At 36.0% G+C, this 71,912-nt stretch overlaps 4 protein-coding genes across 15 annotated transcripts in view; 1 reads left to right on the top strand and 3 right to left on the bottom strand.

The window, feature by feature from the left end:
- The first annotated feature begins 1,175 nt into the window (after nt 1–1,175).
- Nucleotides 1,176–5,470, top strand: GR-RBP3 (glycine-rich RNA-binding protein 3). Of its 2 annotated transcripts, none has more exons than XM_006845775.4 (5): nt 1,176–1,233; nt 3,684–3,817; nt 3,902–3,970; nt 4,063–4,169; nt 4,533–5,470. In XM_006845775.4, exons 2-5 carry the CDS (start codon nt 3,694–3,696, stop codon nt 5,199–5,201), a joined length of 969 nt encoding a protein of 322 aa, XP_006845838.1. In that variant the 5' UTR covers nt 1,176–1,233; nt 3,684–3,693; the 3' UTR covers nt 5,202–5,470. The 2 variants fall into 2 exon arrangements, with proteins under 2 accessions (XP_006845838.1, XP_088705539.1); XM_088849413.1 differs by having other exon boundaries at nt 1,176–1,513.
- Nucleotides 5,471–19,050: 13,580 nt separating this feature from the next.
- Nucleotides 19,051–31,724, bottom strand: LOC18435748 (uncharacterized). 2 transcript variants are annotated; one of them, XM_006845774.4, is made up of 3 exons: nt 30,539–31,724; nt 23,069–23,526; nt 19,051–20,229 (listed from the first exon to the last, which is right to left on the bottom strand). In XM_006845774.4, the coding sequence occupies exons 1-3, from the start codon at nt 31,194–31,196 to the stop codon at nt 19,141–19,143; spliced, it is 2,205 nt and encodes a 734-aa protein (XP_006845837.1). In that variant the 5' UTR covers nt 31,197–31,724; the 3' UTR covers nt 19,051–19,140. The 2 variants fall into 2 exon arrangements, with proteins under 2 accessions (XP_006845837.1, XP_088705538.1); XM_088849412.1 differs by having other exon boundaries at nt 19,051–20,219.
- Nucleotides 31,725–36,020: 4,296 nt separating this feature from the next.
- On the bottom strand, nt 36,021–46,226 carry LOC18435747 (protein RIK). 7 transcript variants are annotated; one of them, XR_002281161.2, is made up of 12 exons: nt 46,124–46,226; nt 44,517–44,757; nt 43,892–44,020; nt 43,670–43,704; nt 43,502–43,577; nt 41,457–41,588; nt 41,282–41,368; nt 40,533–40,626; nt 40,298–40,415; nt 38,932–39,472; nt 37,225–38,204; nt 36,021–36,707 (listed from the first exon to the last, which is right to left on the bottom strand). XR_002281161.2 is itself a non-coding variant. In XM_006845773.4 (12 exons), exons 1-12 carry the CDS (start codon nt 46,186–46,188, stop codon nt 36,589–36,591), a joined length of 1,875 nt encoding a protein of 624 aa, XP_006845836.1. In that variant the 5' UTR covers nt 46,189–46,226; the 3' UTR covers nt 36,021–36,588. The 7 variants fall into 7 exon arrangements, 3 of the variants coding, with proteins under 3 accessions (XP_006845836.1, XP_088705536.1, XP_088705537.1); XR_016042485.1 differs by having other exon boundaries at nt 40,533–40,592; XR_016042486.1 differs by having other exon boundaries at nt 37,225–37,462; nt 40,533–40,592.
- Nucleotides 46,227–68,130: 21,904 nt separating this feature from the next.
- The window catches only part of LOC18435733 (kinetochore protein NUF2 homolog), a 20,148-nt gene continuing 16,366 nt past the window's right edge, over nt 68,131–71,912 (bottom strand). For 2 of the 4 annotated variants that reach the window (XM_020668151.2, XM_088849408.1), the window contains exons 7-12: nt 70,766–70,819; nt 69,967–70,081; nt 69,727–69,884; nt 69,535–69,630; nt 68,941–69,048; nt 68,131–68,400 (exon numbers count right to left, since the gene is read on the bottom strand). In XM_020668151.2, coding sequence (XP_020523810.2) covers nt 68,968–69,048; nt 69,535–69,630; nt 69,727–69,884; nt 69,967–70,081; nt 70,766–70,819 — 504 coding nt within the window. In that variant the 3' untranslated portion in view covers nt 68,131–68,400; nt 68,941–68,967. Of the gene's footprint in view, nt 68,401–68,940; nt 69,049–69,534; nt 69,631–69,726; nt 69,902–69,966; nt 70,082–70,765; nt 70,820–71,912 lie in introns of all 4 variants that reach the window. The other 2 variants (XR_016042484.1, XM_088849407.1) reach the window with 2 other exon arrangements.

The raw sequence follows: 71,912 nt of genomic DNA, 5'->3' as shown, positions 1-71,912 counted from the left end.
ATGTTGTTTTAATATTGAAAAGCCCTCTAATTGATCATCTCAATATCGAGATATATGACTATGAAAAGAAATGATTTTGAGTTTAAGAAATAGTGTATCTTACACCACATTATCTAGACCGTCTATTTTAAATATTTTCATATGTTTATAGATCTACTTGATTTTAATCATTTTTTAAGTTTAAAATTTTATAATTAAATATGAAAATAGATTTTGAGATAATCTTAAGAATATTTTATATCAAAATTATATATCATGATAAAATTTGAAGGTGCGCCTTAATTGGATTGTTTAAGGTTGCAACCTTATGAAAACTACACCCATAGATAATAGGGAAATTATCGTTAATATACCTATATTTAAAAAAAAAAACTTCAATTTTTTAAAACCTCACCTATACCCTTTTTCACAATTTTTGATTTTTTTGGACAAAAATAACCTTCACGGTAGTCTTTTTACCGTACAGAACATTACGATAATTTAAATACGGTAATAAGTTGAAGGAGTATTACAGTAATTAAAATACCGTAATACTTTAATAGATGAAATAGATAAAACAGAGAGAAAAAATCATCCCAAAAGAAATTAGAGATTAAATAGATAAATATAGAAATGTTTCTCGTATAAGATGGGATAGTGTTTACGGTACTTAAAACGCGGTATAAAGTTTTGTGCAAGTTTACGGTACTTATACTGTATAAAATACTCTCAGTATTAAGGTATTTAAAATACCATATAAAAATTTATCGTATAAGATGGGTTAGTGTTTACGGTACTTAAAACGCCGTATAAGGGTTCGTGTAAGTTTACTGTACTTGTACAATATAAATTGCTATCAGTATTAAGATATTTAAAATACCTTATAAAATTCTCTAAGTATTATAGTACTTAAAAGTACCGTATAACATGCACTAACTATTATAATAATATGAATACGGTGAATGTCATTTTGGTAAAAAAAAAAAAAAAAAAAATTTGTAATCCAGATAAACGAAAGTTTGGGGCTTAAACTTAAAATAAGGTATGTCAGCTACAATTTCCTTAGATAATACCCAAGGCCCAGCTAGATTCTCCTCTCCGAATCCAACGGCTAATATCGCTCTCACCCAAACCCCAACGGACGAGATTCACCCGATGCTAAGATAAATAACACCCCAAACTTGTCTTAAACCCCTAGTCTCACTCAGGCCTTAGCCAGGGTTTTCCTATTTCCTTCTGCAGTTTCTCGAAACGGTGAGTTTCTCTCTCAAACCCTAATTCTTCAAAACCCTGGTATCTCTGTTTCTCTCTCTCTTCATCCTTCTCACTGCCATATCTGTACCTCTCTTAGCCTATGCATTTGTGGTCTAAAACCTCAACCAGAACCCCAGTTCCACTCACCCTCCCTATGTATTTGATATCTCTGTTGATCGCTGTAACTCTCTGATCGTTGATTTAATAGTAAAACCTGCTTTCGGTAACCCTAGAACTTATAGTTTTGTCCATGGATGCCTGAGAAGCCTCTTACTTTTTGGTATTCTATATTGGAGTGTCTCATTTCTCAGGGTTTAGTTCTCTATTTTGATGGATCATGGCTTCTAATGGATAAATTTTTATGTACTTGGTTTTATTTTGTGTGACCTTTTTTTAATTTTGATGTTACTCTGTTATTATGGCTTTTGGAGTTGGTGATATATTATCGTTTATTTCCATTTTTGTGATGATTAAATCCGCATTTTTCTCTTGATGACCTTATAATAACTGGTATTTCTTTTCTTCTATTTGATGAGTTGTTTGGGCTTGCTGTTGTGGCTTCTATGGCAGCATTTGCTTGATAATTGAAATATCATGTTGTTTTATCTTTTTCCTTTCTGAAGTTTCTGAAGTGATTTGTTGTCATGTGCCTTTGGATTTGGTTAGAAGACTAGGTTTCAACTATTTAGGTTTTGAGTAGTTATTTGTGGGACACTCTCAGTCAATTGATGCATTTGTAGTAATTTTTTATATTTTATTCTGATAATGTCTTTCATACATGAAACATTTTTTGTTAACCAAATTGTGGGTGTTTGTCCTTGAGTTGGTTACTTTCTATTCAGTTCTTGTGAGCATTGTAGCTATTCATCTCATATTTGGGGTTTAGGGTTTGGACTTCCAACATGCAAAACTAACTGAATAAAGAGGTGATTGATTTAAGTACATATTGGAGATTCTTTAGGGAAATTCTCTTTCTCTAGAGTCTAGACCTAATGGACCAAATGACCATTTTGGAGCAGAAATATTTTCATTAGCTCTTCTGTAGTAATTAAATATTTTTACATCTTTTATGCAGTAATTAAATATTTTCTGACTCTTATAATTGGATTCATCTTTTGGATAAATTTGAAGATAGAGAAAATAAGGACTAATAGTGGAGATAATCAGGTATTAAGTAATATTTGAAGTGGAAATCTTTGAACTCATGACTTTGATGGGTTCTCAAATGGAGATTAAGATACAAAGTAGTGGGTGCTGTGGATTTTAATTGACAGTCAGGATGTGCAAGTATGTTAAATATATTATCACTTTTCATCTCAACTATTGTTTTGGTATAGTCATAATTCGAGCTAGTGTTCAGGGACTTGGGTATACAGATTGATCTCATAGATGGTCCAAAGTCCTCTGGTCATGATGCCATTTTTCTTTGTTAAGTCTTTTATGTGTTTTGCAACCTTTTAGAATTTGTTATATTGATCTAGTGCAATGCTTTTGCATGATGCAACTGGTATTTTGCTCTCAGCACATAATTTGGTTGTAATTTTTCGATGATAGTTGATTTCTTGCATTTTAATTTTTTGCTAGTCGTAGTAGAGAGCTTGTTAACAATACAGATTTTGTAAGTTAATTTTAAAGTGATGGATCGCAGTGCTTGTATACATGTGTTTTTCTGTAAAGCGCTTCGATGTTGGGTGCATAATGCAATCCTGTAATTGGAGAATGTACGTTTTAATATATTAATCACATATTGTTAATTTTTATCTGAGGCCCTGACTTTTTATATGCCGTAATTGTTTAAATATTAGCCTTTTTGTGTATTTCTCTATATTGAATCCCTGTGTGTACATGTTGACCTGTTGAGAGTTGTACGTATTTGCATCTTAATTTGGTTTATTTTGTTGAAGGATTGGATTGTACAAGAGCTTGACTATAATTGTGGGTCCTTGGTAATAGTGCAGGGACATCTTTATATTATTTCTTGACTTTTTTGTGAGGGGATATTATTTCTGGGTGATTAAAATGTTTAGATAAGTTTGTCTGGAATTTAATCTTTGTGGAAGGATTGATATACCTTTCTCCCCCCTTTTCAAGCATGCGAGCATTTAGTGCCCAGTTTCTTATATCTCTGCAAGAATTTGGGGTTCGTTTGATAGCAAGGATTTGATAAATGACTATATTGACATTACTGACTCACTGCTTTTTGAGGTTGATTGGAAAAAACACGAAGAAAATGACTCCTTTCAGAGATGTGAAGAAAAAATCCGATAAGCTTGATGTTGTATTCCATTATGATGTTGCATGGTTCTGATTTCTGTTCTTACCAGCTATCTGTACATTTAGTTATGGTAATTCTATGTATTGTAAGGCAGAAATTGAAAAGACCCTTGTAGCTATTAGAGCAAGCAACTGCACTGTGTGTGACATTAGTCTTATTCGATTTCTGTAATCAGGTATCCAATTATGGCTTTCGCAAGTAGAGTTGGGTCTTTAGTGAGACAAACTGTAAACAAGAATATTGGCTCATCCAACCCATCAATCTTCCAAGCCATACGTAGCATGTCATCTTCTAAACTCTTTGTTGGAGGTGCGGCTTTTTCTTTTCCATTAATTTTAAATGGCAGGTTTTTGCTTATCCCTATCTCATACTAATTTCCAAAATTTATTTCAGGACTCTCCTACGGCACTGATGATGGAAGTCTCAGAGAAGCATTTGCTAGCTATGGAGAAGTTATTGAAGGTATGCACATGCACTTCTCCTCCCTCTCTTGCTCTGTGCTTGTTTGGAATGGTTTAGGACTATAACTTCAATCATGTTAAAAATTGTTTCAGCTAGAGTAATCATGGACCGTGAAACTGGTAGATCCAGAGGCTTCGGCTTTGTCAGCTTCACATCTAGTGAGGAAGCTTCCACAGCCATTTCTGGCATGGATGGAAAGGTATTATTTCTTTGAGCTCCAAAGCATTAATTTTGATACTCTACCAAGTTATACCTAAACTCCTGTTCCATTAGCTAGACAAATTAAGGCTTGCACAAGCCCTTGTAATTCTAAAATATTTTGCGGGAGAACCATGTTTCATGTTGTTTTAATACCCTACCAATGTTTTTTTGTTTTACCTAAACTCCTGTTCCATTCGCTAGACAAAATAAGGCTTCTACAAGCCCTTGTAATTCTAAAATATTTTGTGGGAGAACCATGTATCATGTCGTGATTGCTCTCTCTCTAAAATAGGAAGTTTGTCAAACTATTAGAGTCATTTATAATTGAAAGATGTTGCTAAATGGTCTTTTTTCCCTCTAGGATCTTCATGGCCGAATGATTCGTGTGAACTATGCAACCGACCGCACGGGAGGATTCCGAGGCGGCTATGGTGGTGGTGGCGGAGGCTATGGTGGTGGTGGTTATGGGGGTGGTGCTGGCTATGGTGGTAGTGGTGGTGGAGGTTATGGCAACGATAGCTATGGTAGTGGAGGTGGTGGCTATGGTGCTAGTGGAGGTGGTGGTAGCACTGATAGTTATGGTAGTGGAGGTGGTGGTTATGGTGGTACTGGAGGTGGTGGCTATGGTGGAAGTGGGGGTGGCGGCTATGGGGGTAACAGTGACTCTAGTTATAGCGGAGGAGGTAGTGGAGCTACTGGGGGCAGCTATGGAAGCAGCTATGGAAGTGGAGGTGGAGGTGGAGGTGGAGGTGGAAGCTATGGTAGTAGTGGTGGGAACTATGGTGCTGCCCCTAGTGGTGGTGGAAGCTATGGTGTTGCTGCTAGTGGTGGCGATGGTTTTAGCAGTGGAGTTAGCGGAGGTTATGGTGGAAGTGGTGGTGTTGGCAGTGGATTTGGTGGTGGCCAGTCTGTTGACGAGGATGGTTATAATTCGGCTCCAATTGGTGGGAAGCAGTTTGGCAATGACCCTTTGGAGGGTAATATCATGGATGACGATCAGCCTGATGATTTCGCCGACAAAAGAGGGTGAAAGATTGGATATAGCCATGAATCTCTCCCCCCTCTTTCATTCATCAAAGAACCTTTTTTTTATCTTTTTGTTTTAAGAGAAACTGGTAAGAGTGTGATTTGCAGTAGTTAGGGAAATAGACTCGGGACATCTATACTCTATGAGATACATTACGGTGTAACACATTTCCTTGTGGCGGTTTGGATATCTGGAAATATATTTTCTGTGTGGGAAATATATTGTTACTGTTCTTTTTATTTTTAGAAGAAATATGAGAAATGCATTAGTAACATTTTGTTTCACTTTTTTGGCTTTATATTCAAAACATGGTTGACCATACAATCCAGCATAAACTTATGCATCAGGTATAAGAATTAGTCACATTTTTTGTATGCCTTTGCGTTTTGATGTGCTTTCAAGATGTTAACATTTTGGAATAACATCATTTTGTATGGTTTTGTGTCCATTTTGGAATAACATCATTTTGTATGGTTTTGTGTCCATTTTGGAATAACATCTTTCAATAAAGCATTTCGATCATCTCTCTCAAAAAAAAAACTTCTATATGCAAATTCAAAAGAAAAAAAAAATTGGAGAAATTTGGCTAGTAACTTTAAAAAACTTCTATAGTTAAATTTCTTGTTTTATGGCCAAATTTAAAGAAATTTGGCAGGTTGGCAAATTTAAAAGAACAAAAAAAAAAGTTTGATGAAATTTGGCGAAGAAATAAAAAGTTGAGAGAAATTTGGCAAGTAGGATTAAATGAAATGAAATGTACTGGAGGAGAAGTTATGTAAATGTATTGGAGGAGAAGTTATGTAAATGTATTGGAAGAGAAATTATGAAATGTAGGGAATTATGTAAATGTATTGGAGTAGAAATTATATTGGGAGAGGAAAAAATTATGTTGGGGTATTGGAGGAGATTGAAGAATTAAATTAATTTTAAAAAGTTTTGAGAAAAAAACAATGCAAGTACACTGATTGATGAATTAAATTAATTTAAAAAAGTTAGCACTCTGATTCGATTTGACAAATGATTATTTGTGACTGAACTTAAGTATTTTAATTTTTTACGAAATTAATTTTAAAAAGTTAGTACACTGATTTGACGAACGATTATTTGTGAGTGAACTCAAGAATTTTAATTTTCAATTTCACGAAATTAATTTAAAAAAGTTAGCACATTGATTTGACGATTATTTATGGGTGAACTCAAGTATTTCAATTTCTCTGTGAGTGAACTTAAGTATTTCGAAAGATATTTCTCTTTGAGTGAATTTTTTTGTGAGTGAATTCAAGTATTTTAAATTTGACGATTTTCTATGAGTAAGAACTCAAGTATTTTGAATTTGACGATTCTCTACGAATTTGACGATTCTCTGTGAGTAAAATCAAGTAATGTGAGTGGATTCAAGTATTTCGAAAAATATAGTATTTTGAAAAGTATTTCTATGTGAGTGAACTCAAGTATTTTGAATTTGACGATTCTATGTAAGTGAAATCAATTTGACAATTCTCTATAAATGAAATCAATTTGACAATTCTCTATGAATTTGACGATTCTTTGTGAGTGAAATCAAGTATTTCTTTGTGAGTATTCCTACATTTTCTCAATGAGTAAAATCAAGTATTTTTGTGTGAGTATTCCTACATTTTCTCAGTATATCCTGGCAAATAATTCTCTCTGAGTATTCCTACCTTTTCTCAATATATCCCAGCAAGTATTTCTCTATGAGTATTCCTACATTTTCTCAATATATCCCGGCAAGTATTTCTCTTTGAGTATTCCTACATTTTCTCAATATATCCCGATTTTTATATTGAAACAAAATGTCCGAATTTGTGAAATCAATACAATTACAATATGAAATTCCGAATAAAAATCGTAATAAGAAACCTAGAATTCTCAATATATCTCGAGATTTATATTGAAACGAAATGTCCAAATTTTTTGAAATTAATACAATTACAATATGAAATTCTGAATAAAAATCATAATGAGAAACTTAGAATTTGACGATTCTTTGTGAGTAAACTCAAGCATTTCTCTGTGAGGATTCTTACATTTTCTCAATATATCCCGGGATTTATATTGAAACGAAATGTCCAAATTTGTGAAAGCAATACAATTACAATATGAAATTCGAATAAAAATCATAATAAGAAACTTATGAATTGAAAGAGTTAGACATTAGATTTTTTAAACGCATATTGTGAAGTGGATTGATATTCACTCAAGTATTTCGAATTTGATGATTCTAACTCCAGTATTTTTCTATAAGTGAACTCAAGTATTTAGAATTTATCAGTAAACAATAGCACAAAAAAAGAAAAAAGAAAACCAATAAATAGATGAATCTAAATCTGTTTATTTTTTTTTTGGAATTAGAACAATAGTTACAACTGTGGTTGCAGAACTAAAAAAATAAATCTTGGATATCAATTTTAGTAGAGAACCCAAAATATCGATCTTAAGAGAGAACTGAAATTCGTTTATTATCCCTTTATTTTTTTGGAACAATTGCTATAAAAGACCCCAAATTCGTTTATTATCCTTTATTTTTTTGTACTAATAGCTACAACTAAAGTGGCTGCAGAACAAAAAAATAAAATGTTTTGGAACAATAGGTGTAAGAGAATACAAATTCGTTTATTATTTGTTTATTTTTTCGGAACAATAGCTATAATTGTGGTTGCAGATCCAAAAAAATAAATCTTGGATATTTGAAAATAAACCATAGCTATATTGTGAAGATGGACCCAAATCCGTTTATTATTAGTTTATTTTTTTTGGAATAATAGCTATCCGTTTATTTTTATGGAACAATAGCTACAACTGTGACTGCATGTCACACCCCAAGAATTTACAATACTGTTATTCCTGAGATGTGACAGACAAAACATATATACATCTATTGATAGGACAAATTTACAGTGGCGAGGTCTTACAAAGTAAATAAAGAAAGCTAGCACAACAACAGTATCTTTCAAGGTTGATCTTGACTAGCACTCAAAATGAATCCGCAGTTATCCTGAAAAATGTGTTTACCATAGTTTGATGAGTTTGGCTACTCAGTAAGTGGTCATAATAATCCTAAAAATAATCATGATTGAAAGATATCAATATTTTCCAAAATGAGATCTATTAACAGAAATGCATCAACAGTTTCATTTTCAATAAATGCATAATTAAGTATAATCCGAGTAATTGAAATGCTTATAACACTTTTAACGGCAGTACATAATTCAAAGGATTTCACAAAATACCCTACTGGCGTCCCAAGTAGGTCACCTATATACCCCATCAGCGTCTTGATGGGTCCACTTAATCCCTATCGGCGTCCCAGATAGGTCCACTTAATCCCTGCAGGTCCACTTATACCTCACCGGCGTACCGGATGAGTCCACTTAATCCCTACCGGCGTCCCTGATAGGTCCACTTATACCTCACCGGCGAACCGGATGAGTCCACTTGCGTACTTAAATTATTTCTAAATCTCTTTAAACATTCGAAAGCAGCAATATCATGTACTCAATATATCACTGAAATCATTAATATGAATTTCACTGAAACCATTAATAACAGTCACTTTCAATAACATTTCTAAAATAACCAATCAAATATTTTGGGCTCAAATTTAGAAAGGTAGCAGTTCGTAAAGACGTTCTAGCATAATTGCCAATTTAATATATATAGAAAAATTCTTATAGAAATTCAAGAATACGGAATTATCACAATTTATGGGATATCAATTCACAAATAAACATTTCACAACAATACTATAATCAATTGAAAAAATGTCAATTTTTTTAAATAATAAGGCAGTCATTTGCACATGAATTTTACAATGTCTAAATATTCAAAACAGTAGAAAGAAATATCACAATTTTACTAAAAGCAGAAATATCACATTTATTTTTAACAATAGACAAGAAAAATAAATAAATTTATTTTTTTCATAATTTACAGCATTCAAAATTTCTAACATAGATAAAATATCACAATTTTTATTAAAAAGATTATTTTTCAAGATAATGAGGTCACGTGCGCATAAAATTTATCGCGCCTAAAATTCATGATAATAAGCAGAAATAATTATTTCATTTCATTTTTAAAAAGAATGGATTATTTTTCGAGACAATGGGGTCACTTACACACAAAACTTATAAAATAAAGATCCTGGATGGAAATATCACTATATATTAAAAGCAGACTATTTTTCAGAAAGACGATGTCACTTACCCACAAATGTTTGAGAGAGAGCTTCCGATAAAAAATTCGGTTCGAGAGAGGAGTTCACTGTGTTTCGACCAGGGAGAAAAATCTCATAAGTTTTCTAAGGTAGGAGTCCTCATCTCTCTGAATTTAAATTCTACTAATATATTATTTTATTCTTTTATTACGTTACTGGTGTGAGCGTTAGCTTACGCTTTAAACGACTAAAGCCCACGTCCTTTAGTGGACGTGGCAAGAGCAAAGAAGCAACAAAGCTTTTAAACGAAAAGCTTTGAAAAGTAGAGATGGTCCCTAAGGACCATCATGTTCAAACGAATCATCATGTATTAAAAGTTTATTTTCTTCTTTTTTTTTTTTTTTTTTTTTTTGTTTTTTTTTTCAAAAGTTTAGGATTGTTACACTGCATAACAAAAAAAATAAATTTTGGATATCTGGAAATAAACAACAGCGACAACTATGGAGATAGTGCATTAAATAGATGTGCGATTCTGTTTGCAAGGGAGCTATAAAAAATAAATCTGGGATATCTGGAAATAAACAATAGCTAAATAAATCTTGGATATTTGGAAATAAACAATAGCTACAACTCTTGGATACCTGGAGATAAATAATAGCTGGAAGTAAAAAATAGCTAAATAAATCTTGGATTTCTGAAAATAAACAATAACTATAGCTCTTTGATATCTGAAAATAAACAATATCTACAATTGTGGAGATGTGTTGCTTTAAATATATTTGCGATTTCGTTTATAAGAGAGCTATTGGTGGCAAAAGATGGGTAAAGCTACGATTTTTTTTCATGTCGTTTATTAAGAGGTAAATTGTAGAAGACAGGTACAGTTAAGATTTTTTTTTATTTCACCCCGATTATCCGTCAAGCGTGCGATTTGTTTATAAGGGCAGCTATTGGTTACAGAAGATGGATAAAGCTATAGTTTTTTTCATGTGGTTTATTATCCATCAAGCGCGTAATAGATTTTTCATCCTTAATAGTGATTTAATCTTGGTAATGTTTTTGACCGTAATAGATTTCTTAATTTTTGGAAAAATCTTGGATAATCTTTTTCCATTTTCTTTACCATTAAAGTGTACGAAATGTCATATTTACATGTAATCTATTTTCATGTAATAGATTTCCAGATTCCCAAATAACCGTTATTTCAAGGTGTGATTACCTCTTCTTCTCCACCCTTTTACCATGTTCAGCCAAGAGTTTTGGACTAAAAAATTGCATCCGCTGTGTTGTATATTTCTAAACTAAAAAATTGCATCAAAATGCATCTTCTACTGCTAGAGATGTAGACTATGAGACAGTTGTGGTGAAAATCAATCTCTCTCTTCCCTTGTTAAAGATGTAGATCGTGAGAGAGGTGAAAATCAATCTCTCTCTTCCCCTTGGCTGGTCTTATTTGTTCCTATCAGTGTTTTAAAAGCTGATACCCCCTAGGCCCCAAGGGCAGAAATAGGGAAAATTTGAATATTTTTTCAAAATTTAGGGTTTTAAGTTCATTTGAAAGCTAAGCCGTGTTTGTGCCAAGTTTAGAGAGAGAGAATAAAAAAAAAAAAGATTGTCTTGAATTTTTCAAGATCAAAGGGTTACTCAAAGTTAACCAAAATTGATCAAAACATCACCCATTGGTACTATATTTACTTTTTGGTATTTTGCAAAGTTATTAGGAGGTGTTTTAGAATATTTGAGCATTTATAAATCTTTTAGGTGAAAGTTTGAAAATTGAGCAATCAAACTCAGTTACTTAAAGTAAGTGATTTTTTTATTACTTCAGCATTTAGTAATTTGCATTATTTTTTAGATGTCTTCTTCGAGATCTAATAGGAGTGGTGATCCCTATTGGAAATGTGGTTATAACCCAGATCTTAATGACAAAAATTACATAAGATACAATTTTTGTGAAAATAATATAAAATGGGCATAAACCGGTTCAAGAAATATCTTGATCCGTTTATTTTTTTGGAACAATAACTACAACTGTGGTTGTAGAACCAAAAAAAATAAGTATTGGATATCTGAAAATAAACAATAGCTATAAATGTGGAGATGAGGTGTTTTAAATATACGTGCGATTCCTTTTGCAAAGTAGCTATAAAAAATAAATCTTGGATATTTGAAAATAAACAATTGGATATCTGGAAAAAAACAATAGCTACAACTCTTGGATATATGGAAAAAAACAATAGCTACAACTTTTGGATATCTGGAAATCAACAATAGCTGAAAATAAACAATAGCTAAATAAATCACGTGATTTTTGGGGAAATCTTCAATAATCTCTTTCACAGATTTCCCGATTTTTTGGAAAATCTTGAATAATCTTTTTCCATTTCCTTTCCATTAAAGTGTATCCGAAAATTTTGTATTTAGACGTAATCTATTTTCATGTTATAGATTTTCAGGTTCACAAACCGCTTGCAAGGAGAGTATTTACCGTATTCTCTCTCCATCCCCACCTTTTTACCATGTTCATGCAAGAGTTTTGGACTAAGAAATTGCATCAGCTACATTATATGTTTCTGAACTAAGAAATTGCATCAATTGTAATAACATGTTCTACCGCTGTAGCTACATTGTATGTTTCTGAACTAAGAAATTGCATCAATTGTAATAACATGTTCTACCGCTAGAGATGTAGACTGTTGGGACAGTTGTAGTGAAAATCAATCTCTCTCTTTTCCCCCTTGGCTGGTCTTATTTGATCCTATGAGTGATTTAAAAAAGCAGACTGTCCAGCGCCTAGGCAGGCCGTCCAGTGCCTAGGCGTGCCGCCAAGGAGATCCGAAAGGCCCGCACAGGCCAATCTAGGCAGTCCATTCTTTGGTGGCTCGGCCGCCCAGGGCCTTTACCGGGCGGAAATCCATTTCGGTGGTGGTAAATTTGTCATTTTTTCTTGTTTTTAAGTCCCAAAATTTAGGGTTTTAGTTTCATTTGAAACCTAAATCTTGTTTGAGTAAAATTTAGGGAGAGAAAACCACAACAAAATTAGATTGTGGTGAATTTTTCAATATCGAAGGGTTTATTCAAACTTAATCAAAATTGATCAAAACATCACCCAGGTACTATATTTATTTTTTGATGCGTTGCAAAGTTATTAGATGGTGTTTTAGAAGATTTTGAGCATTTAAAAACATCTTTGGGGTGAAAGTTTGAAGATTCAGCAATCAAACTCAGTTAGTTAAAGTAAGTGATGTTTTTTATTACTTTAGCCTTTAGTAATTTGCATCATTTTTGAGATGTCTTCTTCGGGATCTAATAGGAGTGGTGATCCCGGTTGGAAATATGGTTATAACCCAGATCCTAATGATAAAAATCTCATAACATGCAATTTTTGTGAAAAGATATAAAAGGGGCATAACCGGTTGAAGAAACATCTTGATCCGTTTATTTTTTTGGAACAATAACTATGGTTATAAAAAAAATAAAAATAAATCTTAAATATCTGAAAATAAATAAACAATAACTAAATAAATATTGGATATCTGGAAATAAATAATAACTACAACTCTTAGATATTTGGAAATAAACAATACCTACAACTGTGGAGATGGGGTGCTTTAAATATGCAAGGGAGCGTTGCAGATGGGTACAACTAAGATTTTTTTTGATGTGGTTTACATGTGGTTTATTAGGAGGTGAATTGCAGAAGATGAGAACCGCTAAGGTTTTTTTGATTTCACACGATTACTTGTCAAGCATGTAATTGATCTTGAAGGTGGTTTTTGGGGGAATCTTTCTCACGGTAATAGAATTCTTGATTTTTGGAAAAATCTTGTATAATCTTTTTGCATTTCCTTACTATTAAAGCGTACCCAAAAATGTCATATTTATGTGTAATCTATTTTCATGTAATAAAGTTCTAGGTTCCCAAACGGCCATTGTTGCAATGAGAGTGTTTGCTTCGTCCTCTCTCCCCCTCCCCACCCTTTTATCATGTTTATACAAGACTGGGCGATCCATCCTTGGCGGCTGCCTAGTGCCATGTTCATACAAGATTGGGCGGTCCATCCTGGGCGGCCGCCTATTGCCTTGGGTTGTCCAGGGCCTACGTCCCACCTAAGAGCGGAAATCCATTTCGGTGGGGGCAAATTTCCACGAGCAGAAATCCATTTCGATGGGGGCAAATTTGATCATTTTTTATTTGTTTTTAAGGCCCAAAATTTAGGGTTTTAGATTCAAACCTAAACAAGCCAAATTTTAGAGAGAGAAAACAGATTGTGGTGAATTTTTCAATATCAAAGGTTACTCAAAGTTAACAAAAATTGATCAAAACATCACCCATTGATACTATATTTACTTTTTGATGTTTTAAAAGATTTTGAGCATTTAAAAACATCTTTGAGATGAAAGTTTGAAGATTGAGCAATCAAACTCAGTTACTTAAAGTAAGTGATTTTTTTTATTACTTTAGCCTTTAATAATTTACATTTTTTTAGATGTCTTTCTCGGGATCTAATAGGAGAGGTGATCTTGGTTGGAAATACGGTTATAACCCATATCTTAATGTTTGTGAAAAGGATACAAGGGCATAAATCGGTTTAAGAAACATCTTAATCCATTTATTTTTTTGAAACAATAGCTACAAATGTGGTTGCAAAACCAAAAAAAATAAATCTTGGATATCTGGAAATAAACAATAGCTACAACTATGCACATGGGGTGCTTTAAATATATGTGCGATTCTGTTTACTAGGAGCTATAAAAAATAAATCTTGGATATCTGGAAATAAACAATAGTTAAATAAATCTTGGATATTTGAAAATAAACAATAGCTACAACTCTTAGATATCTAGAAATAAACAATAGCTGAAAATAAACAATAGCTAAATAAATCTTGGATATTTGGAAATAAACAATAGCTACAACTCTTGGATATCTGGAAATAAACAATAGCTATAACTGTAGAAATGGGGTGCTTTAAATATATTTCCGATTCTGTTTGCAAAGGAGCTATTGGTGGCAAAAGATGGGTAGAGCTAAGATTTTTTTTGATGTGGTTTATTAGGAGGTGAATTGCAGAAAATTATTCTTTCTCCTAAGGATAGACCAACCGAAGGGCTCACCCCCACCAGGTGGGCTGGGCCATTCAAGCATAAGGAATTGGATACGGCGATAGCCCCCAATCTGAAAAATATGCTTTCAGAAAAGCAAAAAGATTAGAAAGGAATTCATGCACTCTCTCATAAATCGAAGAGACCATATCTATCTATTCCGAATTCAAAAGTTCTTCCATTACTGAGGAAGACTGAATCGGGATCTCTAACTTATTGACTCAGTTCGTCATACAACTATGATTTTTTTTTTATTTCACCCCGTTTATCTATCAAGCGTGTAAAAGAGTTTTCACTCGATTGTTTGGGAAATCTTGGATAATCTTTTTCTATTTTTTTACCATAAAAGTGTACCTGAAAGTGTCATATTTACGTGTAATTTATTTTCATGTAATAGATTTTCAGGTTCCCAAACGGCCCTTGTTGCAATGAGAGTGTTTACCTCGTACTCTCTCCCCCTCCCCACCCTTTTACCATCATGAAAGAGTTTTGGATTAAGAAATTGCATTAGCTACATTGTATGTTTCTGAACTAAGAAATTGCATTAAATGTGATAACATGCACGTTCTATCGCTAGAGATGTAGACTGTCAGACAGTTGTAGTGAAAATCAATCTCTCTCTTTTCCCCACTTGGCTAGTCTTATTTGTTCTCATATCAGTGATTTAAAAAGCGGGCCGCCTAGCTCCTAGGCGGTCCGAAAGGCCTGGCCATTTCCCCTAGGCCTAGGCGGCCAATCTGGACGGCCCATCCTTGGGCGGCCGCCTAGGCGATACGGAAGCCGCCTAGCGCCTAGCCTTGGGAGCCTGCGCCCCGTCAAGGGGTGGAAATCTATTTCGGCGAGGGCAAATTGGGTCATTTTTTCTTGTTTTTAAGGGCCAAAATTTAAAGTTTTAGGTTCATTTGAAACCTAAATCTGAGCCAAATTTAGAGAGAAAAAACTACAAAAAAATTAGATTGTGGTGAATTTTTCAAGATCGAAGGGCTACTCAAACTTAACCAAACATCACCCATTGGTACTATATTTACTTTGTGATGTTTTGCAAAGTTATTAAGGGGTGTTTTAGAAGATTTTGAGTATTTAGAAACATCTTTGAGGTGAAAGTTTGAAGATTGAGCAATCAAACTTAGTTTCTCAAAGTAAGTGATTTTTTTTATTACCTTAGCCTCTAGTAATTTACATTATTTTTTAGATGTCTTTTCGGAATTTAATAGGAGTGGTGATCTCGGTTGGAAATACGGTTATAACCCATATCCTAATGATAAAAATTGCATAAGATGCAATTTGTGCGAAAAAGATACAAAAGAGAGCATAAACCGATTCAAGAAACATCTTGCCGGCATCATAGGGGAAAGGGGAAAGGAGTTGTATTGCTTCTGGTTTTGGGAGTAAGAAGCCTCGGGTTAGAAACCCTATGGATAGTTTATTATGTCGGCCTGACCTTGAGATTGCAGGAGAGAAAACAAAAATGCAAACCACCATTGAAAATATAATCAAGAAGGAAGAGAGAGATAGAACTGCGTATTATTTGGCTACATGGTTTTATGAGGCGGACATTCCTTTCAATACTGCTTGCTTGAGCAACTTTTATGCTGCAGTAGAGGCAATTGGCCAATTTGGCCTTGGGATGAAATCTCCAACCCCATATGAGCTTTCAGAGCCTTTTTTAAAAAAGGCAGTGAATACCACGACGGAAGCTGTAGAACTTAAGAAAGATGCTTGAGCTCAGTATGAGGTTTCTCTTATGACTGATGCTTAGAGTGATAGGAAGAGAAGAAGTCAAATGAATTTGCTTATGAATTGTCCAGTAGGGATTGTTTTTTTGAGGTCTATTGATGCCTCTGATCATATCCATGATGCCCATTACATATTTCAAGTGATAGAGAAGGGAATCAAGGAGGTTGGGGAGCATCTTGTTACAGACAATGCTGCTCCTAATGTTGCTGCATCTAATTTATTGCGCATAGCTTATCCTATAATCTTTTGGACACCATGTGCAGGACATTGTATATACCTCATGCTTGAGGCTCTTGACGGTTTAACCGAGATATCAGGTGTAGTGAAGAAGGCCAAGTATGTTACGAATTTCATTTATAGCCACCACATTACCCTCAGTATGATGCCTAACCTTTACAAAGAAGAAAGCGACTATGAGGCCTAAGGTCACGAGATTTGTGACCTGGTACTTATGCCTAGATAACATACATTCGAGGATAGTGTACTTGAGGCAAATGTTTACCTTGGATGAGTGGAGGGCATACAAGTGGTCTAAGGCTCAAGTTGAGAAGAAGGTGATAGATATTATACTTTTTAAGGCTTTTTGGCGAGGGGTGAAAGATGCTCTTAAGGTATTTTTTCCTCTTATCAAAGTCATTCATATGGTTGATAGTGGCAAGCCTTCTATGGGCTATATATATGATGCTATGGAGAAATGCAAAAGTGAGATAACTCAAAATTTCAATGATGCAGAAACCCGCTATAAGCTTGTTTGGGAGATTATTGATGATAAGTGGGATAAGCAGCTGCATCGGCCATTGCATGCTACTGGTTATTTTTCGAACCTAGCTTTGTTTTATATTGACAATGATATACAACAAATGATACAATTATGGATGGATTTAATAAGTGTGTAGATGTGCTAGTCCTTGATCTTGAAATGCAGGACATTATATGCACTGATGAGCTAATAAATTATTAGTACTCATTAAAATCTTTTGGGAGTCCAATGACGATGAGGCAAATGACCAAAATTAATCCAGGTATTAAATATTATTATATTAATAACATTCTTAAGTTCATTTTCATCAAGTTCAATTGTTCAAGTAATCAAGTATTTCTAATATGTATTTATGATTTTTTTTTTATTTCTTTGCAGCCCATTGGTGGAGCCAATATGGGCATAGTTCTCAAAATTTACAAAAGTTAGCCATTCGGATCTTAAACCTAACCACTTCTTCATCCGGTTGTGAGCGCAATTGGAGTACTTTTGAATGGGTAAGGCCATTAGGGTGATTTGTATAATTTTATAAATAATACATGAACCATAGATATTAGATTTTAATTAGTTCACTTTCATATTATTTTGTTAGATTCATACAAAGAAAATGAACAAGCTTGAACCAAAGAAGTTCAATGACCTTGTCTATGTCAAGTACAATCGATTCTTGAAAGACATATTTACTAAGAGAGATAATAGAGACCTCATCAGATCAAAAAATATGAACAATGTTATGGAGTGGTTAGTTGATAATGATGAGGTCTAAGGGCATGAAAGATTGACATAAGACATGGTTATGGATGCTTCAAGGACATCAGTTGACCCTCCTAGGGCCACTAGAGCTTCTGCATAGAGAACAAGGGTGGAGGAAGAGAAGGAAGAAAAGGCAGATTCACAAGAGACGAAAGAAGACGAGTCACAGTATGTCGAAGAGAGTGACGACTCCATTGACTCCGATGAATATGATGCCAATGCAGCCGACCCAAGATTTTTTGATGATAAATGAATGTTGATTGTTGAATAATTATTAAACTTTGTTACTTTGAAGTTTGAACTTTGATTGAAGTATTGTGTATTGAACATTTGAACTATTGAAGATTCTTTGGAGTCTTCAAGTATTAATTTCATAGTTTTATAATTTCGTCGGTTGGCATTTTTTAAGTTTTAATTAGATATGGATTGTGGAGTATGAACCGACTTATGGATTATGGTTATGCTTATGGAATGTGTACTAAATGCTAATATGTAGTATAATTTGATATAACAGATAGTCTGATACTCAAATAACTGCAGAATACTTATTTGGATTCAACTGGATTGCAGAATCTTTATTTGGATTCAATTGGACCACCCAAGTTCTGGGCGCCCCACCTGTGCATTGGGCGGCCTCGACCCCCAATCCGCCTAGCACTTTTTAAAACATTGGTTCCTATTTGTCTTCTCAAAAACTGAGATTTTTCTATCCCCAAAAGTGCATTTTCTTTGGTAAAGCACAACATGCAAACAATTGGTATTGAAATGTTTTAATGACTGAAAATTGTTTCACGCGGGCTGAACTGCATTTCTACACATGCGACCCAGAAGAATAAAGCATCCATCGTAAAGATGGAAGCAAGTAGGTGGTCCATTTAAAAACAATGGAAACTAAAGGTTCAAATGTTTTTTTAATGAAGTTATTATTTTTAAATTTATTTATTTTTTCGATCTTCATGTTAGAAATTACATATTTTTAAAAATTAAGTCCGAAAATTCATTTCCAAAAATAGATTTTTAAGAGGCGCCGCTTTTCTACATGTGCAGGCTTGTCCTGCATGCTAACCGCATCCTTTAATGATTGTCTGCATAGATCTCTCTCCCCCCCCCCTCTCTCTCTCATAGGTCTTTGCGCCAAATGTTTGATGTCTCACCTGTCTGCTTACAGTGATGTTAATTTGAGGACCTTTGTTGTGCTGTGAAAATGTTCACTTGGTTGTTTCCTCCGCTAAAACTGTTTCTCTTCTTTTGGGGAGCCTTCTTTCTTTTTGTTGGGAGTATATTCTCTCTCTCTTAATTTTCTTTGACAATGCGAAAGCTTCAAAAAATGAATGGTGATACTTTATAGAAGAAAATTAAATTAAGTACACATCAAAGTAGGGATGGATAAGCGAACCCATCCAATGCTCTCATTTCCGTAGTGTTTCATCCATGGAAAATAGTATCTTCTGAGCATTATGCAGAGCTGGTGAACCCCTTTTTGCTCTTTCCACAATGTGTTGGATCAAGAGCTTGCTCACCTCGTCTTCCTCACTATCACTGGACCCTTCATCAGATCTTCCACTGCAACTCCCTGTCTTAACCTTTTCCCATGTCTTTATCTTCTCTTGAACCAATCCTTTCACATCAATTGAGATCCTTTTCGGGCACGGAATCCCATCTCCATTTAATCCCTGTCTAAATTGGGAGAAATGGATTTCTTCTCTTTCGTCTTTTACACACTTTAACCAATTGGTCTCTTCTCTCTGATCTTTCATGGCCTTTAAAAAATGAGTTTCTTTGCTGTCCCCATCTCCTCGGATATTTAAGAAATAGGTTTCTTCATTCTCATCACCTGTTGTGCCCTCTAAGATATGGATTTCTTCTTCCTCCTCACCTGTTGTGCCTTCTAAGAAATGGATTTCTTCTTCCTCATCATCTCTAGTGCTCCTTCCGAGATGGGTCCCTTCTATCTCTCCATCTTTTGTGCTCTTCAATTCTCCCTCGCCATTTTCTACCTGTGTTATGCCCATGTTGACAAACTCCTCGTATGCCTCAAAACCACTATCTGCTCCCTTTGAAGCCCACATATCTGTTTCTCTGGTTTTCTCAGGATTATTAATGCTAATTGGATCGTATCTATCTCTTAGCTGATCAAATTGGCCTTGGTAGTTCCATGTAGGGCTCTCTTGCGTGGACGAAACCTCGCTACTGGAGAATAACTTCTGACCAAAAGATACGTCTATCTCTGGGCGATCATTTTCTAGGCTCTGAAGCCTCTTTTGGCTGAGCTCAAGAGCTGTTTCTAGCTCTACGATTCTCTGTTCAAGCCTTGATTGTATGACTTGGTGTAGGCGTACGCTGAGTTCACGTGGAGAAACTGCATGACACAGAGACTGGGGTGGTGGGGTGACCGACTGAGTGCCATCACGGTTAGAGTCAGTTGTGTCTCCACCACCACCAACCATGTCAGCTCGTAGTTCTCCATGGACAATATCTGCCATACAATCTGGATCAAGCTGCATCAGAAGAGAAGTTTATGCAATATTTAAAATCATAGCATGACACAAATGCTGAAGAGGGAAGATATTACATGGACACATACATTAAGTGTTGGATTTCATGAATGGAGGATTCCCTCAGACAAAAACAACAGGAGTGTGGCCACATACAAAAGTGATGCAATTTCTTGAATGCACAAAGCGACCATCTCTCTCTCTCTCCATTAACTGGTGCAATATCTTAAATGGAGAAGTCCCTCAAAAAAACAATTTCTTGACTGGAGAATGCGGCTACATACATCAAGTGACGCAATTTCTTGAATCCAGAAAGTGCCATCTCTCTCTCTCTCTCTCTCTCTCTCTCAATACAGGTGGCCAGAAGTGCAAAATACTGCAAAATGACGACAAATAAAAATAGATTTTTAGTGATCATCTCTGTTTCACTCCACGTTATAAGGTAACTTTTTCTTAATGTTGGAACCCTGTGACTATGCCTTCAGCATTTATTCTTAAACGTGCTTTCAAAGAAGTCAACCACATTGGAAATCGGCAATCCGGATTGGGTTCAGTAGAGGACCAAACCAATTTCTTTACAGAATAGGGAATCGGTTCGCCAGGTTCTGTCACAAAACAATAACATTCTTTCAAAAGAATCAGTGATCCTAGTCAGAAGGCGATTGTCGCCCAATTTAATTTTTTAATACCTTTCATGTTTTAAGGTTTTAAGACGCTTGAGAATCGGCCAATCCAATTCAGAACCGCCAATTTGGATCATCGTAGGCTGATTTGGGACCTGATCCTGGGTATTTGAAACATTGGTTAAAACTATCCATGTGACGATTCGAACCTCAACGGTCACTAGCTTGAATCCACATGTAATGAGGTAATAGAAGCTTGCAACTAGCTCATTGTTTCAAAAAGCGGACCGCCTAGGCGGATATCCCTGAGCGCCCGCCTGAACCCACCTAGGCGGCCGCCCAGGGCCTGTGCCCACCCAGGGGGGGAACTACGGCTCCTTGAGAGTATTTTTGAGTCATTTTTTTAATACTAAAGAGGTAAAATTGTCGGTTTTAGGTTCACGTGAAACTTAAAACCCATCAGAGGCTATTTTAGAGAGAACCCAAAAAAAAAATATTTCTACTGGGCCACTCAGGGCGCCCGCCTAAGAGCCGCCTAGCGCTTTTTGAAACACTGAAGTAGCTACTGCTTTATTCCATCTAACAAGGGCAAGCAAATAAGATTCCCAATTCATTTCCCCAATTGCAACATAATCTGACAATCAAATTGGCTACAAGAAAAGGTTGGTTATACGTCTGGGAAAATTGTAGATCACCTCCAAAGTAAACTTTCTAGACAATCTCCCCCCAACCAAGCTTTTTTTCGCACCTTCTACCCCTAAACTCTGTTTTGTACCAAATACCCCCCCCCAAGGCAAAAAGTCATTTTTTGGACAAAAATGCCCTTTCCCCGTGCTTAAGAAATCATGTTTGGTTAGACATTGAAGAGGACAAGGTTGCCGGACCCTACTACATGGTATTGCCGGAATGAGGCTGCACATTGTCGGACCCATTGCATGATACTGCCGGCTTCACGGACCGAGAGAAAAGTGCTAGACCGCGTGAAGACGGATCAAGCCACAACTGTCGGACCGAAACATGGATGTGCCGGACTATTTGAACAAGTTGCCAGACCCCTTGGTTAGAGTGCTGGACCGTAGACAAATCATGTTGAGATGCCGGACCGAGATAGGTGAACGCTAGACCAATAGACGAGAGATAGTGCGTGGGGTTGTGGGACACTTGGGGGTGATAGGTGCATTTTTGTCCAAAAAAATATGACTTTTTGACTGGGGGGGTATTTACTATAAACTTGGTTTTTGGGTAAAAGTTGCGAAAAAAAGTTTCGTTGGGGGGGGGGGGTTGTCTAGAAAGTCTACTTTGGAGGGGTATATGCAATTTTCCCAATATATAACCTTACCATTAATATTTTCATCTCAAATATCGACTTAGTCCTTCAAACTCATAGACTAATGCACCAAGTGCAGCCCAACAGACTCAAACTAGTTGTAGATAACAGAAATCAGAAGGCAAAGGACTCAAAATCTGAAGGAGATACTCCAAAAGACGTATGTTACTTGAATTAATGTCATACGACAAGAAGGCGGTTGTGTCACAATCTCGCCCCAATGGGTTCAGATACTCTCGACATAGTTTATGAGAATTAATAACCTAGTACAGAGGACTGCCCTAGCCTCTTAAGTCTAGGATCAAAAGCTCTATATACAACTTCTACGTGGGTCATCGCCTTCCTGAATGCTAGAATGCATTCTCCAGTGGTCAGCAGTTTTACATTGGCAACAACACGGCAACCAAAATATTATAGACATGGTGTGATGTTTGTACAAAACAATAAAGCCACAAAAGGATACGACTCCACAAAAGGACATGTCATATCAAAATTATAAAATTACATTTAAAACAAGACAATTAGAGCAAAATTATTTAGAACCAATTTTTTTGTAATGGTTCAGCGCTTTTAAAGCCATAAACGGATATGAGTCCACAAAAGGACATGTCATATCAAAGTTATAAAATTATATTTAAAACAAGACAATTAGAACAAAATTATTTAAAACCAAATTTTTTTTATCCATGAGATATAATCAACATGTGCATAATAAAATTGTGCCAAAACAAAGTGATCAGAGGCTATAAATGTCATTTTTCTTTTGGCAGAAAATAAATGTTGTTGATTTTTCCTAAGACATGCAAAACACTCAATATCACATGCGTAGTTGAAAATTTTATTAGCTGTTCATGCTTAACGAAATTTAAATCCTAATAAAAATTTAACTTACCTCATTAGGGCCAGAAAATCTTCTTTGATGGGCAGATGTATTTATGTTTAATTCCAGTCTCTCCAGTTCCGCCTCAAGCTCTGCCTCTATTTTGCTCATATAGTTGGTATGCTCCTCCCTCTTCTGAAAATCTAATTCGGCATGCTCCTCCCTCTTCTGAAAATCTAATTCTTTCTCATTGGAGCAAGATTGATCTGGTTTCTGATCAGCGAGAGAAGTTGATGGTCTCTGATTTACAGAAGAATCATTGTTTTCTTGATATGGAAATGCATCACTTGTTAGCTCCTTCAAAGTCATTGAATCTTTCATCTCCAACTCTTCTTCTAAATCTTGAACTAAGTTCTCACTCTGCTTCAGCAACTCATTTAACTTGTCCACCTCTTTCTTAGTTGAAAACATAGTGGACATCACACCAACAACAATCCCACAACAAAAGAGAAGCCATCCATCACTTGATCCTGCCATGACAATTTTGTCAGAAAAGACCAATGCCAGTTATGGAGCACGGAACAAATTGTAGAAACACGCTTTTTTTGTAGCGTTTATCGATTGGGTTGTAGTGAAATAATTTTAAGACTAGTTCTCACAAGTGGGAAAGGATAAAGCAGTTGGAAGCAAAATAAACAAGGCATTTACAATTTTCTTGAGTTAGAAAAGTAACTGATTAATGAATAAATTCATGAAAGACCAAGCAAGTCCCTAAGCTAATGCCATGACATGAAAGATTCACTGGTCTAAAATTACAATTGCAAACATAGATTCCAGGTTCAAATCCCATGCTTAATTACCCTCCAAGAGCAAGACCTAAAGCCATGAAAGCCAATCAAGGATCTCAGGGTGCCTCCCCACATATTCTCAGTCTTGATTAATGGCAGTCCCATAGGCTACTTACAGGTCTCCAGAGGGCAGCTCCAAGGACACCCCTTATCACCCTTTCTCTTTACTATAGTTGCCAAAAATTTTCAGCAGATCAATTTTGATCAGAACTTGATCCGAGGTGTCAATTCCTAAAATAGAGGCCCATCGATCCCACTTACAGTACACTGATGATACTTTGGTCTTCTGCAAAGCCTCTCCCAAGCAGGTTGACAAAATTTGGGTGTTTCTCAGGTGCTTTGAATTTGCAACTGGTCTCAAAATCAACATGCAAAAAACAAACTCATGGGTATTGAAATTTGGGGTGGAAACTAATATGAGGTTGGCTGCCAGACTGGTTTGTGGCGTAGAATTGTCGTCAAGCAAATACCCTGGATTAACTTTGTGCACAGGAAAACGTAGAATACACCAGTGGAATGGCGTAATTGGAGGGTTTGATTAGCCTCCTGGAGAGGGCACTTATGATCTTTGGGTGGGAGAGTTACACTTATCAAACCCACCCTTTTTTAGCATCCCAATCTTTAAGCTATCCCTCTATCAAATGCCAATGTCGATAGTTAATAGATTATAGAAAATGATGAGCAACTTCCAATGGTCGGGGGCCCATCTAGCCAAACAATGCATCTGGTTAACCAGTCCACTGTATGCAACCCCAGAAAGCAGGAGATTTGGGTATAGATTGATTAAAGACAAGAATACTGCCATGTTAGGCAAGTGGATTTGGCACTTTGTGACACTTTGAAGGAAGGTCATCCATCAAAAATATAGATCACATGAGTATGGTTGGTTGCCAAAGGCCACGCCAAGCCCTGGACGTCTGCAGCATGGAAAGGGGCATTCTCGGCATACTCTCCCTTCGCTACCAAGATTCGCTTGTTACCAGAAACTGGCGATAGAGTTCGAGCATTGTTGATCAGCTCCCATCTTTATTCTCGCTACACTCTAACTATCCATTCTCCCTTGCCGAGGTTATAGAATTGTTGGGTGAACACCAAGTATAGATCCAGCTGTTTGGATGGCTAGCCATATGAAGAAAGATCCTTTGGACCAGTTACAAAAATTACGAAAGCGTGGCTTTACCACGCCCAATCGATGCATCCTTCGCAAAGATATTGAGGTTAGACAACCTTTTCCTCACCCTGCTGTGAAGCCAATGTTTGCAAACATTTGGGGCAGAATGGGTAGTGTACTATTGACCAACACTTCTGGGCATATTTCTCACCCCTCCTCCTCGGGGACGAAAAGGCAGGACTAATACTTTGGAGGGCCTCAATTCTTGCTTTGTTGTGGAATGTATGGATAAAACGTAACAGGATGACCTCTGAAGGCTAGGTAATGATTATTCTATGTTAAGGAGAACATCAAAACAGTGGTGATTGTGGGCAAGACAACCTAATGGTTTCAAATCTTAGAAGACCTCAATTTCCTACTAAACTGCGACATTATAGCCAGATCTGGTAGAATCTCAACACTAGGTCATCTGCTGGCAATCGCCAGAACTAGGCACCATCAAGTTAAAATTGATGGGTGTTCATTTGGAAACCCAGGCTGGGCAGGCGTGCGAGGAATATTCAGTGATAGCTAGGGAAACCTCAATTTTATCCTTTATAGGGACCATTTGCAATGCAACTTCATCAATGGCAGAGGCACGCACCGTCTTACAAGGCTTCAAGCTCTTCAATAGAAGTTGGTGAACTTGTTGTTCATCAAAGGGGATTTGAGAAGTACCATCAATTGCACCAATGGTGTCTCTACTTGCCCATGGAGACAGGATCTGATCTTTGAAGAGATTTTTCTGATAAATGCCCCACTTAACATTACTTTTTATCATACTCATCAAGAGGCCAATAGCATAGCAGATAGCTTGGTTAAACAGGGGACTCTTAGCACACCTATAGTGCTCAATCCACCCTGACGTGTGACACCACCTCCAACATTTATGCTCCTTTTTGACTGAGCAGCTTCTTCTTTCAGGAAGGCCCTCTCCAACTTTGTACACAGTATACAGTATACTGCAATTGGTATATGCATCACTTTAAATACCTTTTTTTCGAAAGAGGTTCTAGTAAAATTCTTTACCAAAATAACCAATATACTGCCATACATTTTAAGGATCACTATCTTTACCAAAATAACCAAGAACTTTTGATAGATCTTTGTCACTTTAGCACTTGTTAGAGCCACATGGTGTCTTAAGCTTTACCCATCAGTTCCAATAGTCTTCTTTTGAGTTTTATCTTTTCATGTAACATGTGCAATTAATTATGATCAAATATTAGTTTTCTTGCAAAGCTCAATACTTATTTGAGAAAGCTAAGGAAATCTAAAGTGGGAACGGGTTGGGAAGGAATGGGCAGAAAATTTCCTATGATCAAGATTGATCACCCACTCCACAGACACCGACCCTGTAAATACACACACTTATATTGAAAGTAATCTTGAAGATTAATTTCATTAATTAAAAAATAAAATTTTCACCAAAAGTTAACTTCTTTAATTAATAAAATGTTTCATTAATATAAAACACAAAATTACGTGTATTTGCAACGACATGCACAAAACTGGACTCTACTTCATGTATCACCTATTATCTTTACAAAAAGGTGACTGCGATATGAAGTCTTCAAGACATCATCACTTGCTAGCTGATCAACAACCGCACATGTTTATCTACTCGGATGTTTGAAAGAGACATTAAGATCCCTGGTCAACTCAAATATTTCAAAAAGAGATAAAAGGTTTGTTAAGGTCCATTGAAACTCAGTCTTCCTCAATTTGTATGTTCCTCCACTCAGGATATCTATTTCTCAGTCCCACACTTCGAGCCCATGCTTCAGCTTTGTATGTACAGTACCTTGTAGGTGATAATGAGTAGAACCTAAAACCTTTTTCTAGCTCGTTGTGAAATACTCTTACAAGAGCAGCACATACTAGGCTTCCTTTTGGACTTCCATCAAATTTCAATTCATTTTTTTTTTTTTTGATAAAGTTAATGTTGTATTTAATAAGAAACGTAATACATAAGTCCAAAGAGAGCGCCTACAAGCAGGGCCTCTCAGCCAAAAAAATGAGGAATCCTCAAAGAAGAGGTCCTGTACCAAAAATGAGGGTCTAATAGCAACACACTTTACAATGATGTACCAAAAAGGCAAAAATAGGGGTTGTAGAGAGATGTAGAACCAAAAGTGGGTAAAGATCTCGTCATAAAGAGACAAAAAGATAGTCGCAGCCTTGTAATCTAGGAACCCAAAAGTATAAAGTGGCCACGACTTGTGCGATCGCTCCTGCCTTAGCTAGGTGGTCTGCCAGGTCATTTGATTCCCTCAAAATATGCGTCCATGAGACGACTGTAGCTTTGCAAAGGTGGAAGATCTCGTCATAAATGGAAGCAAGGTACCAGGGTGGTGTACCAAGACCAGCAGCCCAAGAAATAATATTGCAGCCATCCCCTTCCACTAGGAGAGGTAGACCCCACTCAAGGTCGAACATCTTGAGGCCCGTTAGCAGAGCCAGAGATTCAACAAGCTGTGAGTCAGCATGGCCGATATGTTTGAAAAAGGGTGCTAGGATGTTCCCCTGGTGATCTCTAAACACCCCACCTATACCAGAGGGGCCAGGATTCCCAAGGGAACACCCGTCAAAATTAAACTTGACTGAACCAGGTGCGGGAGAGGCCCAACCACCATGTCGTGCTGGGCTGACGGTGTTGAACCATGAGAACCTACTACCAGTTCAAAAGTACGGAGGAAGAAGAGATGTCCCTGAAGACTTTGTGATTAGAGGCCCAAAAGATCACAAGAGTGTGAATCAAGTGAAATAAAGCAGAGGTTTCACATTTGACTCCACTTCTATCCACAGGACCCATATCATGGCTGCTATGGACGCCTTCCAAAGCAGCTTGCCAGCTTTGGGCCAAGGGGAGTCCTCGGCGAATTTGAAGAGGGCAGGGATGGAGGCGAGCATCACCCAGGTCAAGCCAAAAAGCTGCAAGAGCCTGCTCCACAGGTTATAAGCCAAGTCGTAGTGGATGAAGAGGTGAGAGTTGTCCTCTTCTTCGCTAAGGCACATGACGCATCTATTCGGGATAGGAATCCCCCTGCGTTGGAGTTGGTCCACAGTTAGCGCTCTTTCAGAACCTGCGATCCAGTTGAAAGCCTACACTTTCGGGGGTGCTATCGAGGACCAAACCTTGGACACCACTGAGTTGGGGTGGTCTATGAGTTGAAGCAAGGTATTATAGAAAGAAGAAACCGAGAAGGAACCCGAAGGAGCCGGGGTCTAGACGATACAATCCGTACCAAAGAGGGCAATGAAAGTATCATGAAGCTGGGCAGAGAGGGATATAAAATCAAGTAGTTCGGCGTCAGAGAGAAAGCATCTAAAAGACAAGTTCCAAACCCTAGTATTTCCAGCTATCGATAGTTCTTCCGAAATCCAGGAAGAAGGATTGTGGAAAGAGAAAACAAAGAGGGATATTGATCCCTAAGAAGAGTATGGCCCAACCAAAGGTTGGACCAGAATCGAACCCTACTACCAACCCTCGGGTGGAACCGAATGAACTGTTTAAATTTAAAAAGAGCTGACAGGAAAGATTTCCAGGCCCCAAAAGACCTACTCAGGGTTCTGCCCTTCGGCAGCCAGGCATCAATGGGGATTCTATACTTATAGCGAAGCCCTTGTGTCCAAAGCAGGTTTGAATTGTTCGCCAGTCTCCACCACCATTTTCCTAACAGAGCCGTGTTCTATTTCCTCAGAAGGCGGATCCCTAAACCTCCTTGATGTTTAGGTTGGCATACCCTGTCCCATGATATGAGGTGGATCTTTTTAACTCGAAATCCCTTGACCAAAGGAAGTTCCCCATCAGCTGCTCCAGTCGATTGGCCACTGTTGCAGACATATGAAAGAGAGACATAGATAGGGGTGTTGGAGAGGGTTGCTTTAATGAAAGTATTTCTTCCCACAAAAGACAGGTACCTCCCCTTCCATCCGGCTAACCAACAGTCAACTCTATCAATGACATTTCACCATTGTCTCTTCTTGGGCTTACCAATTCCCAGAGGCATCCCCAGATAGCTGGTTGGGAGATCCTCCACCTTACACTTCCAATCTGGAATCAAGGCTCTAGTTTCCAAAGGTGAGAGTGAGACCCTATCATAGTGGACTTTTCCATATTTACTTTGAAACCTGTGGCATACTCAAAACACCTCAGGAACATACATAGGCATTCAACATCCTCTACGGTGGCATCGATGAACACTAGGCATATGTAGGCATTCAAATTTCAATTTTATTGTCCCTTCCTCAGGTGGTGTCCATTTTTCCCAAGGATCATTCTTATCCGGTTAGGCCTGCTCCACACTATTTATTTCCAAATTCCACAACTGAGTATTCCTAAAACTCTTTTCTGGCTGTAGCCCAGGAGATGATCAAAGCCCTTACCCAATAAATGTATAAGCAGCGCATGCATTCTCTCAATTATCAATATTTTCCTATCAAGAGTCGATTATCAGCTAAAGGAGAGAAATATTTTCTTTTTTAACTGTCTTTTATTTATTTTACTATTATTATTAATATTAGGGAAATGACCTTTTGAGACCCTCCCACACCCATGTGTGTAGGACCCCAAAGGATCACCATTAAATTTGGCATAGATCTCTAGAAAAGTCAAGTCCCACACCCATATGATAACTTTTCTAAAGATCTGTACCAAAATTAATGGTGATCCTTTGGGGTTCTACGCACATGGCTGTGGGAGGGTCTCATAGGATCATTACTCTTATTATTATTATTATTATTATTATTATTTTGGTGGGGGGGGAGGAGAATAGACGGGAGGGAATCTAAATTTGAAATGGTTTTTGAATGAAAAAAGAATGGGGTTGGACTTTAGCCCTTTGTCCCTACCTCTTGGCTCTTGCCTCATGCTAATTCTTGGAATTCTTTTCAAGGGTTTTCCTTCCTTATTTCGACATATGCATTATAGGGTTGATTCAAACCCCAAAAAAAACAAATCTCTACTTCTCTGCATCAAGTGTCAATACATAAATTAGAGCATGGTAGTTGGTACCATGTACAAGTTCTCTGGGCCCAAGGAACTATACAAAAATTAGAGTTTACTTCATACAAAGAGAGTAATAAAACCTTAATTCTATGTCTAATGCTAAATTCATCTGTAAGCATCGGAGTTTTAATGTTGGCCAAATATATAAAGTGTATTTTAATCAAAGCAAAAGCTTAATCCAACTTATAGTCTTTCACATCAATCGACTAAGCTGAACTTTTCATCAAATGTGGACTTTTAAGGTTAATTTCCAACAAGACCAATTTTGTCAAATACATGGTTCCTTCAACAATGAAGATCAATTATCGTTCTTCCTGGTTTCATAGGATTATATACTCTGCATTTTGATAAAGTTACTCATATTTCTATTCTTATAAGCAGACACAGATAGGTTGTCAACATAGAGTGTAATTGCAGGGGAGTAAAGGCCGAAATACGAAGCAAATGTTCATAAGAAATTATTATCAAACTAAACAAACAAATAACAACAAAAAAGAATATGGCAAGTTAACAATGAAAGCTGATATCATTACCTAGTGAATGGAGATTTTTACTTGCGGGTCTATCATTCGAAGCTTTGAATCTTCCAAACCGCCTCTTTCCTTTTTGACGCTTCCTTGTGATATGGTTCTCTCTCAACTCTGGCTTAGATAGAGGAGGAATTCCCATTACTTTTTTTAACGGAGGAATTCCCATTACACTTTCATTTCCTTTTGCTATTGTCCCATCTTCCTCTTGCATTTTATGTTCTAAGCTTTGAAATTGAGAAGCTGCTGGATTATTACTATTCTCACTGCTTCTACAACCATCGCTTATAAGAGCTGGTCTTGTCACCCTTAAATATGGAGATGGCAGAGGAGTGAACCCAAATTCTCCCATTTCCTCTCTCTCTCTACATAACTGAGCAATAAGACAACTCTCGAGAGCATTCACAGGCTTCACAGGAGCCCTCCACGACCTTTGCCTACAATGAAACTCCCTAGTTTTGCAGGACTTGCTCCTAAAATCAACTTCTCTAGGTGAAAATTCAGGCAAAATTAAACTTCTCTCTTCATTTGAATCTGAAAACAATTTACCAACAGACCCAGTTTCCTTCTTGCAGAACTTTGTCTGCAAACCCAACAACAGAAAACCCTTTCTCTCTCTACAACCCACTTGGGTTTCAGGATCATTGCCACTGGTTGAAGCCATTGAACAAACATTAATATCTTCACATTCTTGACCGCTCGAATTTTCAGTAGAGGAAAAACCACTTACACACTGCGTTCCTGAGATTGCTCGTTTCTCAAGATGTCGGCTCCGAAATTCTTTTCTCTTCCTATAATTCCCACAATGGTTTTCCCTAAGGTGGGTCGAATCCAAATGCCTAGAATTTTCTCTCTGTATTCAATCAGCCTAAATAAATCTACCTGGAGATGGAGCATATGGTGTTTCTCTCTCTTTATTCACGTTTTGCCAAAAGTTAGAGAGATAACCAGTACCAGCAGCTGCTAAAACAACCCATATATCCATACCTCTCTTTCAAAACCCAAAACCCATTTCACAAAAACTACAAAGATAAGAACACCAAGGCTTTCTAGCCACATTAAAACCAGGGACCCAATAGAAGAGTGAACCAAAATTTTTATCTTTCCCAAAGATTTAGGGAGATGGGTATTTGGGGTGCAAAGCAGAGAGGGAAGGAGAGTGTTAAACCACTAAAAATGGACCATTTCTTACCTGAAAGAAAGATTCAAGAAGGAGAGAGAAAGACAGGGACTTTAATGGTGGAGACAATGCACTTGCCTGCTGATGACCATGGAGATAACCCACTCCAATGCTTAGAGAGACAGAGAGCATTGACATTAAGATAACTCGATCATTTCAAGCCCAAAGAAAGCTGTGGATCCAAAAGCTCGGTGGAGCAAGGCCCAATGCCCTATTATCTAGGACAGAAATTTACTAGTGAGAGAAAATTAAGAGAGACAAATAGGTTGGCGACAGAAATTTCCTAGAGTGAAAATTAAGAGAGAGATAGGGGGAGGTTATATTTTGTATTTAGTGTAGATATTTTGTAAGGGCACCTTGAGGTAGGCCCATTTTGGTTCATTTATTATTTATTGCCATGCCTTTCCCTTCTTTTTTTTTATTTTTTATTTTTATTTGGGGCTTTTTTGTGATTTAAAATAGAAGGAAAATGATGGTTATTCTTATTACTATTTTTCTTTTCCCTCTTTTGCATTAAAAATGGAAGAAAAAAGTTTTAGGGTTTGATGCAAAGAACAGAACGGTTTTTGAGGCATTGGGGACCACGACATTCAACAAGGCATTGTTTGGTTTTTGAAGGTTGGCTTCAAAAGGAAGTTCTTTGGTTTGGTTTTTTTTTTTAATATAGTCACTGTTGTGTAATAAATAATACCCATTGGACCATGCAGTGTTTTTTCCGGGGGGGGGGGGGGGGGGGGGGGGGGGGGGGGGGGGGGGGGGGGGGGGGGGGGGGGTAAACCAATTTAGGGGTTTTATTTAGGACTCCAAATTTGGGGAATTAGCGTCATCAAATCGCACTTTTTATGTCTGAGAAAACCATATTCAAAGATTGAATATGCACTGTTCAATTTGGGAGGTGAAAACCATATTCAAAGATTGAATATGCACTGTTCAATTTGGGAGGTGAGTTCTAAATTCTAAAAATCCTTTTAAAAAGAAAAAATGGTTAAAAAAGGCTTAGATTTTATTAAAGAAATAAAGCCTCATCTTAAAACTTACTAAAATTGTGTTCGGGTATTAGAGAACTTACAAATCGATCATCTTGGTTCTCAACCTTGACCATTATTGCTATGAAAAAAATTGGAAAAATTACAGAAAAAAACCCGCAAGACCACACTTTCTATATAACTTACACTAAACTTAACATTTTCTCACACTTTTTTTTACCAAAACAAACTTTCTATGCAAATACACTCCAAGGGAAAACATTCATTTTTTTTAACAGAAATACCTTTTTAGTACATAAAAATCATTTTGGTTAGATTTGAAGTTGACTTTGGACCCCAATAGAGCGCACCATCACATTGCCGGAGCGCACCACTGTGAGACCACTCTAAGACAACTACCGGACCGCCCTTTACATAGTGTCGGTGTCCTGGAATCCAGTAATAACTACTGCCAGATCGCCCTTTGCGACTACCGGACTGCCTTTTGCAACTGCCGGACCACACTTTACACAGTGTCGGAGCCTTACTACTGGATTGCACTTTATACAGTGCTGGAGTCCGACTGCCGGACCATACTTTACACAGTGCCAAAGCCCTACTGCCGGACCACACTTTACACAATGCTAGAGCCCTACTGCCGGACTACTTTAGATAGTGCTGGAGCCCCTATAATGTCCAAAATGTTTTTCAAAGGTTTCGAGGTGGAGCTTTACTTTCTGCTTTTCATAAAGCTTAGCCCTATAGAAACTCCACCTTTTAAAAGTAGCCATAATTTTTATCGCAAAATTTCCATCATTGTCAAAACATTTTTCCAACTAATTGGGCTTGGCTATATAAATCCCGGTCCGTCATTCTACTCTATTAAAGGTCATACCTTTAGCAAGGTCGTAAGTCTTTATATTTTTTCTCAATACTTCTAATCATAACTTTTTGGGCTTACCCCTTGCCCTTTTTGGGCCTTTCACTTAAACAAATTCGCACCTCCTAATAGGTACTGCATCAGGTCTACACCGTACCCACCTAATTCTGTTCTCCCTCATCTTATGGTGTCACACTTAAAGTTTTTTTTAACATATTCATGTTGAATTCTATCCTTTTTTATCTTGTCACTCATCCATCTTAATATCCTTATCTCCACTAGACTCATTTTATAGATATGTTGTTTTTTTTTACCGTTAACATTTTTCCCCATAAAAGATGATAGACATAATCACGGTACTAAAGAGAATGTGAAGGAGGTTTGATTAGAGCACACAAAATGTGCTCTCCTAACTCCCTTGTGGACTTACTTCACACGCTTGCCTCTATAAAATAAACCCACGGGTACGTTTGTTTAGAACGTTAGAGAGGAAGTGACTGCATTTCCCTTACATTAGTTACAAAATGAGTGGACCACATAAGAGAGAGATGATCTCCTCCATTGATGCAAGGGCCACACTAAATATCCTAGGTTCGCATCCACGAATAGTTTATTTTCTCTCTCATAGTCGACTACATTCTTTGGACCTGAAAGCTCTTATTTTCTCTCTATCAAGTTTACTTCTATCAAGTTTACATTGTGTGTCTTGATAGAATACATCATCATTATAGTCTTTTTTTTAATTAATTAGATTGGTTATATGAATCATGTTTTGTCATTCTACTCTATTTAAGATCATACACTCAGTAAGGCTATAAGGTTTCACGATTTATAATGAGTTTTAACAAAATTTTATGTTGACTGGCTACTTAACACAACCCAGCCCTTTTATTTGAGAAAAAATTTAAGGTCACCACCCTTATATCAGATTCGATGGACAACATACTCCTTTTATCTTGAGTCCGCTCTAGCCCTCCCTTGCACGACAACTACAATGATGGTAAACAAAAGCCAAAAAAAAAAAAAAAAAGTGGAAAAGAGGGCCCAGCTGGCTGGCGTAGCCTTGCACTTGGGCCATATTTCGTAGCCCAAGACTAACTTTTTAAGGCGAGCTGACTGGGCCCATGGCCAGCCCTACTGGTACTACTTTGTGTCCTCTCTTTCAAACCATGCTTGTGTAGAGGACGCCACCAAATATACACCCTGTTCAGATCCTAAACAATTCTTTTGGAATTGTACATTGTATTCTCCCATGCTAAGGTCCCTCGCTCCTATTTTAGACTGTATTCAAGAACTCGGCATGTCTTCTTTGGACGCGGCTCAAGTTACTCGGAACCTATACCATACCAATTATAGAACAGCGATACTTGGATGACACGAGTCTCGCCTATGGTTAGTCAAGTCACCGAAATTCGATCGTGTCCGTGTAGGCTTCAAAATTAGACTCGTCGAGTCAACTTGGGACTGGCCGAGCCGGCTCTCTCCAGGGAATGGAGTACACCATTTTCATTTACAAAAGCTTTTTAAGTCTGAATCAAAATGTAGTAACAAATCAGAAGTTAACATTTTGTCACTCAACGTCACTACTCACCACACCTGCAGTGTACTTACTGCTGACCTAACTAGAATAGGTCGCCCTATTTAGAGTTCAGCGCATACAGTATACTCCTGGAGGAGCATATTATGCATCTCCAGCCTCCCTCAAAATGCCAACTTAGGAGAATTTTTAAGCCTTATCCTTCAAAATTTAGACTCTCCATTCAGTTTCGAGGCATAAGTTTTTTTAGTACATAGCAAGATAATTTGAGATTATTATTAATTTTCTTTGCCGAGATTATTCCATGGGTTACAAAGGTTACATCCAATAATTGGAGATCTAAAAAGTATCCATGGACTTTTCCCGAGGGAGGAAAAGATAGTATCATCCACTCCACTGTAGTAGAAAGTCTTTTCGGTTCAGAGTTTAAACAGTATTTATAGTTAGAGAGAGAAACCTAGTGTGAATTCATTTCAAAAAGAGACAAATGCATGTGAGTGGAACCCACATTCAAGTCCTTGGTTCAATTAGGGGTACTGTCATAATACGAGGGCTGCCCTCGAAGCCATCTCACTGGTGAACTTGGAAATTTACCCCATGAAAAGCCTTCTCTCTCATCCCTTATTCATCTATTGCATCTACCAATCAAACAGAGGTAAAACGGTAACTGAGAGCTGGGTTGAATGAATGAGTATTTTCTGCTCACATCTATTTCATATACTATGTCCTCCCTCACATGAAGAGTATTTTCTTCTGTTCTTTTTGGACAACACAAATAAAACTGTCCTAGAAATCAGTGAATTTTTAGGCTCATCCAAGAATGCATGTTTGTTCAGTATATTATCTAGAGAGAGAGAGAGAGAGAGAGAGAGAGAGAGAGCGTTCCAAGGAAAAAGAAAATATTAGAGAAGGGTGAAATGAAAATATAAGAGAAGAACTTGGTTGCTTTACGAGACAGTAATATAATATACAAGTTTTGAGAGAGCCAACCCACCACAAATAGAGAAAATTACATAACCCTAAAACATTAATGGCAGAAGTTCAAGAGCCCAAGAGCATGTAACAAAAAAATAAAAATAAAAATAAAAACCCTAGAAGCAAGACTTAGCTTACACCCAACAAAACAGAATGGCCAGCTCTATAGAAGCTGAACCCACCATCCAAAACCATCACTTGTCTATATTAACAGCTCCAAATCTTAAACCTCAACATTCATGGAACCCTAATTTCTTACGGTCTCAAACTGTGGTTGCCAAAATTTCTCTGAAATTTCTCTGAAAATACAGTAGTCTGAGCTTTTTCTCTGAAATTTCGCCAAAATTTCTCTGAAATACAGTAGTCTGAGCTTTTTCTTGAGGTTTACAAATCAGGCAGGGAAACAATTAATTCAATAGTCACGAACAAAATAATTGGCCAACCTTTCCATACTTTAGACAAACACCATAGTTGCTTCAACTTTTTGCTCTTCTTTATGACTAAATATCCTTTCCAAGGTTATAGGGCCCAGAATGGTTTTGAGGATGGAGGCTTCGTGGAACTGGGTATTGGTGGTTTTTCTGCAACTTCATCATCTTCATCCTCTTCGCCATACTCAACGAGCTTGAGTGAAGGTTCTGAAGAAGTCGAAATACTTTGTATTATCTATCCAACTAAATATCTATATTTATGTATCCAAACGTATATCGACCTATACCTCCCTATAGAGGCATGTGTGAAAAAGCGCGTATGGTTTATAAGGAAAACTTGACGCACATTTCAGCACCGAATTTCAGGAAAGAAATCCAAAAAGAAACAGGAAATATTTTGAGAAACAAAAAGAATGAAAAGCAAGATCCCTCTCAAAAGAATTCTGAACCCTGACTCTATTTCTCTATTTCTGTAACATAAATGATGATATTTGGAAACATTTCACCTTTCAGCTCCCGAATTGAATGAAAATATGCCCATCTTTCACTTAATCAAGTGAAGGAAAAAGGGAAACACGGTAACTGAGAGCTCGGTTGCAAATCCAAAATGCGACATAATCTAAATAAACATTTAATATCAACATGGGGAATGAGGAAGAACACAACCAACTTTTACGGTTACTAAAAGAAGAAAGAACATAATTTACTTTGTAGTGATCCTAACCTGCAATAACTGAGTTGCCTCCCGCAGGCCTGGACACAGAGGTCACAACTTCTTTTTCCGGAGGGGGAGGCATGAATTTGGGAGGAGGAGGCGGCATTGACTTAGGAGGAGGGGGTGGCATTCCATTGGTCTCTAACTGCACCAATTTCTTTGGTGGCGGTATCATCTGACCACTTCTAGTGATTGACTCTTCCAAAGAAACACCTGGCTTAAGAAATTCCGACCCTTGTCGTGAGTTCTGGAAAAGAAAAGCAAAAACTTTCATATCCCTTCAACTCCTTTAGTTGGATAAGCAAAATACACACACACACACACACAGATTTGGTCTGGGGGTGGGGGTGAGAGTGGGGATGGGGTGGGGGGTGGGTGTGGTAGGGTGTGTGGGAATATCTTATGTCAGTTAATAAAACTGTGAACGAGACAAAAGATCCATAGATTGCTATGGTTCTATCCAAGTATGAAAAGTTTTGGGATGACGAAATTTCTTTTGACGAAGGGAAGGATCTTGAGAAAAGGATTCAAAAGAAGAAAACATGCAGCACAGTCAAGAAGAGGCGAAAAGGATAGGATAATAAGAATCATTACATAACCATGCCTCAAAATGGCATGCAGAATGGCCCATGAACATGGGAAGAAGAGTTTAAGTTTTAGGATTTAGGATTAAGGTTGTTATGGTTTACAGGGTTTTAGAGTTTTTACATAAGGTTTTAGGATCAGATTTACGACCAGAACAAATGGTAGCATAAACAGTTCACAGCTAAACACATGATGAATATGAAATAAAATTTCATAAAGCAGCAGGCTGAAAGCAATGGCCCTGGATTCCAAGATCAAATAGCCTTCCATCAGCCGACAAAAGAGAGATGGCTCTCAATGCATCAAAATCCAACTTCAAAAACCCTGTGAAACATACAAACGAATGGTGCAACCAACAGGTCCTCTACTAGCCTGTCAGCCTGATAGAAGGTCAGAGAAAATACCTGGAATAATTAGAACTTATCAGCATGACAATAATAGGAAATAAATAAGAAATGATAATTATGATTGTTCAAGTCCCTTCAAAGATAACAGTTCGAGCATTACATGGGAAGCAATTTTTTTGTTTTTTTTGCAAATTTTCTAGCAATGGTTAGTGGTTTCAGGAAAAGACCTCGAAGCCTCAACCCAGAGAAAGTAAATACATCTGGATCAATTTTAGCTCATGGTGAAGAGAGTAATACTATTCATTATTTCATGTGAGGACAGGTCAAAGTGCAAATATAACCCACCCTCCTCCAAAAGTCTCTTTTTACTTTTCACACACTTATTGCTACCACTTTACACACTCATTCTGCAATATTAAATTCAGAAAGTCATGTTCAAGCGAATGCTGCACTGGAAAAGAGTGGAGAAAAAAAATTTTGATGAATAAAATAGAAACCCAACTTCTACTCTGCAAAGTTAATCTCCCGCCACAAATAAAAAATTTTATACCCTAGAGAAATCCTAGGCCTAGACAGATATTTCTTAAAGCCACAATGTGGTAGACAAAACCATCAATCTAATTCTAGATGGTAACAAAACTTATGGTTACAACAGAATTTCAGACAAAATCTCAGTATCCCAGCGAGAAACCCAAACCATATTGACTCTCTGAATCTTCCTCAATGATGGAATCTCTTGAGAATTTATTACTTGAATCCTCACCTAAAACATTGAACACAATACCTGATGAGCAATTGTCAGTCCCTTGGGATTAACTGGCAACTCTTGAAACTTCCGCCTTTGTTTGTTAACTGCTGAACAATCAGAGCTCGAATTCATCTTAGGCAATGCACTGACTGTTGATGAGGTGGAAGAAAGCTGAGAGGCTGGAGCAGGCGGTTGTCTCAATGCCAAAGCAACTTGCTGCAAAGGAGTAGCCTGAGGATATATCCCCTCGTATCCACTATATCTTGTTCCTCCAGCTAGTGAAGGCCCAGGATAACTGAGTGACTGAATTGGACGTTGTCCATAATTGAAGGCACTACCAGGTTGATGCAAGCTTGGTCCTTGAGAACAGGTGGTGGAGATCCCCATGGAAGTAGAAAAAGGTAGTGCTGGTACATTTGCTGTGGAAATTGAAGGTTCTGTTGTTAAGTTGGTGGACAAGGATGTCGTACCCACAGGCCCATTTGCACTTCCATTGGCTTCTTTCAGTGCGCTTTCTATTTTAGTTAACAACTGTTGAGGAGGGGGAACCGCATTGTAGACTTTGCTGGAAGACACCCTAGATGATATAAAAATGGTACATGATGTTCATTAGCAGTAGTTTCACAGGAGTATTATCACCCTAGAGCAATATGTGATCTTTTTTCTTTTTTTTTGACAATATATGAATTATGATATGCACCATGATGAAAGCCTAACAATAAAGTCGGAGAGTGGAAGTATAAAATCATATAACACTACCCACAAAGTAATCCTCAAAATCAAGGGTGATACAAAATCCTCAATGAAATAAATGTTACTGTTTTCTCCTCGATTACTTGCAAAAAAGTTTAACTAATACTACATTTCAAGTGCAAATTAACTTATGCGAGTAAAGGAAGAGGGTCCTGCTCCCTCACCCCATGATGGCTCCCTCAGCAGTTAATAAACAAATACATTCCATCTAGCCAGATAAATATATGAATCATTGCTAGCACAGAAAACAAGGAAATAAATTGATACAATGTGTAATTTAGAATTCCAATTCAAGTAACTAATAAGTGGGGATAAACCAATTACAGAAAAAAAGAAAAAAATCAAAAAAAGAAAATAAGATCAAATTCTTACAGAACATTACTATCATGACATAATTTAATACCAAATATATTAGAGCAGAACATTGTCAAAAATCAGCCAGTCTAATGGATGCTAACCTTGTGTAATTTAGAATTCCTACTCAAGTAACTAATAAGTGGGGATAAACCAATTACAGAAAAAAAGAAAAAAATCAAAAAAAGAAAATAAGATCAAATTCTTACATAACATTACTATCATGACATAATTTAATACCAAATATATTAAAGCAGAACATTGTCAAAAATCAGCCGGTCTAATGGATGCTAACCTTGATGCACCACACTCCACACTGATTGTATCCAGAAGATTCTCTGCCAGCCGCTTTGCATCTTCAAGACTCTTCAAGGTATTACCAGCCAAATATAAGTGCAAAGGTTGTTGTGGTTCTGCAACAAAAGAAAAATGTACTAAATTGTGTCAACTGGCAAATTGAACGGCATTGAGGCGAAGTGCAGAATTATCTATCAGAAATAAGAGGGCCAGGTGTAGATAGAATCCACAACCTTCAGAATATGGACCCTCAACACCATCTGAGCCTTGTCCTCTCAACATAACAGTAGCTCCTGTTTCATTCATAATGTGGTTTATATACTGGTCCTGCATGTACAAAGCCAACCACCACCAGCACAAAAACAATCTCTCCCAAGGGTATGGAGAAGTCAGGGACAGCTTTAAATCATTAGAAATCTTGTCTTGAAGAATGTAACGATAACTAGATAATTGCTTACAACCAGTACATACAATAGAAGAAAAGAACAAAATGATATACAATAGGATGATTATGTTCAGCACAGAAGCAAACAAGACTCTTTTGGGGCGTAGATTATATGAATTTGTACCAACCAATTACCAAATGCGGACATCATCTAATCACACACATTGAGTAGGATATCTAAAAAACATTGACATATAAATGAGCTAAAAGAGAGCAAAAATAAAAATTGATAAATAAAAAAAATCTTACAAGGATCATTAAAAAGAATTAGAAGGTCTCTGAAAGGATACAGACCAGTATGTTAGTCATTACACGAAGGAGACAAGCATGACTATTTTTTTTGGAAATATGTATATTACTCAAGAATAAAAGAAGCAAGCACATAGTACCCATCTTTCTTTAAAAGATAAATTAATTACAACACATAAAGCCCAGGCATAAAATCAATAAACAGCAACCTAATTAACTGGCATTCCAGACAAAGGCATACTGACAAGATATCCAAAAAAAATGTAGCTGAGGCAGTGAAATGCTTACACTTGGCCCACGAATCCGAGCAGCAACATTCAAGGATGGATTGGGCTCAAAACCCAAAAAGACACATGCACTGAAAGGCTTATTAACCTATGTTCATCATGCAACCAAAACATGAAAGAGGTTAGTAACCCTAATATGGCACATTCCATTATTAAAAGACAGAAAGACCACCGACCTGTACTCCAGTGCCAGTTAATGGGAGGAAATTATTAGAAAATAGCTGGGGAATCTGCCCTTGTTTCATTATTTCCTCCACCATGGCCGCAGCACGGTCAACAGTTTTAATCCTTTTTGCTGTGTCTTTAAGCTGGAGAGGTAGTGTTACCAAGTCAGTGCTATAACCATCATCAGTGCTTGTTCACACGATAGAGAGAGAAGTCGGAGCAAGAAAGTTTTTCACTACATATGGTAAGGCTATAGTAAGTTACCTAGGAAGTCACCTATTGCTTTTTGTTGGGGGTACGGGTCAAACATCATAAAGAATTTTTTCTTTTTTTAACAGAAAAATTGGTTCCTTTCCACTATGTACTGAACTAATCTCAATCAATGGTATTCATATTTTAACAAAAACTCTCCAAAAGACCATATGATCAAATTCCTATAGGGTTCACCACAAACCCAAAAAACATATCCAGAGGAATTTTAGCACTTGATTTTTTTGAAACAGCTCTTCACTCACTATGCTATCAGTTTAAAAACAAAAGAAAAAGAATTAGGGCTCTTGTATTGTAGACTGGATCATCCAATAGATGGATAGTCCATAGTCATAGTTAAAGCAGGAACCGCCATCCAATGTAATGGTGCTTAGTCAACACAGGAGAAAATGACGGCAACATCCATAGAATTTTTTTTATTGGTTGGTATTTATAATTAATTTTCTATTTTAATGTTAAAAGCATCACTCTCAATGTTTCAAAAAATGGCCTGCCTAGCGCCTAGACGACCTCAATGGTCCAGGGGGGCCTGGGCACGTCGCTAAGGCCTAAGCGGCCTTCCTAGGCACTGGGTTCCTGGGTGCCCGGCAAGGAAGCCCAAGGCCTAGCCTTGGGCGGGCACCCAGGGTTTGTGCCAACCCAAGGGCAAAACTGCCCCTAGTGGAGGGGCATTTTTGTACCTTCCCCCCTTAAATAAGAGGGCATCCCCCCGGGGGGGGACAGGGGGTTCAGGTTTTTATATCCTAAGTTCCCTTTCTTTATATATTAGAATGGACGAAAAACACACATTTTTGCTTTGCTATTAGATTGATTAGTAATTCCAAGTTCTAAAAAATTAATCCATTCATCATCCTTTTGGTTTGGATTTGAATTTATAGGTTTAAAAGCTTATACAAGGGTTTTCGGAAGCTTTTGAGAATGGGAAACATCTCAAGATTGAAATTTGTATGGATTACGGACTATGTATTATGCCATTATGTGTATGAGTTAATAAGAAGTATGCTCTATGGTGTTTGGGTTGGGCTTTGGACTATGGAGTCTGGATTAATTGGATTATAAGTTATGATTTGGGAATTGTGTGTATGTGACTATATAATTATTATCTTTTCCTTGCGATTGCGTTAGTATTTAGTACTAGTAGTCTAGCCTACTAGTAGTCTAGTGCTGAATTTGAATGTTGGATTATATTTTCCTAGTTTTCTTAATTTGTTATTAACTAATTGTCCATATCTCAAATACTTTGGTTTGTCTTTAGAGTTTGCATTGATTGAACATAAAAAAATATTAAAATGCCTCAATATATATTTTTTACACAATTTGGACATAAAAACAGTTTTGTGAACAACTCCCATCCTTGTTCCACCACCTCGGCTGCTCAGAAAGGGCTGCCGCCTAGGCAGGCACCTGGGTACTGCCCGGCATTTTTGGAACATTGATCACACTGTGATGGTGACTTAGCTTTCTTGTGCTTTTGGTTAAGTACAGGTAGCTGTCAGAAGCCCAAGTAATCTTCTTTATCAAAACCATATAAATAAGTTATCTTCTTTATCAAAACCATATAAATAAGTAATTTTCTTTATCAAAAACATATAAATTACTGTATGGACTATGGGTCACTTGGTTACTCAAAAAGGTTAAATAGTGCATAATAAAAGGTCATGACTAGAAAAAAAAAAAAAAAAAAAGGAATTGGCTTAACAGCCTGTCTTACTTAAACCACTATCAAACTAGTAGTCTATCAACGGGTTTCAGCTAATCAACAAAAAAAATAAAATAAGAGACTTACATGAGCCCCAGCAGAAATGTGAAGGTATAGTGGTTTATCATTGTCAAGCAAACAGCCAGGAGGGCGGTATTTACCCCTAGAAAATTCCACAAAGAACAATAAGGTAACAGACTAACAACTAGAAGGCATCCAAAATTTAAGTATTTAATCCTGCACAGCCATCCTCACCTTGTAATGACCACAGCACCGGTGCACTTCTGAATCTGCCAACAAGAAGAAAAGAGATAAAACAATTATCTAAAAGGTAAAAAGAAATACAAAAAATAACCGAGTAAAATCATAACATATAAGTAAGTCACTAAATGTATAGCAGGCTATAGCATGAATACATGATTTGCTTTATCAGAAACTACATCTTGCAAATCAATGAACTTCAACTCCCTATCTCACCTCTTCCTGAGTCTGTCTCTTTGTAAGCTTGTACCGTACAGCAGGTTCAGCATCATTAATGACAATCTCTCGGGCAATGAGTTCATCTTGTATCTTTGGCAGGGGAACTACTCCTTTGGTTGCTAAATCCTGTCAGCAAGTATACCATTGAAGCCAATCAAACAATAAACCTGGAACAGGTAAAAGCTTATGTACACAAAGTTGAGGCTGCAAATAAGAACCGTTTTAGAAAAAGGAAGTCGGGACGATATTTCCAGTAATCTGGCGAGTTCATAAAAAACATAAACAAAAGAGTTATGGTTGTGCCACTTGTAGAACTTCTCCACGTTGAAACTAAACTTAACCGTTAAACAATGGATGGTGATAAAGACTTAACAGAAAATTATGATGAAAACATTTATTTACCATTCTTTTGAAAAATAACATTTATATGGTGATCCTAAACAGTTTATATACTGATTATTCTCTAACGGAAAACAACAGGATCTTCCTGGCTCAAATATTACTCAGATTTTCATACGACTAACAAGATTAAGTTAATACAGGAAGGATGTCAGTACTAATAAACACAGTGAAGATATTTCAATAAAGCATTTTATTGAATGCTTGCAAAATGATCACTTACTTGATCAAGTTTTTGCAAAACAGAAACTGCATTCTGTTGGACCACAGGCATCGGATGAATATCTGAAACATTTGGAGAAGTCACTAAGTTCCCAGCTGTCAGAAGAGCACCAGAAAACAGATCCATACTAGGAACGATAACTCCAGGAATAGCTCCAACACTACTGTATGGGAGGACTCCAGGTATTGGAGTCCCAGCTGACATAAAAGGCACAGCAGGTTCATCCCATTTTCTCTTTTTCCTGTTAAAATATAGAGCAACTCTAAAACATCCTCACATAATCCCAAACCACAAGCACAACAAGTATACTGAGCAATCAATAAAGCCCATAGAATGGAAGCATAACATGAGCATGGTGACAGAAATGGGCTATATTTATTATATTTGGCATGGGGATCAGACATTGAGAGGTTACTAAGTAAAATACAACCAATGGAACATGAGAGCAAGATGAAATATTTAAACTATTAGATGCAGAAGCAGATGTTTACCTCTTATCAATAACCAGAGGTACAAAGACCAATTCAACTGGTTGAACCATGCACGGGCCTAGAACCAGTCCAGTTACCCCCTTTTTTCATAATCAGTCCAGTCTTATCTTCAAAGAAAGAATACCAAAATTCTGGACAAAATTTGGCAGTTACCAAACCAGACATTTTTATTGGGACCAACCAGTTCTGAGCTCCATAAGTCCTTTCAAACATCCTACCGCCCATAAAATTCTAAGGTTTTGCTATTTCCGAATCATGTCCATTCATGGTTACTAGGATTTTCTTTTCTTGTGAATTAGTCCTGAAGAAGAACTCCTTTTCTTCCAGGTGCATTAATGAAACTCAACCAAACAAAACTAGAGAAATGGTAAGTAAAACAAATCATCCAATAAAAGAAAATAAACAAGAAATGGTAGAGAAAAGGCACACCACACTTCACCCGAAAAACACTTCTGAATAAAGGAAAACCACGTGCCAATTTGTAATCAACTTAAGAACTTAAAATAATAAAGCCAATTTTTACCATGGCTTCTGTTTCTCTCGGAAAGGTTTCCACCTCCAGTTTCATTTCTCGATCTACACCCTAAAGAAAGGCTCTCTTTCAAAGGGGGTGAAGTCATATTCCTAAAGTACTCTTTAAGGCCTTTTCGCCTCATTAGGAAATGTAAGAGGATCATTTGACCAAAAAATATAAGAAAATTAAAATGAAATTATTCTAACTTGAACGAGTTAGGAGCTACCAAGACAATAGATTAAAATGTGTCCTAAAAGCCAGGATCAAACAACTAGACAGCATTTGTTCACAAAAAGAATGATTGACTAACATTTCCAATTAAAGAAAAAATAGAGGTCAGACTGAATCATACATCTGGAAAGTTCAGAATCCAATTCTCAACTAAAACAATAGGAACAAAATTTTATTAAATTCCCATAGTATTACACAAATTCAATGAGCCTACGACTCAAACACAGTCAATAGAGGGTTTATAAGAAATTCTAAATTGCAATTAAATATCATGTACCATGTACTGTTGCCCTAGATTCATGGAGTGATTGCTGCAAAATAAGGGGAATACTGTAAATAAAGAAAAATTAGGGTTACATAGAAATGGGTACCTCTGTTTGGTTGTTGCAGAAGGCGTGGATTCTTCTGTAACCTTTGGGCAAGCCTCTTCCGTCATTGCTCTTTCCTAGTTCAGAGGGAAAATGCTTCTTATCTGAGAGAGAGAGAAAGAGGGGGAGAGAGAGAGAGAGTCCTCTTATCAGAGATGAGAGAGAGAGTGAGAGGGGCGCGGGGTGGGGGCAGGGGGTCGGGGGGCGGGGGGGCGTATGTTTAGACGTTGGAGTGAGAAATAAAATACGAACCTCAACTTTGATTTAAACGCCAATGTGGTCCTATCCTCTCGTGGACGGGGGCTGCGACCCTCGACTCCTTTTAAATAAGAGAAAATATTTTATGATCCCGCGGAATAGAATTGTTCATCTATGCCTTCAGGTAAAACCAAATTTAGGAGTATTTTAAGGACCATAAATTTTGAAGATCTAACATCTTTAACCAATAAACTAAACTTTCCAAATCACATTCTATATGCTTGGAAAAAAAAATGATATCCCAAGACTAAATAGAGATCGTCTAATTTGAAGGTGAGATCTGAGCATAAGACCACTCAAAATCAATTTTTTTTTCTTTTTAAGAACAATTATGTTGATTCTCAGGTAGTTTCTAAACTTTATTTTTTTATAAATAAAAAAATTCGTCAAAAATAAGTATTCTACATGAGATAATAATATATAGATGCTCCTGTAGGAGCATAGAATGCACACATTGTTGAGATGACATTGTAGGATAAATGGGCTTCAAAGTTTTGATATGTTGAGACAGGTCTTCTATTAGCTATGGTTTGAGAATAAAGTGGAACATCATTATCATCATCCGATCCTTTTCAGGTTAAAGGAATCATAATTTGATATTTTGCTCTATTAAGGGTCATACTTTCAATAAGGCTACAAGTTCCCATATATTTTTTCACTACTTCTAACCATGTCTTTTTGGGCCTAATCTTTGTATTTTTTTAGTCTTCCACTAGAACCAACTCATGCATCCGAATTAATATTGTGCTCGGTCTATGCTTTACAAGGCCTGCCCATCCAAGTCTACTTTTTCTCATCTTATCGTCTATTGGAGCCACGCCTAAGACCTTCTAAATGTATTCATTTTGAATTTTATCATTTCTTATTTTGCCACTCTTCCATCTCAACATCCCTTCTTAGCTACAGTCATCCTATGGGTATGTTGTTTTTTGACCGCCTAATGTTTTGCCTCATAAAGCAAAAAGTTGTCTCACATCTATTTTTTAGAATTTTCCCTTTAGCTTCATTGGTATACAGTGATCACATAAAACTCCCATTACATGTCTCCATTCACTCACTCAATTCTAATTTTATGTACATCATCTTCCTTAATTTCTCTACTACTATTATTACTAAACTTTCATTTCATATCCTTTATTTTAGTTTTGCTAATTTTGAAATCTTTGATTCTAGAGTATACCTCAAAAGTTCGAACTTTGTATTGACCCCTCGTCGGGTCTCATTGATCAAAACTATGTCATCCGTGAATAACACACACTATGGTACCTTAGCTTGTAGGTGTCTAATTAAGTCATCCATAACGAAGACAAGGAGGTATGAGTTTAACGCTGACCCCTGATGTAGACTTATTGTCACTGAAAACTCGCTCCTCTCTCCGCTAGTTGTTCGCTCACTAGTTAGTGCTCCCTCTAACATGTCTCTCACTAAGTCGAGATAGTATTTAGAGACTTATTTATTTCCAATACCCAACAAATTACTTCTCGATGTGCTTTTTTTTTTATGATTAAATCTTGAGGTACTCTATCATAAGCTTTCTTTAGATTAATAAAGACCATGACTTCTCTTCGTTCTTCAATCAGTTACTTAAGTAGGAAAATTCGTTTTAATTATTGTCATCCTTAGCATAAAAACAAATTAATTTTCTAATACACTTGTGTCATACCTTAGTCGCTGCTTAATCACTCTCTCCCATAGCTTTATAGTGTAAGTTTGATCTCTTGATAATTCGCACAATTCTATATCTCTTTTGTTTTTCAGACTAAAGTGGATAAATGCCCTTTATTAGGGCTCGGAAAGAAAGATAGGCAATAGCAATCTATTGACTAATATGGTGACTTGAGCCCAATAGTTTTTGGCTTTATATTGTGGAAATATAGAATCTTATACTTATCTTTAGAAACAATATTTCATTCTTTTTATATGTACCCATATTAGGAAGGTAGTTCATTACATATATTAGTTTTTATAGTACTACACATCTTTGTAACCCTATAAATTGGGGCTCTTGTACATATATTTGATAAGCTTGATAGTACAACTTTATGAGGGCTTAAGGCCCAATTATCCAGAAATACAATTTCTTCACATATATATGGTTATGGAAAAGTGTATAGTAGGAACGTTTATCATTGGTATATGGGATTATAGTCACATGTAATAGAACCATATACTAAGAAAAATGTTCTTATAGTAAGTAATTCTTGACAATTTGGCACGAACTACATCAATTTTGGAGTTTCATGAATTTTTAGGTTAACATTCAAAAACAAAAAAATTTGGGCTTCATAGAATGATCCATTGTGATTTGGTTGGTGCTCTCTTTTCTACATTTCTCATGGGTATGCTTTGTGTTGTATTTGAAATGTTTGGTCTTTGAGAGCATAAAAAAGGCTAAAAGATTGTACATTCCCATTGGAGCATCTCACATCTCCTATGTAAAACCTTATATTCAACATTTTTTTAGGACCTTACTTGCGCATTGGATTTTGATAAAAGTTTATGCAAGGATGTAACCTTATATTGATGCACCTCAATAATCCATCGGAAAAGGTAGTTTTAATGTTGAAAAACATTTTGATTGACCATCTCGACATCGAGATATACGATCATGAAAAATAAAAAGATTTTAAGTCTAAGAACTAGTGCATTTTACAACATATTATCTGCACTGTTCATTTTCATGATTTTCATATGTTTATAGATCTATTTTAACTATTTTTAAAATTTAAACTTTTATAACCGGATATAAAAATAGATTTTGAGATAATCTTAAGAACAATTTACATCAAAATTATATACCATGATAAAATTTGAAGTCCGTATGCCAACTGCACCCTTTGCTTTTTGGAAGCGGTCTGCTTCCTAATACTATAACACATACCTATTTGATAATAGGGAGTGGTGTACACTGCAATATTTGTACCCCTTTTGTTGATAAATATATCTGTTTTGGACTGCTCCAGGACCAAAAACCCTAAAATCTTGAGCCCTGACCGTTGGCCTCCAAACATTAGATATCTATCGAGCTATTAAAATCCCTGTAAGCTGAAAAGATCAAAACCCTGAATCCTCATCCAGGTCAAGTCTAAAAACTTAGGTAACAGGCGGTCTAGTCCCTCACAAGTTCAACTTTAAGAAATGTGGTTCAAATGAGCTTTAAGGCTTGTGGAGAAGGATGCCTGACATCTAAGTCTAATCTAGGCCCCAAGTCCAAGCGCCAGACCTGTGGCCCCGGCTCGCATCAAGTCGCTTCTCCCTGCTCTTCTCTTTGATATTATATATTATTTCCTTCAAAACTTTTAAAAATACTTTCTGATTTTTTTTTTTTTATGTTTTCAAAGTCTATTCATTTACAGCCAAATCCATGAAGATCTAAGAAGAAATCCTCTCCAATTTATGCTTCAAACTTAAACAATTAAATTTTGATAGAGAATAGCGGGTTCCGTGTCGCATTACAGCATATAAGAAGATGGAATTGCATAAACCGATCTCTCATCATAAACCATCGGCAGAGCCGGCTTGAAATAATGCATAATCCATTAAAGAAGAAAAGAAACAAGAAAAGAAATAGAAAATGAAATAAACTAAAAATTAATAAAAGAAAAGACTTATTTGGAATCCTATCCCTTTAGCCCGGTACTTGGAGTTGATGGCCGAGATTAAACTAGCGATTGAAGTGTCTTCATCTTCAACCGCAGAGCTAATTCATGTTCATACTAAGGTTCAGTGTTTGAAAAGTCGGCGGCTCACCCAATTCGACTCGGGAATCGGAGCTTTGCTTTGTTGATAAAAAGTCGACGGCTCACCCGGTTCGACTCAGAGCTTTGCTTTTTTGATAAGCACCTAGTTTAGGTTCATACTGAACCTCTCTTGGTTCGACTCAAGAATCGGCACCCCGTGCCAGTTCGGGCAAAATACACGGAACCTCCCGTGTCTAGAGATAACCACCCGATCCACCCGATTCTGAACAGTGAACTGCCTGATGATGTCACAAATTGGCGGCTCTGATATCATCAATCTTCCATTCTACACGTGGCACAATTTCACACATAAATTGGCTGCTCTGATATCATCAATCTTCGGATTCTACACGTGGCACAATTTCACACCCACGGTGTCACGATTACAAGTGGTACCTCACACATTGGGTTGCCTCTGCGGCTTCATGCACGTACTTTGCGCGTTATTACATTGTTATTTATATAGGAATGTTCAATACCGATCCTTCGATGTGGGATAATTCCCACAAACATCATTAAATGAAGACCAAGTTTGAATATGTACTATTAATAGGAAACATGATATCACATGCGATGGGGTGGTGTTGAGGGTTATCACATCCAATTTCTTCCTTGTTGTCCAAAGTCGAATCCTCCTACTTTGGGTGCTATTTATTTCTTTTGTTGTAATTTCTTCCTTGATATCCCAAGCGCTATAAATTATTTTTGTTGTAAATAATATAAAAGGCGTTTGTTGTAATTTCTTCCTTGATATCCCAAGTGCTATAAATTATTTTTATTGTAAATAATATAAAAAGCATAAAAAAAATAAAAAATAAATATTTTATTTTAGTTTAAATCTCTCTCTTTCTACTGACAATCTCTTTTACTAAATTTATTCTAGAATCTAAAAAATTAAACTTTTGAAAAATTAAAGCGTTATTCGAAAATCGGGGCGCATTTTAATAATTTTTATATTGATAACTAAATCTTTTATTTTATTTATTAATTTTTACATTATAAATCATGTAATGTACTAATTTTCTTACAGTTATCAATAATATATTTTAAATTAGATAATATTATAAAATATTTTGGATTTGTTATTATCTAATAAAATAATTAAAAAATATAAACCAAAAATTTTAATTTCAGTATATAATATTATAGTTAGTTAGGTTGTAATAATTTTGTATTATAGTTAGTTAGATTGTAATAATTTGAGTTTTTTTAGCGGATTACAGTTTTTCGCCAATCCGAGATTTTAGTGGTCATTTTTTCATCGATTTAGTCTGCTCTTTATTGTAGTCCATGAATAATTATATACTTTATCCATGATAATTCTATGATTTTTTTTTATGTGATATAAATTTAATAGTTAACATTAGGTTATACATGGAAAGAGCATCTCAATATTCACAAATTGATGAAAAAAATGAAAGTTAATAATGTAGTATCTTCACTTCTTATTGGATTCCTAAAAGACAACATTTATAATGAATTTTAATAATATTTTTGGATTTTTTTTAAAGCTCAATCCAACCAATTCGGCCGATTCCCGATCCTGATTGTCGATTCACCTATCCAGATGGATTTTTGGAGTGTTCGATCTGGTGTACCGATCCGTTTTTTAAACCATTGCTGAGGTTTGATTTGCTTAGGGCATGTTCATCATACCGCTTTTTGAATTAGGGTTTGATGATTGCTTTTTGAATTAGGGTTTGATGATTGTTGAGAATCAAGATTTCTAAACCTATGGCTTTCTAGAGGTTGAATGACTTGTGGTTAGGGTTACCTAAGTTAAAGGCTTCCTAGGTCCAAAAGTTTTTGGAGGGTTTCTCTATCGTAAGGAATTCTCCCTAATTTTTAGAACTCTTAGATCCATTTTTAGTTTGGTGATGGGGTTTGACCGGTCAAAATCTGCCACTGATTCAATATCATTGTTGAAACATTAAGAAGGACAAAAAAACTCTCTAAAAATTTTGAACTTTTTTTTTTTTGGAGGCTGATAGCTAGCAGCGATGCGATAGGTGTCGCTAACTCAATTCAACCTCTGGCCGATGCCAGAGATCCTACTAAGTCTGGCCATGGTGGTTTGGTCGCAATCAAAGGCCATTTGGGTCTTGCAATGTGAGGTTTTTTTTGAGGTTTCTGTATTGTTCTGGATAAACTCAAACAAATATGAACGGATCCTAATATGATTTGGCAGATGATAGATTTAAAGAGAAAGAGATAATACCCATTGTAGATGATAGATCTAAATAATCCTGGATTATAGGTGAGAACATGGAGATGAGAGAAAGTACCCATTGTAGGCAATAGATTAAATTTTAGAAACCAAAAAGTTTTGTGGTAAACTATTTTTATTTTTATTTTTCCAAAAAAGAATTTAAACATAACTATTCCCTAAAAAGATGTCCCTCCACATTCTATTTTAAAATCTTTAATATTTATTAACAATATCCTCTAAATTTTATTTTGACAATTGTAAAGTTTTTTCTTTATTTCCAAATTTAATGAAATTTGATCAAAGTTAATATATTAATATACTATTTTGATATAATAAATTTTTATGTTAATATTTAGAGAATACAAAAATAATAATTAAGTAGAATCTTTATATAATTTTCCTTTTGATTGTCCTCCAAGTCTAGTGTCTTTCGCCCAGTGTTCGCAAAATCGAACTGGAACAGTTAACTGAACATGGGCCCGAAAGCGATATAACCGGCCTAATCAGTAAACCGGCCGATTCAACAGCGCTAATCGGGCAAGTCCCGAACGATAAAAAAATATTAAAAAAATAAATACAAAAAAAAATCTACTAAAATATGAAAAACATATAAAGAATGTGATTAAAACAAAACACGCTCAAATGAAGTTGAAAATTAATGGAAAAATAGATTTTAATGAGTCGATTTGTGCCTAGGGGTATTTTTAAATTTTTTTAAAAAGATAGGAAAATAGAAAAGTGAGTATCAATGACCAAAATATTTTTTAATCTTTACCATAATGTAAAGAATATTAAAATAGTGTTTAAAAAACCGACTTGACCAACTCTTTTTTTAAAAGAAAATGATCTTTCGTTTTTTAAAAAAAGATCTTTTTTTTTAAAGAAAATGATATTTTTTTAAAGAAAATTATCTTTTTTTTTCTTAAAAGAAAATGAAGAAAAATTATATTATATGTAACATAAGAGTAATGATCTTATGAGACAGTCCCACACCCATGTGTGTAGGACCCGTAGGACCCCAAAGGATCACCATTAAATTTGGTCCCACACCCATGTGTGTAGGACCCGGAGGATTCCAAAGGATTACCATTAAATTTAACACAATCTCTAGAGTGGGAGGGTCTCATAGGATCATTACTCATAATATAAACCCTTGTTTTTATCAAGTAAGTAGTAAATGATGATCAAAGTAATAAATGGCATATGGTTTGAAAAAACGCATATGGTTTTTGAACCAATTAATTCATTAATTCATTGGTTTTTAAAATGCTGGCGGTGGGATTCGAACCTCGATTGTCTAAGCTAACCAATATACCATTCCAACATATTTGATATGCATACGAAGTATTATTCTATTTAAAGTTTAAAATACTGAGTGACCACCAAAACTGGAACCAGTCACTGATCGGTTCTGATTTAACAGGCCGGTTAGCAATTAGATTAGCTGGTTTTGCGAACACTGCTTCCATCTGCAACTGCAATCAAATAACTTATGCTAGCCTGATTTGATCTCGCTCATAGTGGGCAATAAAAGGCCCGTGGAATCCTAATTTAAACAATTTGAAAAGCAAGGATCATGGGGTAGCAATGGAGTTGCCAGATTGTTTGAATTTGATTTGGTCATCGGTTTGTTGGTGGATAATCTTTTTTATACATGGGCAAGCTTTCTATGCTTCTTCTACAGCATAGAAGTTCTATCCTCCCCTTTATCCAACCGTCCATTCTGAATGGAGGGCTAAGATTGTCCCAATCACAATGTCACGTCTTTACACTATTTTATTTTTAATTTTTTTCTATAAACTATTTTGATATCAAATTTTGGGCATCCATTCCTTTATTAAACTCACACTAGGGAAAAATATAAAATAATATTTTCAATAAATAAAATAACCAAAATACCCCTCACAATTTCAAGGGGTATTTTGGTCATTATATTTTATCAAAAAATTATTTTAAATTTTTTTTTATAGGTGCTCCCCAATGAGAATATAGCACGGACCAAATTTCATATTCATAAAATTTGTATAAAAAAAAGCTAAAAATAAAATACTTTGAGACGTCGGATCTAAGATCAAACGGTAAGTGGCTCTCTTGATCAAAATTGAATGGCTGGATGGTAGTGGGAGGATAGAACTTCTACCTTGTAGGGGAAGCATAGAAACCTTCCCCTTTATATAATACTAGGTTGTAGCTACTTTTACATATTAGTATAGGAAAAAGATTATATAATGGACATAGATTTTTTAAATGATAAAACCTTTACAATTAGTGATCACTATTTAAATTTTAGAAGAGGAAAATCATAACTAGAGATTTTAGGATATATGCGAGAGATTTTAGAATAGGAAAAAGTTAATGTAAAGTGTTAACCTTATAATTTAGAAGCAAGGAGTTCCTCAAAAATCCACTTGAAAATGTTGTTTTGATGTTAAAAAACTTTACAATTGATCATCTCTACCTCGAGATGTATGGATATAAGGTAAAAACATATTTCAAGTCTTAAGATTTTTTAGTGCTTATAGATATGCTTGATCTACACCATTTTTTGAGCTTTAAATTTCATAATTCGAGGGATGAAGATAGATTTTTTGGCCATCATAGGGATTTTCGGCATCAAAAAACATATTTTACATGTTACTTCTATTGTATAATGTTGACACCCTATACAAACCCCACACTTTAGGATATTAGGATAGGTGTAAAAAAAAAAGGAAAATGTGGCCTTTAGCCTTTATATTTAGGTGGACAAATTATATTCTATATTTTAAACAAATATAATCTAATCCTTTTAGAAGTGGGAGAGATAAGGGGTTATCTTTCTATGTGATTTTGGAATCCAATATTGTTAGTTATCAAATTATTAGAATTGTTTGATTTTTAAGATAGAGAGATAAGGGGGAAATCTTTCTACATGATTCTTTTTTGTGGGGGTAAGTAATTGTTTTTTGAAAAAATTATGGATAGCCCTTAGAATGTACTCTGTAGACATCAAACCCCCAATATTTTTCATGTCACACCCTTAACCCAATTACTGTTTTTCTTTGTTTTTATCTCCCTAGTCAAAAAGTTAATATGTTAATTAGTAAACTATCCTTTCAATCCTCTCTTTCTCTCTCTCTCTCTGTCTCTCTCTCTCCGCTAGATGTCTCTCTCTTCGTCAGATTTCTTTCTCTCTCTCCTCTCAACTCCTGCCTGATGTCAATTTCTCTCTCTTTACGCTCGCTTGATGTCAGTTTTTTTCTCTCTCTACACTCGTCTAATATATATATCTCTCTCTCTCTCTCTACACTCGTCTGATGTCTCTCTCTCTCTCTCTCTCCACCTGAAGTGGAAAAGTGCGGTCCAGTACAAAAAAGCCGAAGACAAACAAAAAAATGGATGCGCATTTCGAACCAGTAGTAAGAAACGTGTCGGACTGAAGAACATGGCAAAAATTGCAATCCGACAAAAAATGTAGCTCAAAGGAATAAGTTAGTATGACATATTTTCTAGTGGATCGAATTTTTTGCCATGTTCTTCAAGTCTAGCACATTTCTTACTGGACCTTGGCAAAAATAATGAAAAAAAAAACAATCCAACACAAAAGTATGATGGACCAGATTCTCGCTTCAAATTCCATAAGCCTCACTATCAATCCAACACATTTTTGTGCTGATCGCACTTTCCCATTTCGAGTAGGGGGAGAGAAAGAAGATTGAAATGGTAGTTTAGTCTTTAACATATTAACTTTTTTATTGGGGATAAATGCAAAGAAAAATAGTAATTGGTTTCAGAGTGTGATGTGAAAAGTATAGGGAGGTTGGATGTCTACAAAGTACATATCAATTGGGCATTCATAATTTTCCAATTGATGTGACCTATAGAACCCACCAATTTCTCTCATTATTTATTAACTAAAATCCCAAAAAAAATTCTTTTCATTGAAGGAAATCTCAATCTTCATATAAAGCATGTTCCTACCTTTATCTCTTCTTCTCCACTGTACATTCCTACCTTCATCTCTTCATCCAGTTCTCTATCGAGCCCCTAAAATATCATGTTTCATTCTTCCTCTAAACAAGTCTCTCTTCATCCACTCCTTTATAAAGCCCCTAAAGTATCATCTCTTTCTTTTCCTCCAAACATGTCTCTCTTCAATCTTCTTTCAATGTCTCTCTTTAATTTTTTTGGAACTGATGCTTTGTTTAAACATCTAATTGCATGTTGCTAAGTTGAATTCTCTACTGTATTATGCCTTTCTAGATAGGATTAATGTATAGAACTTAGGGGATGTAACAAGTCCCTTTGTTTTACGTGGTTACAGTATGTTGACGGGGCACAAATTTTTTAAAGAATCGAATATGGCCATGGTAGCGTCAAATTAGGTGATTTTGATGGATTATGGTTCATCATCATCTAAGCTTCATCTCAACTGATGGATGATGGTTCATGATCATAAAAGGATTTTCTTAAAATGTGAGCCATTGCTGATTGGATTCCATTAGCGGTAGGAGTAAATGCCAAATGCGTGGTGGTTTAAGTTGAAATCTCACCATACCATTGGCAGTTCTTAAGCTGGATATGTAAGACTTTCATTTTTAATGACTTTACCCACTTTTGAGAATGTATATCTAAATGTTAGGATTGAATGTTGTAATAAATGTTTGTATTTTATGTGTCGTAGATTGGGCATCTCTACTTGATTTTCTTCCTATATATGTCATGAGATATAGGATGTACCATTTATATTCCATGAGATATGTTTTGTGATTGTTGTATGCGTCAGTGTTTGATTACTCAGGGGAGTCAGGTCGGACTCGTCCGTGTACCTTGGGCTCGCTAGGGTGGCTAGCCCAAGTATCTCCGAATTGGGTGTCCAACTCGGAAATCTTAAAAGGAAATTAGAAATATCATAAAAATAAAATAAGAAATCTATTAGCTTTTTTTTTTAATGATTTCTATCATTTTGGCCATGAATAATTATTTTTACATTTTTCCTTCTTTTCAAATTATTTCTAAAATAGCTCCAGTCACATATTGAATTTTTTTAAAAGTGATGGTTTACAATGAGACCATTTACTTTTGATACAAAGAGGTCACGATTACTTACAACCATCTTATGTAAAATCTGATAGCTTGGGTGTGTCACAAAGTTCGAGAAAATTACTTTTGAATTTTTAGGTTGGTTAATGAAATAAATGCAGCCACCCAATTTCACATCCAATGGTCATCATTAATTGTAACCAACTTGTACCAAAGGTAAATGGTCTCACTATATTCTTTTTTTTTTCAAAATCTATTTTTCACTACTTCTTTAACCTCATTTAAATGTGTTTTTTTTAATTTTATTTTAAAGATATTTTTTATTTGTTTTGGATTTTTAGTAGTTTTTTATTATTTTTTAACACTTTTTACCCTTGGCAAGAACTCGGCTCAACTCGAACTGAGTTACTCATACTCGGGTCTGGGCCCAAACACCTTAGCCTTACTCGTTGTTTCCAACACTGGTTTGCATTATAAATGAAGCATTCATTACTTTTGTATTTCCAAATGGGGCTCTTTGTATTCAATAAAAGTTCTGTATATCACAAATTTAAATTTCGTATAATATGATAAATATTATAAGGAGTAGTAGACAACAATATACTATGATAAATATATTGGGAAAATATTTCCATACCCCCCATTTTTAAGTGTTATATCTCAATAGACCTAAGGTTTTAAAACATATCTTGGATCATAAAAATTCTAAGTTTTATATATTTTAACACTATAAGCTAACTTTATCTCTTTTAAACCCATTTTTTTGCCCCAAACAAATATAAGAAAAACGTATCCTTTCTAAACACCATTATTTCTCTCTTCACGTGATTTTCCTCTAAATCTCTCTACCTATTTTCTCACTCTCTCTCTCCCCGTGTTTCTCATTCTCTATCTCCCGTTAGAGAAACAAAGGGGATGAGTGTTAGAGAGAAATTTGGGGGAATATATCACACAAAGAGATGAAGGGTTTAGAATGAGCCTGTAAAGTTAGTCACGGGGTTAGAAGATATATCTTGAATCTTTAGGTCTATTGATATGTGAAAACCAAAACTAAGGGGTACAAAGATATTTTTCCAAATATATTAGTAGAGTTATATTCGGGTTAATGACAACGTTGCTAGTTTTATTAATGGATAAAGTTTCCGTAAGGATCAACCCTAATGGAAAAAAGTGAAGCCACACCTTGCAATCTTGTCTAGAAAACTGAAGACACTTTGGGCATGAAAATCCTTAAGATGATTCCAAAATATATTTCCACCACTAATTATGAAATTTATAGCTCAAAAAATGGTACAAATCTTGTGGATCCATGACTACTTGAAAATGAATAGTTTGAACCATGTGTTACAATATACATTATTTTTAGAGTTTGAAAAGTTAATTTTTTTCACAATATAATGGTCAAGGTCGAGATGATCGATTTGAAGTTTTCGGACACAAAATTATAATTTTAGGTGAATTTTAAGGGGAGGCCTTACTTTTTTCCATAAACCCTTTTTATTTTAACATTTTCTTTCATTAATTGCTTTACTAGCTATTATAATGTACTTTTATTTTACTAGTATTAAGGTTTGTTTTAAAAAAATTTCATTAATTTTTAAGTGACAAAATATTTCTATTGATGTTGTATTATATAATAAAATAATATTATATAAACTTACATATGCAGGCCCAGTAATAAAATAAAGCTAGTCTATTTAGATTTACTGCTTTTATATAAGGTTATGTTATGGTTCTCACACTATAGAGCATTTTATAATTCTACTCAATAAATTTTAGAAACTTGTATACTCTTGTTTTGTAATACAATATTTTTTTAGTAAGGATATTTTTATCATTAGAAGGGTTGTGATATTGTCCACATGGAGTGTGACATCATCCACATGAAGCATTAAATGCCATTAGTGTGCTCTATGCGGGTGATTTCGTACCTCATCAGGATGATGTGACATGAAAGACATATTGCATTATATGCTTGAGCATGTGTGTTGTAATGTTCGAGATTATGTCATGTTGAGTTTTATGAAGGTTATTGATGAATCATTTTGAATTGTAATTTTGAGTGGTGCAGAATTTGTAAAAGCACATCATACTTGTATAGTTTGATGATCCCCTTGAGTAGTTTGATTTGTTGATGAACTAGGGATCCTAATTGAATTCTATTATCTATTTTTTAATGTGCTTTGACATTATTTATTTACTGTAATCGCAATAAAATTGCTGTAATCTCAAGTTGCTAGTTTAACTTCAAGTGTATTATGTAAAATTTCAAGTTGTATTGTTTTGAGTATTAATATAGTTGTACTCCCAAGTGTATGTGATTTGGTGTCTATACACTCTCAGCTTCGATTCATAAAAGTCTAACTCTTTTATGAGTTACTCCCCCTTCAAAAAACTCATCCTCAATAAAATGAGCATCAAGGCTTTCAATCACAATATCATTGGATAGTCATAAAATCTATACCCCTTCTCATGTATAGGATATCCCATGAAGATGGATTTTATGATTTTAGGGTCTAGTTTAGGCCTCTTTTGGGATTGGATTAGGACATAGGCTGAGCACCTTTAAACTCTGAAGTGCATAATAGAAGAAGGTCAGCCTACAAATAATTGGTATGGAGTGGATTCCATTGTTGCAATGAGGAACAATTTGCAAGCCTGGGTTTGTCATTTGGCGAGAAACCGAACACTTCATTTGCAGTGATTAGAGAGGGATTTTGAGTGAAACATGATGTTTGTGAAGTACCCTTTGCTGCCATGAGATGTAATGGAGCAAAACACTAGAACTACCAAGAACAAACAGAAAAAAAAGGCAAAGAGTTCAGTGTGGAATGAAGAGAGAAAGAGAGGGAAAATAACGCAGGACTGCTGATAACAAGAAAAAAAGGCAGAACTGCTGTAAAAACAGTTGTGGCGTCCCAACCTAGACAGCCCAGAAGTCTATTTTTTAGATTCAAAACATTGACTTAATGTCAAAGACTCCCACAAATTCCGCGGCATGTTCTGATCCCCAAGCTGGAACATCCATTAATACCGTATGAATTGCGTCGGGGGGAAATTTACGAGCGCTTTCTGACGCTTTCCTTTGGTACGGTCTATGGTTTAGATGCCCTGGTGGATCATGACCATCTATCTTTTTTATTTTATATAGATTATATATATATATATATATATATATATATATATATATATATATATATATATATATATATATATATATATATATATATATATATATATATATATATATATAGGGCTTTCATCGCATCCCCTAATACAGTACAACACTCATTTTGGGAGCTTTCTTTTCTTTATAATCAGAGGAGAAGCTATCTTACTTTCCTGGTAGTGTGCCTTCTGGTTTCGGTGAGGAGTGAGGCGGAAGGAACAGCTCTTGAAACAGGAGCTATATTATCGCTGGGATGAGCTACAAGCATTCAGGGGGCATACTGGGAGTAGGGGCAATTCCGCTTCCCCCTCATCGAATGGAGTGGATGGCACCAGTTTAGTGGGAGTTCAGTTAAGGACATATGGGACAATTAGAATCGTCTAACCCCAAAATTCTAACCCAAAGTTAGTTGTACTCATCATACTCCTCGTCATCTCGATGAGAGTCATATTCCTTCTTTCGACAACTCCATTTTGTTATGGGGGAGTAAGGCATGGTGGTTTGATATATTATACTATTTTGCATACAATACTCATAGAAGGTATGGGATGTATATTTTCCTCTTGTATTAGTCATTAGGACTTTGATCTCTGCTCCCACTAGGTTTTCAACTTCAGCTCTGTATTCTTGGAATTTGTTCTAAGCATCAATTTTATTCCTTACTAAATATATATGGCCAAATCGAGAGTAGTCATCAATAAAAATGATAAAGCACCTCATGCATCTTTTTTAGTCCACATACATCCGAGTGGATTAGTTCTAAACTTCTAATAGTGTAGTAACCCTTTGACCTTATTATGGGGCTTCTTAATCATTTTCCCTTCTAGTTATGCTTTACATTTGTTTTGTAAATTCTCATCCAATTTATTATGTAATCTGTTTTTCATTATTACCTCTAGCCATGATTGACTTATATGCCCTATCTTAGGTGTCATATTTAGTTCTTTTAATAACTCACCCACACAAGCAAACGCAACTTTCATTGCATCTTGATAAAAGCCATCTACAAGAAAAGTGACAAAAACAAGATCCCCTATAATGGATCCCTCGTGTACATAGATTTTACTCTCTTTGAACACGACAAATCGTGTCTTGCTCATTTGAGATACTGAGATCAAGTTCTTTCTCATACCCATGGCTTCGTGTATTCATGAAGATAAGAGTCTTACCATTGGCAAGCCTCAAGGTATACTCTCATTGCCCAAAACTTTCTCCACTTGATTTTCCCCCATGTAGACATTATGAGTTCTCGATTTAATATCCTCAAATATTCGAAATTCTTTCATTGTACCAAAGTCTAGAACCTACACGTTGGTCTCATTATTAATTATGAAGGCCTCGTGTACCACACAAACCCTCTCCTTCTTTGAAAAATTGTAGGCACCGGCATTAACATGGGGCTTGCTTGTGTTGGAACTTGGAGGTGTGAAGAGTCTCATATTTCTCTAAAGAGACTCAATGTCCATTAATCAATATGAATATACAAGCTTGTCTTATATAGACAAATACATATGACAATAATATAAACTAAATCATAGACACCTAAACTAGACCCAGACTTACTATAAAATATACCTACCCTACTTATATAGATTGATTGCAATATATATTTTCCATGTTAACCTAATACACAATATATAATTTTCTTTTGCACTTCCCCTCAAACTCAAGATGTTATAAGAGAGAGTAGTTGGAGTTTGAACATTAAATTGTGGAAACGAATAGTTGGATATGTAGGTGCATAGCATGACTATAGAAGCAGCGGTTGTCATGCTTAGATTGCTAGTTCAATAAGCATAGAGGAACAACAGAACAAGGCAGGCTCTAGCAATTACAAACTAGCAAGTCTCATAAACAACACCAGGAAGCTTTATAAAAATAAGAACAGAAAAAGCTTGAGCAGCAGCCAATTAGTAAGCCTTAGAAACAGACGGCTCAAACAGAGCAAGCGCGAGCAATAACAGATTAGCAGGCCTCAGGAACAAACCGCACTAGTATAGTAAGCTCGAGCAAAAAATAAAAACTTTATATCTTCTCTAAAGATAGAAAAACAGTCGAGTCAATCGAGAAAACAAAATGAAGAACCAATAGAACTCTATACATACCTGAAACCACATTTTTTTAAATAACAATTGAAAGGATTTGGACTTTTCCATTGGAACAAATATGAGAATTGAGTTCTATAGTTGGAAGATCACATAAACATAATGGACCACCAAAGAATACAATCGAACAACAACTTCCAACCCTCCCACTTTTCTCTTTTAAATGCATATGCCCCTTTCAAATGAAGCCACCTTTTCTTTTTAGTGAGGGAAGAAAGGGAAAGAAAGAAGAAAGAGCTGCAACCAAAAGCCAGGGTTTTGGAAATGGAAATAGCAAGAACAATAGGAGACGAAAGATAAAGTTTTTGTCGTTTCTATAATCAATGAACATAATAGAATACAGAAGAACAAAGAAAATATGAATAAAAGAAGCCAAAGGTAGAGAGAAAAAACAGACCTAAAGAAAAAGACATGTAGATCTGAGCTCAAAATGAAGAGCAAAAGATCAACATGAAACCTCAAAGCAGAGGCAAACAAATACAGATATGACAAAGCAATAAGAAAATAGAGAAACACATTTTTTTTTGGTGTTTCTAGATATTTCATGAGTTCAATTTCAGGGGGTGTAGATTTGAGTGATTTTTTGGTGTTTCGGATTTTTTTTTCTGGACGAAAGATGATTTTTCAGCAACTGAACAAGCCAAAAAAGAAGCAGAAAAAGGTGCTCAAGATATTCTTACCAAAGTAAATGATCTTAAATAGATGTTTTCATGTGCAAAAGAGGCCAATGATTTGCATTATGGAGAGAAATCTATATTAGCCACTGAGGCATGGGAACTTCAATCTCATCTTGTGCATTTGTAAGAGGAAAAAGATAAATTTATTCATGTCATTGATGAGATGTGCAATGATCTAGATGTGAGGAGTGCAACAACAACAGAAAAAAGAGTAGCCGCGGAGAAAAAAGACAACATAAGAATGATTTTCCGGTAGATCTCTAGTACTTGTTTTCTAGTATATCTCTGGCCAAACTAGGTTTTGATCATATTTCAGATAGATCTAGGTCGTGAGATCAAGATTCAGAGGCTAAACAGGCAGCGGGGTAGAAGGACCGTTTTTCAGATGGGTCGAATCAAGACAGAATCAAGTAATAAGAAATTGACATATTCAACGATACAGGAATGAATATAGTGAAGATGTATTTGGTTCTGATACCATGTAAAGGGTCTAATGTTTCTCTGAAGAGATTCAGTGTCCATTGATCAATATGAATATACAAGCTTGTCTTATATTGACAAATACATATGACAATAATAGAAAGTAAATCACATATGCCAAAACTATACTCAGAGTTACCATAAAATATAGATATTGTACCTATATACTGATTGCAATATATACTTTCCATATTAACCTGGTACTTTCCATATACTTTCCATATATTTCATAAAGATGGAGGAGGGGAGAGAAGGTTTTGTGGTGGATACCTACAAATCTTTGATGTATGGCCATACTTTTTACAAAGAAAACATTGCACTCTCAAATAATCTTGTGAAGATGGCCACACAGACCTACCATTAACCATCATAGGTTGAGGTGGTGGCTTGTTCTTAGCATTTGGGCTTCCTTGGATAGCTTGATTCCACTTTGATTGTAGGGCCTAAAAAAGTAGTTGCTAAGTTGTTGTGGTGGTAGGTAAGGAGGCACTTCAAAAGGCTTTCCCCTAGTATTCATATTCCCTCTCCCACGTGCATTTTGCCTTTTCCCTTCCCTTTCTTATTATTGTTATTAGTTGTGATCCCACCAACCCCCAGATTGCATACATTCACATTAGCATTAGGGAGAAAAAAAGAGGAAGGGAGAGAAGGGTTTATCAAATGGATTGAGCTCTGAAGTCCATCCATAGACTTTCCTCCTTGCTCTTCGGCCTCCATGAAATGGGTGATCTCATCTAACGACACTAAAGTGTCCCTTGCCACGAGGTTGGCCACGAACCCTTCCCAAATGGGTGAGATAGAACTGATGAACATGGTGGTGAGTGTTTCTTCCGAATAAAATTGTACTCAAATACACATTAAATGCTTATTGAATGCTCAGAATATTTCAAAGAAACCTCATAGAATTAGGTGATAAAAATCAAGTAGAATATTGCATCTAGGTGCAAGTGTTGTACTAGACTATGCACATATGATGTTTTGCATATATAGTTTCACAAAGGGCTTAGAATTAATGAATACTCAAGCATATAAGCATAAAATGGCCATGTAAAATGGAATTTACAGCCAGAATAAGAAGAGTGAATTACTTTAAGAACAAAAAGAATGGAGTTATGGAAGATTAAAAGATGAGATTTCACACCCTATCACACCTTTAAAACCCTTAGACTGGATATTTTACCAAATTGTCTTTTGTAGAGAAAATTTTTCATGTATGCCATTTCTCATTTGCAAAACTGCGCATGGTGATTTTTAAAATTAAAGAAAGAATGGAAGTATAAGGACATGTCCCTTGTATAATTTATAAAATATCTTGCTTTCATTCAATGTGATAAAGCTATTTCACGAAATTCACATAGTTTAAGCCAATGAGGTGATACTACACGAAAAGCTACTTTAATAAATCACATTGTCCTATGGATTCGGCTTGAAGCCAAATTTCGTGGCATTCCCAAAGCCCTAGGCACACGTGAATAAGATCAAATGTGTGTCAAAACCACATGTGACTAATAAGTCACTTAAGTTATAAAATATTTTTCTCATATTTAAAACATTAGAACTTAAATGACCAATTCAATGAATTACAAATAAGGACCATATGGGTTTGATGTCATGATCACATCTGCCCTAGGTATGGCCATGGGGGTGACGCATGTCATCTCTATGGGCACTGGGTGGCACATGGGGCCCCTATTAAGTGCCTTTAAATGGATTTTTCATGCTACGAATTTTTTTTAAAAAGTCCCAAAAATTTATCAAAAAATCACATAAATCATTTTCTATCATCAAGAAGTGCCAACTGCCAAATACCACCACCTCCATAGGCAAAAACCCAGTAAGGAGTAGTGACTGCAACAATCCCGGCCTTGATAGCTGGAAATGCACCTATTAACCTAGATGTTATCTAAGCTATGGAAGGGCTAAGGAACCTACAACTGCCTAGATGTTATCTAAGCTATGATAATGGAAGGGCCAAGGAACCTACAACTCCTTGGGATGCGGATGTCAGAAACCTATCAAAAACCTTACCTGGCTTAAATGGATGATACTCCATTTCAACCGAATTATAAGCGGATCAGAATTCCTCAATTTAATAGATTAGCTCTCCCCGCATCACATTGCCCATTATCTGTCAGCTTGCACTAACCTCTGACATGAGCATTTGTTGATTTGTTGATTTTTTGAAACCCTGATGAGGTTGTATTGAAGTCCTCCACTACATTATAGAGGAAACAACTCAAGGAAGCCTTCTGCACACAGTTCTACAAGAACAAGCAGGGTGTGCTCCTGGACGAATTAACGGATAGAAAGCAAAGACTATGAAGATGACATCTCCTTTTAAGCAACTGGGCAACTCCACCTATAAATATTGAGAGCATCCTCCCTCGTCCATGCTCGTTTCAAATGGGGGAATCTTTAGCAAGCCTCTCCAAAACAAGAGAGAGAGTTACCTTAAGTGTTAAGGAAGATTGTTGGCCTCTTAAGGACATCATCAATGCTATGCTAAAAATATGAGAAGATTACCTTTGGTGTTTTTTTATCTCCTAAAATTAGTACGCCGTAAGACACCAATTTTGAAAAAGAGCAATCTCCTAAAATTAGTGTGTGGTAGGACAGAGAGAGTACCCATAAGAGGAGAGAGTTTTCAACCTCATAAATTATTGCGTACTAAAAATAAAAGGCTGTTTTAGAAACTATCTATATCATTTTAGGAGATTTGGATGGATTTGCTTATTTACCTCTTTTAGAAAAGATAAAGTGTAAATTTGAGAAGCCAAATATGTACTTATTAAATAAAAGAAACTAAATAGGTAACATAGAAAAATACATGGGAATTGAGAGATTTTAGGAGATGAGGGTAGAGAGAGATATTTTAAGAGAGGCTCACGTGGGGGAAGATGGGGTATGAGAGAGAGAGAGTGAGAGAGAGAGAAATCTTAAATTTTAGAAATTATCTCTTTTGAAAAAGATAAATTTCAAATTTTAAAAATTGAATATATAGTATAGAAATATATATGGGGATTGAGAGATTTTAGGTAACGAGGGTAGAGAAGAAGAGAGCTCACGTGAGGGGAGATAGGGGGCATGAGAGAAAGATCTCAAATTTTAGATATTCTCAACCTATAATATAGAATATATGGAAATAAAGAGATTTTAGAAGATGAGGGTAGAGATAAAGAGATTTTAAAATAGGCTCCCTTGGGAGAAGATTGGGAAACGAGAGAAGGAGAGGAGAGGAGGGGAGGGAGGGATCAATGAGAGCATGAGAGGGGAAGGACGAGGGCATCATACAAAGAGAGAGAGGGTGTAGGAGAGGAGGATGAGAGAGAGAGGTGTCGTGAGGGAAGCATGAGATAGAGTTCGTGAGTGGTGGCATAAGAGTGATAGAGACCGTGATGGGGCATGAGAGAGATTTGAGAAGAGAGAATTTTCTGTATTATGAATATTTTTTAAAAAATTTAGTTTATTAAATTTATATGTTAAGACCAAATTTTTATTAATGCTTATACATGAATCTTCTCACTTATATAAAGTGTGACAAGATTAAAATTTATTTTAATAGTATATTGCTTTATAATCTTTTTATTTAGTTTAAATCGTGTCTGTAGTTGAACCCCACTTAATATTACACTTTTGACCTTTAAAGTGCACAGATTAAACAATTAGCATTTTCTACTTTTTTGTGATTTAAATTCTAAAAAGAATCGTCATTTATTTGAAATGCTCCTGATTTCAATATTTATTGGTAAGTATTTTAATAATTATTTATTACCACTATCCAGTATTGGAAAATATAAGTTGTCTTAACCCAAAATAAATAAGCAATAAAATGAACATGTCATTTATCTAATGAAATTATATCTTTTTTTTTTTCATGTCTCTCCCAACATTTATATTTAAAATATATTAATGATTTCTTTTATCTTATGAATATGTTTGTAATTTTTTCTCTTACATTTATATGTGCAACGTATATAAATCTACTGGTGCATCTGAGACAAGTTTTTATGTACATTTGACGTTATTTAGGCTCCCCAGACCCTTAGAAATACCATTGCCACACAGGCCCAACTATCCAATATTCATTGACAAGAAACGGTGAGAGTACAATTTGTCACAAAAGGGTTTCAATTGTAATGTATGATTGATTCTTTATAAATATCTAGTAGTCTTCTTTTTGGGTAATAATCAAATTTGAGATTAGTGTTGCTAGTGTCAACTAGTACCCACTCAAGTCCTATCCCAATTCCTATCTAAGAAGCAATTTTTTCCAACCTCTTCATTCACAAGAAGACCTACAAGATTCAAAAAAAGAAAAGGCCCCATAAAGGACAGCTTAATTAGGGAGGATTGACAGGTTCAAACGAGGAAGTCTGTCCATTAAATCAAGCAAAACAATTTTTTTACAATATTAAGTAACAATAATACATTAATTGTTCAGTCTAAACCACTAATCTGATACAAAAACAAAGAAGATGTTTGGAATGTCCCAATAAGTTACAAATTAACCTTTTAATCCTTGCTATCATTAACAGCCTCTAATCGCACAAAAAGTGGCGAAGAAGTCTCTTAAAAAGACATTTAATGGCTACAACATTGATAATTCAGCATCATCCATACCTGAAAAAAGACACTTGATGATCAATAAAGGAAAAAAAATGATAATGAAACGAAGAGAATCATTGTTCTTTTCCTAAATGCTGTGGACAATTGCATTTCTTCGTTTCTCTTCATTCCAGATGTGTGCCCATCTATTAATATTCTCCCAAAAAAATGCAATTGTCGATGCAGTTAGGGTTTATTGTTCTGATGTGATTAGGTATGTTTTGTAAGTGGTAAATAGGGTTAGTTTGTGAGAAATATTAGGTGCAATTAAATTGTTTAGTATTGTAGAGATTTTTAAAAAACAATATTGGGTGCAATTAGGTTATTTTAGGGTTTCTTTTATAAAGTGTAAATATATAAATACTCCAAAGAAGAAAGATTGGGCTATATTGTGTGAGGCCCGTGCTGAGACGGGTGACCTCTCTTGCAGGCTCAGAGAGCATACTACCTCAACCTTCTTTTATTTCTCTGCGTCCTTGCTTTCTTCCTCATGCATCTAAAAAAACAAATTAAACAAGAAGGCATGAAGATGAAAAAAATAGCATGTATTCTCACCAGAATCCTTGACAAGATCCATCCTCATCATATAGAAACACCATACACTACTGGATCTCCGTTTAGCTGTTCCAATATCACATCAATAGGTCTCCAATAACAGTTAAACTGCAAACACCAGAACTCTAGTATGAGCAACTAATAAGTTCGATTATCTAATATAGTAGACATCTTCGTCCATGCCACTGGTACTTTCATACATATGTAATTGCATGAATGTCAGCGCCATCTCCATGAATGTTGGTCAATGCTTGCATCAGAGAGAGAGAGAGAGAGAGAGCATGGATCTCCTTGTAGGAGGGATGAAATTATTTTTTTTGGGGCCGTTTGTTTCTAATGGTACATGCACGACTATATATATGTTAATTCTACACACCCATCTACAAGTGCAAATGCACAAACACAACCTGACCTTTCTAAGAAAAAAGGAAATCCATATGCATAGCATAAAGAAGAGCAGTTTTCCCACAAATTGTTCAGCTAATCTAGTTGGGAAATGCCTTGATCAAAATTTAATTATCAATACAGTGGAACCAAATTCTATTATCTCAATAACCAATATGCGTTATTTTGAACTTTATAAGCAAAAGATACCTCATTCACAAGTTCTTCAAATTTTCTACCAAGTTTCTCTAGCAATGCCTCTCCAGATTTTCTTACTTCACTAATATTCAACATGTCATTATTTGCCTGAAAATTTGGATCAGAAACCATAAGAAATACAAAGGCGAAAATGGCTGGGCATCAAGCGTATGTTTATGGCATGAGTTTTGGAAATGGTAGTACCTCTACCATTGTGGCTTGTAAGTTTTTTTCCATCAATTCGAGCTCGTGCAACTTGGCTCCCATCTCTGACTTGATGGCACTAAGCATTCTATCAGCCTCGGCACATTTCAATGCTTTCTCTTGCTCCACTGCCAGTGTCAACTTATCTGCTTGTTCCACTGCAAATGGAAATCCACTACAATACATGTACACATTTGAAAGCAGGTGAGGAAAATGGTATAATTTTTTTTCAAACTCTACCTTTCCCTTGAAGTTCAACACTTTTTGCTTCAAGAACCAAGTCCTCGAGCTCTGCATCCTTTAGTTTAACTTGAAGTGTTTTTCTTTGTTTCTCAACATGTTTGATAGATTCCACCTAATAAGTTTTGACGTATTAGAAGATATTAAAATTTCAAAGTCCTGACCTCACACTAGAGAGGCTCACCATCCCACTTTTGCCACCGCAGAGCAGGATATATACTCTAAACTGTGTTTGACTGCTATCGGTTCCTTAATCCATTAAATCCAATCAGTGTGGGGTTTGGACATGCCAGAGTCCCCGAGCCTGAGTCAAATCTAAGAGGCTCAGCGGAGTCAGTCAGAGACGTGGCCAAGTTCCGGGCTTGGCAAGGTGCGGAGCCTGAGTGACAGGCGAGTTCGTGTAGACTCGCCAAGTTTTCCAACATTGAATCCAATAATATGGTAAATTCTACCTCATTATGACACTCTAATAATTAATTGATCTGTTTGTTTTCTTTTCTTATACCTTACCCAAATAATCCTGTGTCACTAGTGAATTATTTAGTTGTGCACATTTAGAATATGAGCTTTCTCCCTCTCTCACACAGATATAATTACTCCATGAATGACACAAATATGAATGTCTCTGTGCGTAGTTTGTGTTTGCATGTGTTGGCATGTGCATGCCTGAAATTATGGGCATCCATAACATCAGAGAGGCATGACCCCATTTGTTTATATCATGAAACTTGCTAAAAAATTTGGCATGAGCACATGCACCCAGTAGTCAATCCATGTCAAGGACTAGGCTCAATCAAACCTGTTCTTGTATAGATCGCATCAAGTCCAAACTCTTCGATAACTTTTTGCAAGCCTGAAATCAAAGCACAATTGGTTTAGGAAAAACTGATTTACAAAAGGGAAAGAAAAACTAAAGTATGCGAAAGGAAAGAATATATTGTATATCCGGTTAATATAAAAGTTGTATATTGTAATCAGTAAATATGAGAAGGGTAGGATATTGTGTCCTGTATTTTATGGTAATGATGGGTATAGTTTAGGTGTCTATGATTTAGTTTCTATTAGTGTCATCTGTAATTTCTGTATAAAAGACAAGTCTATATAGTCATATCAATTAATGGACATTGAGAATTTTCAGAGAAACTTAAAACTCTTCACATGGTATCAGAGCCAAATTCATCTTAACTATGTCTATTCCTCGTCTCTAAAGCATTGTCACCGATTTTCAAGATGAGTTTGTGAGCAAAAAACTCGACTCTCTGATCTGTCTCTACGTCGAGTCGTGTTTCAACTCTCTGATCTGTCTCTACGCCGAGTCGTGTTTCGACTCTCTGATCTGTCTCTACGCCGAGTCGTGTTTCGAATCTCTGATCTATTTGATCTTTTCCAAGAATTCCTGAAGCCATTTGTTCTTGAGGCTTGTTAATTCGTCACTGCTTTCTGCGCTTGTCGATCAAGCAATCTGAGTATGCACCTGAAGATCCTACTGCTCGTTTCCGCGACTTGGTGTTCAAACTCCAGTTGCTCTCTTTCATAGCATCTTGAGTTTGAGGGGGAGTGTGAAAGGGAAGTATATATTTTATATCCAATTAATATAGAAGGTGTATATTGTAATTAGTAAATATGAGAAGGGTAGGATATTGTGTCATGTATTTTATGGTAAGTCTGGGTATATTTTAAGTGTCTATGATTTAGTTTCTGTTAGTGTCATTTGTAATTTGTCTATAAAAGATAGGTCTGTATATTTATATTAATTAATGGACACTAAGTCTCTTTAGAGAAACATAAGACTCTTCACAAAGAAGATCAGCTAATCTCTTTGACAAGTCAAATTAATCTCTAGAAAGAAAACTCCAAACTACATAACACTTTTCCACAGACAAAAATAAGAATTTCTATAATAATTAATTTCTATATGAAAGAGAAGGTCCACTATTTGGCATTTT

This window comes from Amborella trichopoda, chromosome 10 (assembly GCF_054954075.1).
Source record: "Amborella trichopoda isolate Santa Cruz 75 chromosome 10, AtrichopodaSantaCruz75HAP2 v2.0, whole genome shotgun sequence".
NCBI classification, from domain to species: domain Eukaryota; kingdom Viridiplantae; phylum Streptophyta; class Magnoliopsida; order Amborellales; family Amborellaceae; genus Amborella; species Amborella trichopoda.
Note: the sequence above shows the minus strand (reverse complement) of the source record. Positions and strands in the feature narration are given on the sequence as shown.

Excerpts from the sequence above, each read along its gene's own strand:
- GR-RBP3 (XM_088849413.1), top strand. The coding sequence starts at position 1,488 with ATGCCTGAGAAGCCTCTTACTTTTTG. Across the intron at positions 3,818-3,901 it reads TTCTAAACTCTTTGTTGGAG|GACTCTCCTACGGCACTGAT; the intron begins GTGCGGCTTTTT and ends AATTTATTTCAG. Across the intron at positions 3,971-4,062 it reads CTATGGAGAAGTTATTGAAG|CTAGAGTAATCATGGACCGT; the intron begins GTATGCACATGC and ends AAATTGTTTCAG.
- LOC18435748 (XM_006845774.4), bottom strand. The coding sequence starts at position 31,196 with ATGGCTTCAACCAGTGGCAATGATCCTGAAACCCAAGTGGGTTGTAGA. Across the intron at positions 23,527-30,538 it reads TAAAAATCTCCATTCACTAG|GATCAAGTGATGGATGGCTT; the intron begins GTAATGATATCA and ends TTGTCATGGCAG. Across the intron at positions 20,230-23,068 it reads GATTTTCTGGCCCTAATGAG|CTTGATCCAGATTGTATGGC; the intron begins GTAAGTTAAATT and ends CTTCTGATGCAG.
- LOC18435747 (XM_006845773.4), bottom strand. The coding sequence starts at position 46,188 with ATGACGGAAGAGGCTTGCCCAAAGGTTACAGAAGAATCCACGCCTTCT. Across the intron at positions 40,416-40,532 it reads TGAGGGTCCATATTCTGAAG|AACCACAACAACCTTTGCAC; the intron begins GTTGTGGATTCT and ends CTTTTGTTGCAG. Across the intron at positions 39,473-40,297 it reads GTGGAGTGTGGTGCATCAAG|GGTGTCTTCCAGCAAAGTCT; the intron begins GTTAGCATCCAT and ends TATATCATCTAG.